General features: G+C 41.1%; 1 protein-coding gene across 4 annotated transcripts; it reads right to left on the bottom strand.

Moving 5' to 3' along the window:
* Positions 1-29,428: 29,428 nt before the first annotated feature.
* Positions 29,429-71,458, bottom strand: LOC126262243 (golgin subfamily A member 6-like protein 2). 4 transcript variants are annotated; one of them, XM_049958720.1, is made up of 8 exons: positions 71,323-71,458; positions 69,320-69,417; positions 49,371-49,534; positions 48,418-48,609; positions 48,156-48,296; positions 36,211-36,351; positions 35,391-35,534; positions 29,429-30,910 (listed from the first exon to the last, which is right to left on the bottom strand). In XM_049958720.1, exons 2-8 carry the CDS (start codon positions 69,339-69,341, stop codon positions 30,827-30,829), a joined length of 888 nt encoding a protein of 295 aa, XP_049814677.1. In that variant the 5' UTR covers positions 69,342-69,417; positions 71,323-71,458; the 3' UTR covers positions 29,429-30,826. The 4 variants fall into 4 exon arrangements, with proteins under 4 accessions (XP_049814677.1, XP_049814676.1, XP_049814679.1 ...); XM_049958719.1 differs by lacking the exons at positions 69,320-69,417; positions 71,323-71,458 and adding exons at positions 57,316-57,393; positions 57,500-57,636; XM_049958722.1 differs by lacking the exons at positions 35,391-35,534; positions 69,320-69,417; positions 71,323-71,458 and adding exons at positions 57,316-57,393; positions 57,500-57,636.
* Between the last annotated feature and the right edge of the window lie 631 nt (positions 71,459-72,089).

Raw genomic sequence — 72,089 nt, 5'->3', positions numbered from 1 at the left:
GGTAGGAGACGAGATACTGGCAGAAGTAAAGCTGTGAGATCGGGCGTGAGTCGTGCTTCGGTAGCTCAGATGGTAGAGCGCTTGCCCGCGAAAGGCAAAGGTCCCGAGTTCGAGTCTCGGTCGGGCACACAGTTTTAATCTGCCAGGAAGTTTCATATCAGTGCACACTCCGCTGCCGAGTGAAAATCTCATTCTGGAAACATCCCCCAGGCTGTGGCTAAGCCATGTCTCCGCAATATCCTTTCTTTCAGGAGTGCTAGTCCTGCAAGGTTTGCAGGAGAGCTTCTGTAAAGTTTGGAAGGTAGGAGACGAGATACTGGCAGAAGTAAAGCTGTGAGACCGGGCGTGAGTCGTGCTTCGGTAGCTCAGAAGGTAGAGCGCTTGCCTGCGAAAGGCAAAGGTCCCGAGTTCGAGTCTCGGTCGGGCACACAGTTTTAATCTGCCAGGAAGTTTCATATCAGCACACACTCCGCTGCAGAGTGAAAATCTCATTCTGGTCACCCACATCTTTTGTAATGAACTGTTGAAGCATGCCAAATGGTATGTGTGTTTCATTAAGATCACTAATCTTATTTTATTTCAATAGAATGAAATACATTTGGTGACAAAATATGCATTTCATTGGAGTTGCAAGACTCATTTCAGAAATAACGTCAGAAAAAAGTACGCCTCTTGAAAGAAGTGTATAAGGCAAGGAAGAGTTGTATATACCAACACTATAGGTGACCGCCAATAAAATGTTGGTTCTACTATGTTCATTATAATCCACTGTGTTATGTCTATTATTTTACAGGTATTGTGTGGTTTTTCTTTCAAAAAATATGAGAGTACATAGCGTACATGCTGCCACAATTTTCTTCTTCTTATCGTCCATACTTTCTAATATATAAACTACTTCTGAACTGCCAAAATGCGCGAGAATAAATAGAATGTCTATAAAATGTCACATTGTACAATGTACATGCGGTGAGACCGTCGCAATTCCTGAAATCCATTGCCTGTGGCCTCTGGCCTGCCAAGGAGCAGCGGAGTCCTGGGTAAACCACAACAAACTGCCGCATTATGCCAAACACAAACAGACCTTGCCTGTGGGCAGATCAGTGAGAGTAGATCCAACGGGCAGGGCCTGTACATTAGTAGGAAATGATGGGCTTCAGATCAGCAGGCCTGATTCGTTAGAGATACCCACAGAAATGGCATGTGGTTTTGGCCTGTCATGGACGTCCACTCCTGTGGTCAGCTATTCACAAGTCACAATCAACAGAAGTTGTCGATACCAGGATTATTTTTCGAATTTTGGACAGGTCAATATTGTCTCAGCAGCTTCTCTGAAAACTTTCATAAAGTTTCATATACAATATGTTATATTTCAAGCTAAAATTTATGAAAAGGAATTACTGATTGTAACATCGAAAATAAAGTAAGTACTAGTTCTCAATATAGAGTTAAAATTATTTTTTAGAAACATTTTAAATTATGAATTATTTGGCACACTTAAAATTTCTGTTATAATTATGCAATCTGGTACTGTTTATTATGTTTATTTACAGATTCATTTATGAAATAATAATCAAAACTAACAGAAATGCATTTGTCAAGAAAAACTGTAAACCCTTTAGAATACTGTTATTACCGCAGAGTGTGGTAGTAGTAAGCATGCATCTGATGTGATGAGATATTTTTGTATTTTGGGTGAATAATGTAATTTTGGCTTTGTTAATGTGAAAATTCAAAAGACGGTATGATATACTAAAGTGTGACAAAATATATTAATGTAACAACAAAAATCCTACTTCAACACTCATCAAATTGATTTAGATCAATTCAACCATAAGGACTTAAAATGAGAGACTTTCAGTTTCAAGAATCAGACCCCTAGCCAGGAAGAACTAGAGCTAACTCTACACGAAAAGCTAAGTAAACTAGAAAGTTTATAGTAATCTTCGCTCCTCTCAAATTTTTCATAAAAGATTTTGCTTATTGTGGACAATAACTGGAATTATGAAGGATGGAGAAGATTACATGATCAATCCATGCATGAGATAACTTGTACAAATACTCTGAGAATCAATGCTAATAAGGATAGGTAGCAATTCACTGTGAAGATGATTGCTGAGCCACAAACAGGCACATAGAAAAGACAATCAATCACATTATCACAACTAAAGTTTTGACCATTGCCTTTGTCAGAAAGTGAGAGCACACACACATTCACTGATACAACTCATGCAAACAAGACCTGTCTCTGAGAATCAGATCCAAAAAACGACTCCTCATGCCTCCCTGCCTCTCGTCAGCAGCTGCTAGGCTACCAGCAAGAAATGGTGGCAGCACTGGCTGCAAGCTGAGGGGAGTGGCAGAAAGGGAAGACACAGTAAGAATGATGAAGTAGGGTCTCAGTAATCAAACAATTTCATCTACTGAGGCAAAAACAAGATTCTTCTAGTATTTCTTTTTCAAATTTCCCTGACATTTCCTTGGCACGCTTGAAATTCCTTGATTTCCAGAACTTGTGGCAGCTCTGTAAACTGTTAATACAATCATTTGCAGACTTGATAGCTGTAGCTTACAATTAGAAGTTCTGCAAGATATGTTCTTCTGCATGGGCTCCAGCAGTTAAATTACATCTCCATTGTGTGCAGTTGCTTTTCATAACAAATCCTTATGCCACGACCATTGAGCTGTCCCTTGCCATACTTTCTACACAGGTATTGACTAAGTTGTTATGTGTGCACTCTGCATTATTACTGCCAGTTAGCCAGAATTTAGCAGTAGCATGTACTTTTTTGTTGGGCTGTATCGAGCCAGGAATATCATCACTAATATTTTTCATTGCTTCCTCAAATAAACATTCTCCTATTGGCACTGCTTAGTGACTTCAAGGCACTTTAAAGAAGTTATCTATCTTTAGATTTGTTCCTTGATTTAGGGCTGCCAACAGTTTTTGTATGTGGAAAAGATGAAGAAATTGACAAAATTTAGCAAAAAAGTGACTAACTTTATTTAAGATGTGACAGTATTTAAAAAATAACATTATTGATTTAAAGAGGAAAACTTTCCCTTCCAAAATGGCCAGTTAACATCATAATTAACTGTTTACAAATAAGAATAAATAATTTTTAAAATGTTTATTCTAATATTTGCCCAAAGCAACATGTTCATACTTATTTTTCTTATGGAAACATCAAATTTTAATGTACTGCATGGATGTTGACAGTAAATGCATACCAGAATGTAGTTAGGTCACTATTTACTTACCATTATGTAAACTGTGTACAGTTTACAAACTTTCTTCCACTATTATTAAACATTTTATATCTTTATGCAAGTCATGTATTGAAACTAAGATAAGATAAAAAATAAGCATGTAACTGCACAGTAAATTACATTGTGTCATAATTTCCACACATTAAATGCGTTTCTAAGCATCTCCATCTTCAGTGGGGTCTCCTCCAGCAGAGGCTACTGCTGCCACTCAAAGTACACATGTTTGACACATGGGTGCACAAACAGCTTTCCAAAATTTCCACCATTCACCTCACCACACTGAGACATCGGGGTTCTTCTGCTAGCCTATGATGACTGTCATTAGCTTCAGAGGCCACTTAATAGCTGACATGAGTTTTTTCTTATTCCTGCTTTCTTTTTTTGTTCAAGTATTCTTCAGATGATGAAGTCTTCTTTTTCTCCATTGCAAGTTTATGTTGCCTTTCTTCTTCCGGAGCTACTCTTCTTTTCCTCTTCATATTTTTGTCTACCTTTTCTTCTTCCTTTCTTGCTCTAGGGGGATCTGGTATTTCTTGTACATACATTGTAACAGTTCTTTTACCAGAGATACTGTTTCTGGTTTGTTGTCATACAATTTCATTGCATCTTTTGTTGTCATTGGCAGTTTTTACTGAGAGTGATGCCCAGTCCTCTGTAATATCTCTTCTCGATGAAAAAAAGCCCCTTTCAACCTCAGCATTCCTATTAAACAGAGCTGCAGCTGCTTTAACCACTCTGCTTTTCTTTGGATATTTTGGTTCCCATTTATGCATTCCATACTGATGAACTGGTTCCAGTAACTGCCAGTTGGAGTTTGTGTTGTACTTGAACTTATTCTGGTTCCCAACCGAAGAAGCTTCCGTTCATCCACTAGCTGAACACAGTCAATATCCAGTGGTAATACTTTTCCATTACAATATTACTGACACTTTCGGTTGATGTTCTATTATGTGGTGCTACAGATTCCCTCGCCCTGCCAGGTTCGCTTTAAGAAGAATGTATTTACATGTGTCTATGAAATACTTATTAATACGGGTGAATAATTGAAGGACTTCTTAATGTGGGTCAAGAATTGAAGGACTTCTTAATGTGGGTCAAGAATTGAAGGCAGCCCTTTTCAGATACCTGATGTAACATCATCACCACAAAACATGTATTCCAGAGGCAATAAACTGGATTTCTGTAAAATATCCTCTGATAGTTCACAAATCTTCCATACAAATGGTTTACAAATTATTTCTAGCAATACCAGAAGTAGTCTCTTTATTTCACTGTGAAGCAAATGTATCAGTGGCTCCTTTTTTTTTTTGGAATGTTCCAGTGAAATGGGTAAAAATGTGTGCAGTGGAACAAACCTATGTCAGTTTTGCTTTCATTGTGGGTTTCTTCAGAAGCTGAACAAGGCGACTGTATCAACTGTTGGAAGTTACAGCAGACTTCTTTGCTGGAATAAATTGTACGAAACATTTTTGACACCATCCCACTGCTGAACCATTCTCTCTGCAGCTGTTTCCACAGTTAACCATCTGGATTGGCTATGCTTTATGAAATGAAACCTAGGATATAGCAATTTCTCCTGTATGTCTGAGAAGTCTTCCTTCTTGATGGCCAACCACTGAAAAACTAAACAATTAGATGAGAAGCATACAGTTCTAGATAATGCAATACCTTTAAGAGAGCATTATGTAGGAGATAAATATTACAGAAGACTATTACAATAAGTTTTTTTCTTACAAGACAAATTTGTTCATTAAACAGTTTCATAACTTCAATATCTCGCATTTTGCTTTACCAATGATGGGTCACAATATTATTCTGAGCCACTGACCAATAATGAATGACCCACAGTTTCTAACTCATTTGTGCCAGCACAGTTTGCTGTTTCATCAAAACAGTCAATAATCCACATTATCCATGTCATTCAGCACCTGCTTTTTAAAATAAGGTTCTAGGGCTTCAGTTAGAAGTTACTGAAATTTAGTTCTACTCACACTGAAACATTAAGGAACAACTCCAGGAAATGTAGCCTCAAAAAGATCACAAATACCTTGATATGAAGCAGCTGATCGACTGGAACAAACACTTTCTAATATCCATGTTGTTTCAGCAATATTGGCACTATCCTTGACATTATATAACTTTACACATGGAAGAGGTGATGACAGACTGCCACTGTGCACATGATGCAGAAGTAAGACGAACTGCTGTGGTGCCATTTTTGTACGAAAAACCTGTTTGTGGCTTGAAGTCACTTGTTCAGAACCTAAAATCTTCTATTCCACATTAATAACAGTACAAGTGACCTGTTGGCAGCACTGTCAGACTGGAAATGAATCATCTGTGCACAGAACAAACACACTTTGGAACTTTTCCCTATTTGGACATCTAATCTATTACTGCATCTTATATTTCCAGGCCATGTCCATGCTAGTGCTGGTCACTGTTGTGAACTGTAGCACTGATTTTTGCAGGATGAGGGCTATTCTCCAGCCTGGAAATAAAAGAGCTAGTTTTCTTTTAATCCAGCAAAATGTTGGTGGTCTAGTTCAACCTGGATGAGTGATTTCTTAAGAATGGCTGGTGTTTCCTAATATCCTTTGGGAACAAACTTGCAGCACCTAACAGCAACACTACATCTATTAACACAAAATGACTGATCGATGTGACTACACTGTCGCCAGATGCTACGGAAGGTCTAAGGATAGGAATGCTTCAACCTCAACCTCAGAAAAGAAAACCTCCCTGTCCCCCTACACACACACACACACACACACACACACACACACTCTCTCTCTCTCTCTCTCTCTCTCTCTCTCTCTCTCTCTCTCTACAAATTAGTGAATCTGCATCCTGTTAAGTAACAGCTCAGATCACTCCTGTCCTGGAAGAATTAAAACTAAGGTTATTTTTACCAAACCTGTCTCAGAATTCAAGCAATATGATTTAGCAGCCTTTCAGCTTTCATATGGGTCACAACTGAAAAATATCTTGAAATTTCTCTGGACATTGTGCTCATATCAAACGTGGTCCGTGTTTTGCACAATACTGTCCTTAAATTGTTCAAATGTGTTACATAATCATGTACTGTGAATAGTATTTGTACTGATAATGTACAACTTATTCACAAAATAATGTTTCCACTCTGCATCGGCTTAAAACTGTGTCACTTGATAACTTAAAAGGTATTTGTACCTCTTGGTCAGAGTGCAGGGTGTTTAATCCGAAGCTGTCTTTACATGCATCCCCTCTATAAATTGTATGTGGGGGTAGAAAGGAGAGTGTTACTGTGAATTTAATTTCACATTGAGCTACAAGTCTGCCAGTAACAGGCACTAAAACAGTGTCTAGAGTGGTGATTGCACTCATCTTTACTTAAAACTTTATGCTAAATAACTTTCATTTCTTCTCAGATCCATTAGTGCATAAGTTACTTCATGCATTAAATGCAATAAAGGGACAATTACACATTTTTTTTTAATATAGTACACTTTCTTCTTTAAATGGTGTACGTGTTGTATTTAGCTCAATTTCTACCAGTTTTAATTTAGTTCCCAAAAATATTTTGACAAGCTTTTTGCAAATTGTTCTTAGAAAAAGAAAGAAAAAAAAACGTATTTTGAACTGGTCTGTAGTTCCACAGATTATATTCCTAGCTGGCTGCTTTGCACAGTGATCTCAGGAACACTATACATCATATTTCTTGTGACAACATGAACAGCTGGAGCTTCACAGCACTCATTTTTATTTTCAATAATTTTAATACTTTTCACATGTTTTACTGTTCAAAGGTAATGAGATATTATTAGGTGATGGTTTTAATATAAATTTTGATAACATGTCATTAACCTTCTAGCAACACGAAATACCTAAAACATAGCAAAGGATTCAACTTGAATAACATCTTATTCAATCAGCTGTATAGATGAAAATATCGTCCTTTTATTAAGATCCTGAATGGGTCAAATGGACAATTTGAACATAAGGATTTCTTGTTATGGCTTAGTTTAGGACAAATAGAAGACAAGCCATCACCTAAGTTCATCTTCAGAACACAGATCAAAAACCTGAGCAATACTGGCATTTTTTAAAATCTACTTCCGTCTCAGTCCTGGGATATTATTTACAAGGAAGATAATGTAGTTAAGATAACTTCAGCATTCCTTGAGATACTGGATCATCGTTTCTATATGGCCTTTCCAGAAAAACAAATCAAGGTCAAAATTCAGCCTCGAAAACTTATATGTGAACCATGAAGAGTATGAGAATGTCATGTAAGGTCAAGAGGTCACTCTATGAGCAAAATATAAAAACAGACAATCTTGACTTCCACAGTTATTTCAAACTGACGGGACCTTTCAAACTGACAAGAAGGTCCTTCATAAAGTAATATCTAAAGAAAAGCAACTAGCAAATAAAGCCTACATAAATTATTCTAATAACAAATGTAAAGCTATGTGGGATATTGTCATAAAAACTTGACAAATTGATGTCAAGCAGAAAACACAATAATATCTTCATATAATGTCCAAAAAATAATGGACACCAAACATAGGGTATTTGTGATACATTCAGATAAACACTTTTCTGCAACTGCTAGAATCCTTTCAGTTGGTTGCTCTCCACCAACAAATTCTTTCCCTCCAAATGGTAAAAGATCTCTCAAATCACTTTTTCTAATACCTGCAACTTTGAAGGACATCCTGCTAATTATTTTGAGTATGAAACATTCCCTCTCATGTAGTCTTGATGGTTACCTAGCTATGTAATAAAACAGGATGCTGAGGCAATGATACTACCACTACACAACACAACCAACTACTCCATGGGTACTGGCACTTTCCCTCAACCATCGAATAGCTCCAAGATAATTCCATTACACAAGAAAGGAGGCAAAGCATCAACTACTTACCTGTATCCCTCTTCCTGACTGTATTCTAAGAATTAGAAAAAACTGTATATAATCGAGTTATGTCCTTTCTCAAAAATAACTTCCTATTAACAGCTCAACAGTTCAGCTATCGTACAAATAAATCCATCAATGGGCCTCTCTTTTCATTTACTGACCAGATAATAGATGCTTTTATTGAATAAACCTGTGCTGGACTTTTCATTGATCCAACAAAGGCATTTGATCTAGACAATCACACACAGCTAATGCATAAAATGGATACTTACTGTACAAGAGAAGCATGTAATGAATTGTTTCAATCATATCTGTCAAACAGAGGCCTCCTGGTGGAAATAACAACACATAATGGAAGAACAAGATGTTCAGATATAATACTAGTCACATAAGGAGTCCCACAGAGCTCAAATTTAGGTCCCCTCATCTTCCTTCTCACCTCTCAGAACACTTACCCCTAGCAATATCTATGTTATTTGCCAATGACACAAACCTCCTCTCTTGTAACCTTTCTCAAGAGCAGATGAAAGCCCACTGGGGGGAAAAAACCAGCTCATATGGTATCCTGTCCATCAAAGATCCATAACAACACATATACAATTGTCAGTCCCAGACAAGAAAGTTATCGAACACACCAATGAGACTAAGTCCCTGGGGCAACACACTACAGTGGAACATCCACAGTTGTAAACTACTGTGTAAAGCAAGTGGCATCTGATTGCCTCTTAAAGTTCTCAATAAAAGGTGTGACTTGACCACCATTAAAAACATGTGCTTTGCAGTAGTTAATTCAGGCACCTCATGTCGCATTCTTTTCTGGGGGTCAGTACATAAGCAAATATTTGTTATTCAAAACTGAATTGGCAAGATCATGATCAAATACCACCATATACACCTACCAAGCCAATCTTTACATAACTAGGGATGTTACCTGTCCCATACATTTACACCTTAGAGAAGGTTTTTCTTACAAATTACAATACCCGTCTACCTAAAACAAATAATAACTGCATGACCATCACACCCGTGGTGATGGTAACATTTATCTGATTGTCATGCAGTCGAACACGGCCATTTCCATTCAATGATTGGTTCAGTCAGACCAAACACAGCCCACACCATTATGGAGTCAATACCAGCTTGCACAGAGCCTTTTTGACAGCTTGAGTCTATGGCTTCATGGAGTCCTTGACACACTCCAACCCTACCATCAGCTCTTACCAACTGATATTGGGATGAATCTGACCAGGCCACAGTTTTCCAGTAGTCTAGGGTCCAACTGATACAGCCACAAACCCAGGATAGGCGCTGCAAGCGGTATCACGCTGTTAGCAAAGGCATTTGCGTTGGTCATCTGCTGCCATAACCCGTTTACACCAAATTTCACTGCACTGTCCTAATGTATATGTTCACATTGATTTCTATGGTTATTTCACATAGTGTTGCTTGTCTATTAGCACTGACAATTCTAAGCAAAGGCCACAGCACTCGGTCATCAGCCGCACAGGGTAGCCGTGCAGTCTGCGGCGCCTTGCCACAGATTGCGGCGTTTAGACTGGGCAACCTACTGCCTATATGGAAAGTAATGGGAAACTACCACATTACATTTCCAAACAGTAAATGGTGTCTCTCCAAGCTAAAGATTCTGGAGTTAAAACTTCCCCACATTTGGTTCTCTGGGAGGGACACACATTGAGAGTAGACATATGTGACAGGAAGAAAGGGACAATAAAGGAAGGAAAGATAAGGATTGGAACATGGAATGTTAGGATACTACTGCAAGCAGGAAAGCTAGAGAATATAAAACAGGGGATGAAAAGGAAAAGATTAGATGCGCTTGGTTTATGTGAAATGAGATGGGCAGATAGAAAGGAAGATTATAAGCTCTTTTACTCGGGGGAAATCTAGAGTGGTGAAAACAGAGTAGGAATATTGATAGGGCAAAAGCTGAAAAATAAGGTAATGAAGGTACAATATATTGATGGGAGACTGATGATGATACAACTGAAGGGTAGTTCAAAAGATTTGGCGTTAATCAGGTATATATGCCAACCAGCCAGCATAGAGATGAGGAAGTGGAAGAATATTATGAGAAAATACAAGAACTCATCAAGAAATAAAATAGAAATGCCTGCATTATCATCATGGGGGACTGCAATGCAATGGTGGGTGAAGGAAGAGATGAAGATACAGTAGGAAAAATTGGATTAGGAATAAGAAATGAGAGAGGTGAAAGACTAATTAGTTTCTGTAAAGAAAATTCATTAGCAGTGGGTAACACATTATTTTAACACCACAAAAGGAGACGTTGCACATGGATATAAAATTTGAATAGGGAAAGATATCAGTTGGACTACATCCTGATACAAAAAAGATTTAGGAACTGTTTGAAGAATGCCGAAGCTTATCTAGGAGCGGATATAAATTCAGACCACAACCTAGTAGTGGGAGAAATACAAGTGAAGTTGAAAAAAGTCTGGAGAGGCAAAGCAAAAGAAAGACTAAACATAGAAAGACTCAAAGAGGTAGGAAAGGCATCAGATTTGGAAAACAGATTTATGGAAAAATGGGAAAGAGGTAGTACTGATGAAAGTGTTAATGACAAATGTATAAAAATGAGGGAAGGACTCATGGACTCTGTATCCCAAAGTACCACGAAAGAATGGATAATAGAAAACATGTTGAAAAAGATGGAAGAGCAGAGAAAGTGGGAAAATGTAGAAACTGAAGAAGGCAAAAAGAGGTACAGGAAACTGAATAATGAATTAAGAAGAGAAACTGAAGCAAGGGAAAAATGGATGAAACAGAAATGCGATGAAATAGAGAAAATGGAGCAAGGGGGAAAGTATGAAATGATGTATACACTGGCTAGTGAGATAGTTCTTGAACATAAAAGAAAGAGGAGTAACATGGAAATCGATAGAGCAGATGGTACTCTAGCAGAAGAACCACAGGAGATTTTGAACAGACGGCAAGAATATATTGAACGTCTGTATAAGGGTGATGAAACACAAAGTGAAATTAAGGTTTAAGAGGAGCAATATGTGCCAGAAGATGGAAGGGGATTCACTATCTTGGAAGTAGAAAAGGTGCTGAAGGAGATGAAGAATAGGAAAGCATGTGGAATTGATGATTTGCCAGCAGAACTGTTGAACAGTCTGGGAAACAAGGCAAGAAAAGAAATAGTATACCTCTGTAATGAGATAATGACAAAGGGGAATGGCCTGAGGACTTCCTTGCAACAGTTATGATACCAATACAGAAAAAGAGAAACACTAAAAAATGTGAAGAACATAGGATCATCAGTCTAATTTCTCATGCAGCTAAAGTCTTGCTGAGAGTGTTGAATAGAAGGCTATATGGCAAGCTGGATAGAGGGATTTCAGAGGAGCAGCTTGGATTTAGAGGAGAAAAAGAAACGAGATGCTATTGGCCTGTTAAGATCTATAGGGGAAAGATATATGGAAAAAGGTAGAGAAATCTTTGCTGCTTTTATAGATTTAGAAAAGGCTTTTGACAGAGTTCAGTGGAACAAGCTGATGCATATTTTGAAGAGCACAGGAGTAGATTGGAAAGAAAGACGACTGATACAGAATCTATATTTGCACCAGAAAGTAAGGACAATGACTGCAAATGAAATGTCAGAAGGAAGCAGCATTGGACGACGTGTTAGACAAGGTTGTTGCCTTTCCCTACTGTTGTTTAACACATACCTTGAAGTGATTATTGCGAAAGACTTAAATGGGAAAAGAGAACTGAATGTATAACATTTGCTGATGTCATGGTACTAGTGGCAGAAAGTGAGTTGACAGTGAATAACATGCTGAAAGATCTGAATGAAGCTTGTGTGGAATATGGGATGCAAATTAACACAATAAAAATAAAGAGTATGGTCATCAGTACAAGACACAGACTGTACAATATTAAAACAGGACAATCTACCATTAGCCCAGTAAGTACATTCACATATCTGGGAAGCACAATAACTGAAGATTTGAGATGTCACCAGGAGGTGAAAACTAGAACTGCCATAGTGAAGGAGGCATTCAACAGAAAGAGGAGACTCTTATGTGGCAAATTATATAAGGGTCTAAGGAAAAGGCTTGGCAAATGTTTTGTCTCGAGTGTGGCACTATATGGGGAAGAAACATGGACGATGAGACGTCAGGATGAAAAAAGGTTAGAAGCATTTGAGATGTGGATGTGGAGGAAAATGGAGAGGATAAGCTGGATGGCAAGAGTGAGTAATGAAAGAGTACTGGAAAGGGTTGGTAAGAGAAGATGTCTGCTGAAGGTTGTAAGAGAAATGAAAAATAACTGGTTGAGACATTCATTGAGAAGGGAGTGCTTGCTAGCAGATGCTTTAGAAGGATTGGTTTGTGGGAGAAGATTGAGAGGAAGGAAATACAAGATGATAAACGACATAAAAGGATGAGGAAATTATGCAGACCTAAAGAGGATGGCAGAAAACCGGACGGCCTGGAGAACTACCACGTGAAAACCTGCCTTTTGGCAGAACACTGATGATGATGAATCTCTTCCCACCCCCTCCACACACCAAAAAGACAAGCTATTAGTTTATGTAAACACAGTCAACAATATAAAACAGGAATCAGCTAGAGGGGGTGGGGAGAGGAGGATAGAGAGAGATGGAGGGAGGGAGGGGGGGGAGAGAGAGGGGGGGAGGGGGAGGGAGAGGGAGAGGGAGAGAGAGAGAGAGAGAGAGAGGGAGAGGGAGGGAGAGGGAGAGAGAGAGAGAGAGAGAGAGAGAGAGAGAGAGAGAGATATGGGGGGGGGGGGCAATGTCAGAATGCCCAGTCTAATAACCACTGGTTGACAAGAGGTTCGCGAACTTACACCACTTACTGCCCAAACTGCAAGTTTGAGCCCAAAATTCCCTTGAGAATGGGGAGAGTTACCCCTAAATATATAATTCACCATAAGTGAATGAAAACAAGTAAAGTAGACTACTTTTCATGTCGAACTACACTTACTTCAGATGCCATTATAATAGTAAAAATGACAGCATTAAGTCTTTGAGCAAGATCCTGAACATGGGCTTCACACAACAGTTACTATCTATCTGGTTAGAAACTATAAAAACTGAGTCTTACTGTGATTTAGCATTAGTTTAATTTCTACAAGCAATGAACTGCACTATTTGAAACAGTACGAACATTGCACACATCGTCGTTTACTACCAAGCTTGTGTCATCAGCAAACAGAAATATTTTAGGATCACCTGTAATACTATAGGGTAAATCATTTATATGAATAAGGAACATGAGAGGCCTCAGCACTGATCTCTGGGGTACCCCCCCCCCCCCATTTAACCTCACCCCAACTGGAGCCCATCATAGCCATTCTCAGTAATAATGGTCCAACTTCTGGAGAAATATTTTGTGATCAACACAATCAAATGCCTGAATTAAATAAAAAAAAGATGCCTAGCATTTGAATCCTTTTGTTTAATCCATCCATTACCTCACAGAGGAAAGACAGTATAGCATTTTCACATGTTAAACCATTTCTGAAACCGAACTGACTGACTGACTGACTCTCTCTCTCTCTCTCTCTCTCTCTCTCTCTCTCACACACACACACACACACACAAAATAGGGCTAAAATTGTCTACATTACCCTTCCACCCTTTTTATAAAGAGGCTTTACTACTGAGTAACTGTTCAGGAAACTGACCATTGCTAAATGACAAATTGTAAATATGGCTAAGTACAAGGCTAACATGTGCAGCGCAATACTTCAATAATCTGCTAGATACTCCATCAGATCCATTAGTCTTTGAAATCATTGTCCTTCACTCTCACATTGAGGACCTTTAGTTTAACTGTTCAATAATTTTAGCAGCCTGAATGAAATGTTGAGGTGGCTGTTTATTATAAGCTTAGTTTCTGTTACTTCTGTTTCCTATTGTAGTGTCTCCCTCTGTTATCAAAATCTCTTGGTGGTCCCTCTTCTGGATTTCTATGATTATCATCATTCATTCTAGATGGCGGCGAGTATAGATGTATATGATGTTACTGCTAAATTAAATTACAGTGACGTAGTTAAAGAGATAGCTTGTGTGAAGTGCAAAGATGAACTTAAAGTGTATAGTGAACATATTTCAAGTTTACAATCAGTAATCACAGGATTAAGAAGAGAAAATGACAGCCTAAAGCATGAAAATATGGAGCTTAGGTCGAAACAAAACATGGGAGTACTGCCGAAAGTTAGCAACTGTAAGTCAATGGAATGGAAGACAGTGAACGGCAAATGTAAAGCACAAGGCGAAAAACTGTCACCTACAGTGAGTTTAGAGTGTGAAAACAATTTTAATATCCTTTAATCCAAAAACTGTAGTCAAGTGACTGGATCGAAATATGAGGTAAATTCGAGTGTGTCTATGGAAAACGTTACAAGACATAATCTTCACAGCAAAAAATGAAAACTCTTGCAAAACAGTTAGATTTGCACTACCTGTGCCTCAGCTCTTACCAGAAACCAACAGTGATAAATATGAAAGTGTGAAATGTGGCGAAAACGAATTTCATAAACTATGCAGTGGAGGGGGGAAAAAAGGTAAAAAATACTCGTTCTCTTATTAACAGACAGCCACGGAAGAAATTTGGCATGTGTTTTACAGAACCATTACAAAGATATCCAAAAAAATGGTTCAAATGGCTCTGAGCACTATGGGACTTAACATCTGTGGTCATCAGTCCCCTAGAACTTAGAACTACATAAACCTAACTAATCTAAGGACATCACACACATCCATGCCCGAGGCAGGATTCGAACCTGCGACCGTAGCGGTCACGTGGTTCCAGACTGAAGCGCCTAGAACCGCACGGCCACACCGGCCGGCAAAGATATCCAAGCAATAGGAATAGAGAAACCAGGTGCAATCTGTTACTGATGTCAACCTGCAGGGAAACAAGAAAGAAGAGAATGAATATGTAGTGTGTATAGCTGGTGCCAATGACATCGCAAGAAATGAAGAACGAAATTGCCTAGCAAGCCTGGAAAACTTCCTAGAAGCAAATAAATCATGAAACACCATTATTACAACCCTGCCTCACAGGTATGATTTCATGTACAATTTGTGTGTAAATAAGTTGATTCGAAAAACAAACATTAAAATGAAACAAATGTGTGCTCGTTTTGGCAAATGTAAAATATTAGATATAGCTAAACTGAACAGAAGCATACATACCAGACATAATATGCACCTAAATTTTGAAGGCAAAAAATTCTTGTGTGACAAAATATGGGAAATTATCAAATAAAAAGACGAATTAAACAGAATTCTCAGTCACAAAGTAAACGATGTTTTTTTAGAGGAAAGCATAATAAATTAACCCTTGCATATCAGAATAAAAATAAACAGCTGAGTGTTTACCTAAATGAAACTAAGCCACACCTCTTCCTAGCGAGGGAATTAGGATGCAAGAAAGAGGAAGCATATGGTTACAGGCTAAAAAATTACAAACTTATAAACTTGTACTGCAGAAAGACACACAAAAGTGGTGGGGTAGGCATTTATAGTAGAAATGATGTAAAATGTGAAATGGATAGATGATCTGAGTACTGAAATGGTATTTGAGGTTGCAGCAGTAAACCTAAAGTATGGAAACAACAGCCTTATTATAGCAGCACTGACAGGTCACCTGGAAGTAACACAGAAGAGTTTCTAAATTGCCTAGAGGACTTGCTGGAGGGGACAGCAGTGTATAGAAAACACTTGTTGCTTGTTGGAGACATCAACATACGACTCATTAAATAATAGTGTTAATTATTTGCACTATATGGATGTATTACAGTGTTATAACTTTAAACAAATGAACTCAGAACCTACAAGAGTCACTGCAAATATGAAAACATGTATTGACCATGTTCTCACAAATGTAGGAAAAGAGAAAGTAAATGTAAACACCATAGAAAACTACACTTGTGATCACAGAGCTCTTACTACGGAAATTGATGTAGGGAACATAGATGTAGCTGAAAGTGATATTGTGGTGTCACCGCCAGACACCACACTTGCTAGGTGGTAGCCTTTAAATCAGCCGCGGTCCGTTAGTATACGTCGGACCCGTGTGTCGCCACTATCAGAGATTGCAGACCAAGCGCCGCAACACGGCAGGTCTAGAGAGACTTCCTAGCACTCGCCCCAGTTGTACAACCGACTTTGCTAGTGATGGTTCACTGACAAAATACACTCTCATTTGCCGAGACGATAGTTTAGCATAGCCTTCAGCTACGTCATTTGCTATGACCTAGCAAGGCGCCATTATCAGTTACTATTGATATTATGAATCATGTACCGTGAAGACCGACGTTCTTCATTAACAGATTAAATTTAAGTATTCCACCAGCTACGTCCGTTTTTCTAAATTCTAATTTCCTTGTCCTGTTCCAGACCTCACGCCAGCCTGCGTGAGCTAAACCACGTGCCTTTCGGCCTCCTTCTAGTAACACGGTGTTGGCTCTCCTGCCAACCAAAACATTGGCAACGAGGATGGGATTCGAACCCACGCGTGCAAAGCACATTTGGAACAGAAAGTAAACGCGCAACCGAAATTTTTCAGAGCGCGCAATGTTCCCCACGCATTGCGTGATGAGGTCGCAAAAACATTACACGATTTGGAATCATAAGGTGTAATTGAATGTGTGCAGGCATCACCCTTAGTCATTTTGCCAAAACCTTCCAGAAAATTTAGACTTTGTGTGGACTTCAAGGCAACATTGAATCCACAACTAGTGATTGCAACTTTTCCTTTACCCCGCCCGGAAGATCTTTTTGACAAACTGTGCCCGGGTAAATATTTTTCGAAGTTGGACCTAGCAGATGCGTACTTGCAAATACCGGTGGACGAAGAATCCCAGCGCGTTTTGGTGGTTAACACGCATCTTGGTTTGTATCGATTCAAACGACTGCCATTCGGCTGTGCATCCGCCCCTGCATTGTTTCAGCAATATCTGCAAACCGTTTGTGCGTCGGTCGCTACTGCAGCAAACTATCTGGACGATATTGTGATCTCCGGAAAGACGGAAGAAGAACATTTAGCCAATCTCAGAACATTATTTCAGGTCTTGCGACAAAATGGCCTTCTCTTGCAGAAGGACAAATGTGTGATTTTTGCTCGTGGCTTTCCCAGCCTGGGACTTACACCGTAAAGGTGTTCCGTTCGTGTGGACGATGGAATGCGAACGTGCCTTTCGCCAGTTGAAATCGGAGTTGCTTTCCAATACTTGCCTTACGCCATTCGATCCCAAGAAGCCCCTTTTGTTGATGGTGGATGCATCGGATTTCGGGATCGGTGCTGTGCTTGCGCACAACGATGGATCGCACGATCGCCCTATTGCCTTTGCGTCCACATTGCTCTCGTCTGCGCAAAGAAATTATTCACAGATCGAGAAAGAAGCATTGGCTCTCGTATTTGGTGTTACAAAGTTTCATGATTTCTTGTATGGTCGTCACTTTACCATCATCACAGACCACAAACCTTTGACATCACTTTTTCATCCGAACAAGCCTGTACCTCCACGTACAGTGCAGAAATTCATTCGCTGGTCTATTTTCCTCTCGCAGTACCGCTACGATATCTTGTATCGGTCCACTGCTAAGCACGGAAACGCCGATGCTTTGTCCCGTTTGCCTGTTGCTGACGATAGAGCATTCGATTTCTCCGAACTTGCTTGCATGTTCATTGATTCGGCAACCGATGACGGCGTTGAATCCTTTCCGATTGATTTTCGTCGTGTTGCTACTGCCACAGCTGCCGACCCTGTCATTGCTACCGTTCTGCGTTCTGTTGCTACGCAATGGCCCTTGTCAAAGTCACGGATCGGGGATTCGTTGGTTCGCAGATTTGTTGCTCACAAGGAGAGACTTTTTGTTCGGCGTGGTGTTTTGCTGTTGCGTTCTGATAATGATCAGTCCAGGGTCGTGGTCCCACGTTCGTTACAGTCCTCTGTCTTACAGCTTCTCCACCAAGGACATTGGGGTATAGTCAGAACGAAATAACTTGCTCGTCAGCACTGTTCTTGGTTCGGAATCGATGCCGCGATTACGAATATGTGCGCTTCTTGCATGGTGTGTGCCGAACAACAATCAGCCCCACCGCGGACATTCTTTGCATGGCCAAAAGCCACTTCCCCTTAGCAACACTTACACATCGATTTTGCTGGTCCATTCTGGAATGCTCGATGGTTGGTTGTGGTAGATTCATTCAGTAATTTTCCTTTTGTTGTCCGGATGTCTTCCACGACGTCATCTGCCACCATCCAAGCATTATCTGCTATCTTTTGCATTGAAGGTCTTCCACAGACTATTGTTTCCGACAATGGCCCACAATTCATGTCCGCAGAATTTCAGTCATTCTGCGAGGCCAATGGTATTCAACATCTGACGTCCGCGCCGTTTTCGCCACAGTCAAACGGTGCCGCTGAACGATTGGTCAGGACTTTCAAGTCACAGATGTTGAAGTTAAAAGAGTCGCATTCTCGGGAGGACACGTTGTTGACCTTTTTGTCCTCGTATCGCTCTCAGCCCCGGGGTGGTCGCTCACCGGCTGAGTTGCTCCACGGTTGTCATCATTGAACCTTGATGTCTTTGCTACATACGCCGCATCAGGTTCCTGTGCAGCGGCAGACACCTACTTTTGCTCCAGGCAATGTTGTCTACTATAGTCACTACTGAGGTTCACGGCGTTGGCTCGAAGGGCGCATTCTTCGCTGCCTCGGACACGCTATGTATCTGGTTTTGGCGGCCTCTGGTGAGGTGCGCCGGCATCTCAACCAGCTGCGCCTCTGTCGTCACATGGGATCTGCCACTCACCGCCTGCTTTCAGCAACGGTGCCGTCCAGTCAGCACCCTGGGGACCCATCTAATGGCTCGCCTCAGCCCCAGGTGTTACCGACGCTGCCTTCCATTTTGCCCCATGGCGACGCGCCGCCCGCAGTGGACGCGTCGCTGCAACCGTCGGGTGCCTCCCTGGGTCACGCGCCGCCGATTGCTTCCCGTGACTGGATGTCCTCCAACGTGGAACTCTTGCCTGCTCCGGACCATATGTCGTCTTCGCCCGTCGGGTGCCCCGACCCGATGGAGGTCGACCCTTCGGCCCCTCCTGTCACTCTGCAGGCGCATACACCGCATGTTGGCGTGCACCCTGGAGCAGGTTTTCAGGTGTTTCCTAGCTCCCCGCGGTGCGAATGGCAGGGTGCGGGTGGCACAGCCTCGCCTGTTGTTAGGCTCCCCACCTCGTTGCATACGTCAACATGGGGTCCTCCCTACGGCGGGCGGAAGCCTTATGCCACAACCGTACGCCGATTTGCGGGGGGGAGGAATATGGTGTCACCGCCAGACACCACACTTGCTAGGTGGTAGCTTTTTTAATCGGCCGCGGTCCATTAGTATACGTCGGACCCGCGTGTCGCCACTATCAGTGATTGCAGACTGAGCGCCGCCACACGGCAGGTCTAGAGAGACTTCCTAGCACTCGCCCCAGTTGTACAACCGACTTTGCTAGCGATGGTTCACTGACAAAATACGCTCTCATACGATAGTTAGCATAGCCTTCAGCTACGTCATTTGCTACGACCTAGCAAGGCACCATTATCAGATACTATTGATATTATGAGTCGTGTACCGTCAAGACCGACGTTCTTCATTAACGGATTGAAGTTAAGTATTCCACCAGCTACGTCCGTTTTTCTAAATTCTAATTTCCTTGTCCTGTTCCAGACCTCACGCCAGCCTGCGCGAGCTCAAACGCTTGCCTTTCGGCCTCCTTCTGGTAACACGGTGTTGGCTCTCCTGCCAACCATAACAGATATAGTTATATATAAAAGAAAATTTAATTATTCTAAACTTAAGATGGCACCAGGGAATGAAAAATGGGAACCAGTGTACAATGCAACTGAAGTGAATGAAAAATGGGAATATTTCTATAAGTTATTCAGTAACACTTTAAATGAAATCTGTCCTTTAGTTAAAAAAAGTAAATAAAGCTCTACACCACAAAGCCGAGAATCTCCCTTCTGAAATTATTGAACTGAGGGAGAAAATGAAAGACTGCTGTATACTTTTTAGAGATACTAAACTACAATATTTCTCAACAAAATATAAACTGCTCAGAAAAACATACAGAGTGTCCCTGAATAACCTAAAAGCACAGAAATATACCTATGAAATAAGGAACTCTAGCTGTATCAGTAAAACTGCCTGGAAAATAATGCATAAAGAAGGTGGGAAAGGGAATTCCTGTGAACACAGTGACATAACATTAAAAGAAAATGGTGAAAAAATAAATGACCCAAAAGAAGTGTGTGAGAAATTTATACAAAAGTTCAGTACAGTTGGTACAAATGAAGTCAATATGAAGCCACAAAATTTTAGTCTTGGAAAATCTAGCCAGTCCTTTTATATCCACAGCATTACTGAGAGGGATGTCTTAGCAATCATATCAGCACTTTGACCAAAGATGTCTTGTGGCTGGGATGACATTTCACCTGAACTGCTAAAGGAATGCAGGGATGAATTAGTGAAACCCCTGACTCAATTGATAAATACCTCCCTCAGAAATGGTATATTCCCTGACCTTTTGAAAATTACTGAAATTATACCAGTGCATAAAAAGGGATTAAAAACTGACACTAAAAACTACAGGCCAATATCATTAACCTCAGAACTAGGCAAATTCTTAGAGAGAGTAATACTAAATCAAGTTAAATCATATTTCACCAAACACAATCTGTTAAACAACCTACAACATGGATTTAGAAAAGGGAGATCTACTACAACAGCAGTAGCATATTTTATACATGAAATATTAAATAAGCTGGACAAAAAGTGACAGGGTAATAGGCACTTTCCTAGATATGAGTAAAGCCTTCGATACTGTGAATCATACCATTCTTCTGTGTAAGCTAGAGGAGTATGGGTTGAGAGGACTGGCCTTGAAACTTCTTACTCCCTATTTGAAAGATAGGAAACAGGGTGTAAAGCTAACTTATAGAAATAATGAGCAGCTCCTAACAACCAAATCAACCTTCAGGACACTTCAATGTGGCGTGCCTCAAAGAAGCATACTAGAGCTTTTTCTGTTCCTTGTATATGTAAATAACTTATTTGAACCCCAAAATTGCATGGTTGTAACTTATGCCGATGACATATCCTTCATCAGCTGTGGCAGTCTGCAGCTAACAGTACCAAGATCCGTTTCGATTCTCTGTCCGCATACCTTACAGCAAACAAGCTTCTTGTAAATAAAGACAAAACAGTAATAAGGAAGTTCATCCTCAGTTACATTGCTGCAATAACTGATACTGTGTTTACATCCCCATTGGGTCTTGCACATGCAAATTCACATAAATTTTTTGGCATCGTTGATGATAAACACTTATCATGGAAAGAACATGTAGATAATATTTGCAAGAAAATCAGTAGAAATGTGTATCTACTGAAACAGGTCTCAGCCTTCTTGGGCCACGATACTTTAAGGCAAATACATGTTGGGTCGATTCATCCGCACCTTCAGTATGGTATTGAGATATGGGGTGGGGCATCAGCAGTTCATATGGATAAGACTTTTTAGATTACAAAAAAAGGCAGTAAGAATGGTAGCCAAGGTAAAAAAGAGAGAGCCTTGTAGAGACATCTTCAGAAAATATAAAATTCTTACGGTGTACTCCATGTACATACTGCAGACAGTCATGTCCTGAATTTAATATGACAAACAGTAATGTACACAACTATGATACAGGGGGAAGCGAACATTTTCATAGAATTGTGACCAATAAAAAGGCAACGGACCACAGCCCACATAGAATGGGAGCAATTTTCTACAATGCACTACCCTGTGAACTCAAGAAAGCAAATCTAAATATGCTAAAGAGTAGACTGAAGCAATTATTAACAGAGAAGCGTTGTTCCTCTATAGAGGACTAAGTTGTAGTGCCATCTTAGAAAACAGTGTATATACACAATGTCTCCGATCTATCAGTGGTATGAAAGAATGTAATTATACACTGTATAATGTGTACTGTACTATTATAAAATAAGCTAAATTGTGTTACACTATAGAGGAATCTACTTGTAGTGCCCTTTTGAAAAATAGTGTGTACAGACGTGTCTGATCCATATGTTGTTATGAAAGAATGTAAATATTTTACTGTATATGTGTAAAGTAAGCTAAATTTACCTGACAATGTTCAAAAACTTTTTGTTATATGGACAGAAAATAAATAAATAGAAAACTTAGTCTTCAGTGATTTAGTTACTATCTCAATCTCCCCCGTCAGCATCACAGAGTCATTGCCTGGGTGTTCATTTTGCAAATTTTCTATTAGAAATGAATACAAAACAATTAACTGCATTTCTAGTGAAGTATCGAAAGAATTGCATTTCCATGTGTGAGAGCACCTTTGAAATTATGAAACTGCCATAAAAAAAAACACAAGTGTATAAGTATAGTATCCAAATTAAGAAACATTATACCAGACAATTTCTGTACGTGGGGGCAGCTACTTCATATGTCTACAACACGATTTTGTAAATGTCCCTATGGCAACATCTTTTCATAGCTCTATAGATGGCTATCGTTTTCATCTTCGAAGGAACGTATCAAAACTTCATGCATAATGCAGCTTTTTTTCCCCACATATCTCATTGTTTATGACTTATCTCTTGAAATGTGTGCTATACAACGATGTACTTGTGTAATGTGTATGTGGATACTGTCTGCAAAATATATTGCAAATAGTAGCAAAGACGTTAAAAATTTTAACATCATGCACAATATGGCAGTTTTTCAACTATCTCATTGTTTATGAAGACATATCTCGTGAGCGTCAAATGTTTCATTCCACAAAACAACATTTTAATCATTCAATAAGCCATCAGTTTGGTTTTTACGGAATCTGGAGGGCAGGGGGCAGTTAAAGAGTAAAAGGAAGCATGTAGAACACACAAGCTACAATTATCAAAGAACTTTCTTTGTCTCAATGTCCTAGCCAGAGTTAAACTTCTGGAAGAGAGAGAGAGAGAGAGAGAGAGAGAGAGAGAGTGTTGTGTGTGTGTGTGTGTGTGTGTGTGTGTGTGTGTGTACACACACGCACACACATTTGCGTTTTGGGGCTTACAGTCGTACAACGTTGAGGTCATCAGCACCCTGACACACATTAAAAGGAACAAATGTGGACAGACTTAGCAAAATCTAAGCATACACACACAGAAAGAAGGAAAATGCGGTAGAAGAAAGTAAAACATAAGGAAAGTGAAAACAGAGCATCAATAATGCCACAGGAAATTGTCATTGCCTGGCCACTTACATAAAATAAGGGTGTGCGTGTCACCCTGAGAACCAATAAACACCAACTCCCTAAAATCTTGGTAAAACATTGGACAAGTCACACAACTTTAAAACTTTAACCACATTCGTGTGAGTATTTCCTAAGAGGGATGGCAGATCAGTCGGCAAGTCAACCGCAGCCCGCTGGTCAGAAAATAAAACGCAATTGAATAAAATGTGGAGCACAGTGATCGGGACGCCACAAGCACCACACATTGGAGTGTCCTCTCGCCGGAGCAGGAAGCCATGTGTCATAGGACTGTGGCCTATCCTAAGCCGAGTGAGGAGAAACTCGTCCCATCTACGGGGTTGGAAGGAAGTACACCACACACACGTTGTGGGCTTGACTAAAAGGAGATTATTGCCAGTCATTTCCAGCCACTCATCTTTCCACCGATGCATGACTCATGAGCTCAACAGCGAGGTGACTGCGTACAGGGGGATGGCACAATGAAATACTTGTGAATCTAAACATGCCGTCTTGGCTGCAAGATCTGCCCTATCGTTCCCAGCAATGCCGACATGCCCTGGAACCCAGCTGAAAGCCACCACCTTCCCCAGTCGTCATAGTAGGAGCAGGGCATTTTGAATGGTCTGGATTATTTGATCTGGTGGATACAAACGTCGCAATGAGTGATGGGCACTTAGGGAGTCAGAACAGACAAGAAATTTAGGATGGGAAGAACATCTCATCTGCTCCTGTGCCTGTAAGATTGCAGACAATTCTGCATCAAAGACAGTAAAACGCCTGAGGCAGTCAGACCTTGAGGACACTATCCGGAAAAACAATAGAGCAACCAACGGAATCTGTAAAACATCTATCTGACGACACAATGAGTAGCAATCTATTTTAAGTCATGTTATTCCACTTCAGACTCTCCATTGTTTGAAAGAGTTAAGATTTTCATTTGAACCTAAAGGGAGAAGCTGTGACAAAACTGAAGCATGACTCCCAACAAAACTATGGTATGCAGAGTAAATAAAATAAATTTCATGATCACCATGGCTCACCTCCGATTCAATCATTGACTTCCTGCTCACAAATGCACCAAGAAACAACATTACTACTATGACTAGTCACAGACCACATAAACTTACCCGTGAACGTGAAAATCTTGCTCACGACTACTGACCTATGAGTATATTTGTATTAGTTTCTAATAGGACATAAGTTCAGATTTGTTAACAAGGGACCAGAAATAATTTTTTACCTAATATTAAGTTAAATGTTAAGCATCATTTATACAGTTTATACCACTGATAAACGTTCATCACTGTTCCCCTCTGTTATGAAATACGTACTTGACTTCAGTAATACCTAAAAGGCAACTTCAATTTAACTACCAATGTCAAAGTAATATCTATGCTCACAGTAGGAATATTAACGAGGTGAGCATTCATGATTTTTATTGCCAACATACAATGCACCCGATTTCACTTGGCTGTGATATTTATGTATGAAAAATAACTATACCCCATTTCACACATTTTGATTTGTATTTGTAGCAGTATCAATTAATCACTATTACAGGAACTAATAAATGTATACAAACAGGACAAATGTGTAATATTAAGTTTCAGTCTCAGTGTGCAATGTAAAGACTCCACATTGTACCAATTCAATGCAGCATCGGGAATCTAAGGACAAATGTTCTCAATTTTCAGGACAGAGTAATGCAAATTCTATGAATTATTCATAAATTGGACATCAGCAGTAATTTTACTGTAGAAGTATGAAGAGAGTGCTAAGATGACTGTTTCCAAGTGTAAAGAGAAACCAGGGACCTTCAACAGAAATGGTCCTTTTTTTGTGTGAACTGGGCTGGAGAGTTCCATTTTGGAGTTCACAACTGCGGAAATATACCCACACAATTCAAATATGTGCAAGGGAAGGGGGGGATATTTACATATGTTAGATGAGCATATGCTCTCTGACCCCTAACTGCCCACCTGCAAGTGAAATGTTATATGGTGAAAGATATCTTCTCCACCAAGAAAGAAACTCCTAAACTGCATCATGTGTTGAACACATTTCTGAGAAAGCAGCAGATGTCATGGAGAAATATCTTCAAGACAATCTCAGTAGACTGCACTTAAAGCAGCAGTGTGATCACACATAATGGAGTTATAACACCAACCAGTGATGACACTATGAAGGTCGTAGCTGCCTCAATAAAGTTTAAGCACTGCAGACCGTGCAGCAAGGGACTCAACGGTAAACACACAGAACTACCAAAAGAATTACAGTGGATCTATTGGGACAATTGAAGTAGCAGGCAGGACAGGTAAGGTACATAATTTACCCTGCTGCCATACATGTACTGAAATCACACTGGAATTACACTGTCTTAAGTAAGCAGTAATACATAGGACTGAAGGGAAGGAGAAAAGGGAAGGATTCAAGACTGCAATGAGTGAAAACCATCATAAAATGACAGACTTACAAATGGAAAAACACGTAAGAACTGCTAAGAGATTTAATAGGCTGCAGAGAGGCAGTTAACAATAAGAAAAAAAGCCAGCAGTGTTGACATGTTTCTTCTTCCACAATATTACAGAATGTTATCTTTTGCCTGGATTATGCCCAGACTGGCACTTTGTGCAAATACAATACAGTGAAACCTCTTTATAAAGTTCCTTCATACAATGTTTTCTTTCATTTTTTGCAGTCCCAAGAACTACCCAGTGGTGCACAAACAACAAACTCAAGGTAACCGAAAACAAAACAACCTACACACCGCTGAAGGGTATCTTGCACAGGAACCAAACAATCAAAATCAGGGACACAAACCAGTACTTACACGCTACCTTGGAGTATACATAGACGAATGATTGAACTTTCATGAACACATACAAATATGCACAGACAAAGCAGAAAAAATACTTCATAAACTGGCAAGGTTAAACTCTGAGCAATTCAGACTACCCCTGTCAGTTACACAGACATACCATTGTGCTCTCTTTGAGTCAGTACTATGCTTTGCTGCACAGCACATGGGCCTACAGACTAAGTCTTTCCACCAACAGAACTGTCGTATGTCATGGGCAAAGAAGCGTCCTGCTTCGATTAACAGGGGGGGGTGTGGGGGGGGGGGCCTTGCAGCACAATGTCAGTCAATGCACTATGCGTTGTGATGGTAATCTTTCCAATACATATAACTATCACATACCGTGCAGCAATGTACTGGCTTAAGATGAGGAGACCAGGTTCAGCAGATCAATGGTGTACCATATGAGACAACATGCCAACTCGGAGCATGGCAAGTGGATACCTGGCAGAGCGAATGGGACAATAGCGATAAGGGCCACCGAGTCTACAACTTCCAGGATATCAGGGAAGACAAACTAAAGGGTATTGATCCCAGCTGTGGTATGATACACTTCCTCACAGGCCATGGCCCTTATCCCACACACCTGAGCCGCGCGAGTCTGCGACAGACTGCTAGATGCACATGCGGGGAAGAAGGTTCCCCGGAACACATTGTCCTCTTCTGCGGGATGCACACTAACATAAGACACACGTCAAACGTCAACCACCTGAACATACGAAATGAACTGTACCACCGTACTACACAACCTGGACCAGTGTACTGAACTAAACACACTGACCAATGAAACTTGCAAGATCCTACATATAGAATACCTAGGTAATAGACCCTACAGAAGATAAGTCTGTTTACTATGTCAGCAGAGTGCCCATGGGATGGATGACAACACTAACACCCTTAGTCAAGAAGATACAGACACTGACTTTGGCAACAACACAGATACTTAGGTGTGTCACACTGATGACCAATAGTGGCAACCTGCGTGACAGTACAAATGGTCCAGAACAGCTGATATGAGGTGCACATGATCAAACACATTTAAACAAAACAAGCAGCACCACAACTGTAAGTATGTAAATATTCAGCAGCATCTCCATGTCCAACGAAAGGTCAGTAGCAATCTAAACGGAGCTTAAAGTTAGGCAACTCTTCCAGGGACCTACACCACCTGGTGAGCGGTGACGCACGGCCTGGACAGAAGGAACTTAATTGTGGTCCCCCTTAGGTGAGCCCAACCCGACGGATACATTAATGTAGATAGGGGAAAACCACTCTCCAGGCTGGGTTGTTTGCATAGCCGGGAGATGCTAACAATCACTGGACTGTTTAACAGAATGAGCTAAGTAGGCTCGACATGGAGTGCTTACCTGTTTTCTTTTTGTTCTCATGTTAGCTTAATGATTTTTTTGTATTTCATCTTCCAACTTCTATTATATTAATTCTAAGGTTTCTTAACAATGCTATGCAAAATAAAAAACAAATAGAGCCTGCCTCCATGTGGCAGGAAATGGTGTGAGTGGGGACAGGAGTCAGGGTGGTATTATCAACCACTCTGTGCCCCGAACCCAGTAACAGCGGCCAAGAGGCATATACAGACCCACTTTAAGAAATAAGAGGGTGGGTCATTAAAAATAGCAGCAAGTGAATAAAAATTCCCAACCAAGAGCACATGTACACAGTGCTAAATTTTCCTCTGAACTACATTCCATCTATGCCAACAGTTCCTAAACTGTATTTTTGAAACCCTACTCAATTATTTCCCTCTTTATAACTGTTAAGCCACTGGATGTAGATGCTTTATTTTCCGTCCTGTTGATTTGCACAGGCTCCGAAAGACCGTGTCCAGGGAGATTAACATTCGTGTCATTCCCTTAGTTTAAGCACATGTGCTTGTCTTGTTGGTACAATTCTATTTTTTTAGGTTGAGCAAATGCCTGTAGTGATAACAGTGTAGTGCAGGAAGTTAGAGGTTGGCAATGTAATGTTTCTGGTAGAGTTTTCATTGAGCAGTGGACATTGCTGAGAAGTGAAGATGATTTCTGTTTATCATGAAACAAGTAGAGGCCAATTCTAGGTATGTACAAGTTTTGTCAGTTCATAGATTTTTTGGGAAAGTTTGACAAAAGTTGTGTTTTACTGTTTAATTATTGAAGTATTTCTTTTGCTACTTTTTTTAATTTGTACCCTTTACTGTGTTTTCTGTAACATATCCTTGGTAAAATTTTGCTAGATCCTAATTATCAACTGGAAGTCTTTCTCTGTATGGTGTCCAGAATTCTTGGCAACTTAAAAACCATTATCTAGAGGTTTCACTGTATACATATACCAATGATCAGAGCCTGTTTATACATACCAGAGTTTACCATGGACAATATAAAGGAAATTTTCAGACATGCGCCTGACACTGAGTACATGGCTCCATGTATCAGGACTGGATGAATAATTTAATTTTGTTCAGAATTATAAATAGTGTCTGTAATATTTAGGTATGTGATGCTATTGCAGATACAAGGAAAATATTGTCACACGATGGAGAAAATAAGACCAACACCAACCAGAAACACACGACTGGTGCAACATGGGCTGCAGATGGAGGAAAAGGAATGTTGAGAAAATACAGCTGCTAAAAAGACAAATAAGACGTTTTCTAGTGGTAAAGGACTTCACTAAACTTACATAAATGTCAAACAATCACCTGCAAATGAGCCTTTGTGCCATGTTAAGTAAAATTTTTAAGTTAACTACTGAAGACCTAAAATTTTCAATGTTTCTACAGTGTATTAATTACACATTTTGTCATTGCCTTTTTATAATACACCAAAAAGATAGGTCAGTACCATCAGAAGTTCATAGAAAGTTACACATTTATTCCAGTTATAAAAACCTAATTAATTACCACTGTATTTAAATCCCTTGATAAAACATGCGAAACATACCTGCTATTCTACACAAAGAATTTTTGTATTCCACATGTGGTACAAGAGAGAGTTCCTTAAACTCAACAAGTATGTTATAGAAAGGTCTAAGCCCCGTTGTGAACAATGGGAATGGGTTAATACAAAATAAGACATTCAAAATAATTTTTTTAACTTTTTATTGAGTTTTACTAACTACAATACCTAATGCTCAGGCTTTTAATAGTTGTTTCTAAGACTAAGCACAAAATGTATCATAATAGAAAAACCAAATATTCAAACTAGGCAAAATTACAAAACAGTATGCAAAAATAGACATTTGAAGAAATCACACAAAAACAGACTCCATGAGAATGACCTCCTCCTCACTCATACAGAAAGGACAAGAACTCTCAAGGCAGCTAGTAATGGCCAATATTAGAAGGTGATAATTTTAGTCAGTAAAGATTAAACTAATGTACAAAGGATGGATTAGTTGACAGGTTTTGAAGATTGAAAAACCATCAGTCTCCTTGAATCTTTACTACAAGGTGTGTTTTCAAAAATTCTAGACACTACATCCAATGGAAAACTTGGAGGCCTTCCCAAGACATTAATGGCACTTAAAAGCAGCAGTGGTCTCTGTGCATTTACTAGTATCAATCTGTAATGGTGTTATTACTACTAACATTCTCTCTTTGGAGTCAGATTTTGAAAAATTTAACATAATACACGCACATTAATTATACTGCTGAATAGTCAAAATAATTACAGAAAAATTATTTTCAATAGGGCTAAGAGAATAAAATCTCCATGATTGTTTAGTTATTTGTCAAATGCTTTTTCTTCAGCATAAAATCATCACAGAAGCTAGCTCGTGCTTTACTTATTTTATTACTCTCTCTCACTCTCATATGTGGCTTTGAATATAAATTTTCGCAGATTTAAGCAATACAACACTTATTTGCAATGATGCTAGGTGAGTAAATATTTATAAACAGAAAAACTGTATGAATTCACAGTTACGCAAATATAGGCCACTCACTGATTATCTTGGGACCTTACAGGTTAACCTCAAAAGCGGGAGTTCAACATTTAATCTCACTAAACTCCAAATATGCTTTATCATCTGCTGCTCTGGAATGGCCCCTTTTCATTATACAAGGAGGTGAAAAAAGGCAGTGAATTTTCAACATTTAATCCGCAGGACCAGCAATTTGATTGCCACCATCTTCTCCCTAGATGAGATCGCTCATGGTGCCGCTTGTTGCCTTTTTCATAAAAACAAGGAAAGCAACAATGTATTTTCATTACCATTACACATGAAGCTAAGTTTAGATTATTACACGACTATTTTGAAATTTTTGAACAATGAACTACACACAAAAGTAGACAAACATTTAGAGGGAAGTTATGGCTGGAAATCGACATTTTTATCACCATTTAACTATATCATTTTAAATGAAGTGTCCACAACGTATTTATTTCTTATATGAAGCGGCTCAATGAACGAGACGAAAGCTTGTCTGTTGCTGATTCGGCGGGGAAGAGGGAGCTGGGCAGGCTGTGTGTGAAGGCCAACTAGCCAGAGGAAGCAGTGTGCTGTTCCTCAGACTGGCTGCTCAGTCGCTCCTTATTCTGCCGAACCATTTCTGCTCTGCGTTCCTGGAAAAGATGACACCATCAACTTAGTGCGAAATGTTTAAGAAGTTAAGATCTGGCAGTCTGTTGACAAAAAAAAGAGTCAAGTGCCCAAGAGCCAAGAGACAGTACAATACAAACAAATTTTGTGCATTTATGAATATTATCAGATGCCTTAAAGTAAAGTCATTTCAGACTGAATTGTCTACTAGGAAGTGGAAAGACCAGGAGGGAAGGAGGGAGGGGGGGGGGGAGAAGAGAGAGAGAGAGAGAGAGAGAGAGAGAGAGAGAGAGAGAGAGAGAGAGAGAGAGAGAGAGAGAGAGAGATCATGCTAGAGTTTTATGGGTGTCTAAATCCAAATTGTGTTAATATACTGCACTGGCCACTAAAGAAATACATTGTATTTGTGATCTCAAATTAACTTTTTTTTAATTCATGTAAATAAGTAGTAATTGTCATTAACTATTAAATGTTAAAGACGAATTTTCCTTATCTTACACCTAAACATTACATGTTTTTGTCAATGACTGCTGATAGATCTACTGGTATGACGTGCAGTGCATGAACTTGTGAAAATACAGTTTATTTGTTCTGACTAATTGTGGAAATAATTTAGTAACATTAAAGAAGCGCAATGTCACTGACAAGAGGTCTGATGGACAGATTTTAAGTATGTCGAAGACTATATTTGTGAAATTATTAACTGACAAAGCCTTCACATTTCAATAAAAAGATTTAATACATGCAAGGACAGTTAGAGAGACATGCAGTATGAATAAGCATAGAAACAATTAGCACTGTTATTGCAGAAGTAATAAATGCGGTCACTTAAGTTTCCTCAGTAATTTGAACTCTGTGATAAATTCTATGCAATCTGACACTTCAGGAATTACCTCCCATTATGCAGTGCAGTTATGGCAACTTCAAATCAGCACATCCTTGTTTAGAGTATATAGCTTTCAGGAATTTTCCCCTTTTACAAAAGTTTTGCAAGGGAGTAGTATACCCTGACAGAAGTGCCCAACAATAGAGAAAATTGAAGAGAAACAGAAATTAAACTGCAGAATTTACATTAAGCTCACAATGTTTGATATTTCATTATAATTGATCTTTCACAATCCCAAAACTAGCACTACTTTAACATTTTGTTCATGTAATAAGCATGTTGTGGAGTTTCAATTTCAGATAAAATTGAAGGCATTTAAAAGAATATTGTGTGTGCCCTACCTTTCAGTTCTTCTGTACAAATAAATGCTTGAAAAATTTAATCTATCTTAAATATTTTCTGTCAGCACTAGTTTAACCCTTTGAATGTCAAGTTAACGATCGATCGTCACCCCCTACTGACACTAATACTGTCAGGGAGTCGATTAGTCTTGTTTGGCCTACAGAATCAGGCACTAGATGGTGTTAGCATGCTGATTACAGATGCTCTTTGCCTCGAGCTACGTGTAAGTCGATAGCTATCAACAACTGAGCATCATTTCGGTGAAGTATTAGCATTCAATTATTCCACTTTTGCATAGTTTGTTTATTGACGCCATGTTTCGCAGTACATGGTTACATTCTGTTATTGCATTCTACGTTCTTGTTTTTGCACAGTACTGTTATTCATCATTGTTTCTGTGTGTTTTTCTTCACGTTACGAGTTTACAGTTTGTTTATTTTCTCCGCTTTTTGTGAAAAATGCGACCGACACCCAGCCACACCAGAGGACTTACTGATGTTGAAATTTGTGAACTTTTAGAATGTAATAGTGATACAGAGTGTTTTAGCGAAAGTAGCAACAGTTCAGAAACTGACAGTGATTTACTTGACGATAATATGAAGGAAAGTGAAGATGAAATGGAAGATGTACAATACACTGAAGTAACTGCACCTGAAACACTACAGCCATTACCACATCCATTTCAAGAGCTGCTAGGACCAAAACATATGCTGCCAGCAGGATCTCCTGTGATTGAATATTTCAATCTATTCTTTACTACAACGTTGCTGCAGCTTATTGTAACTGAAACAAATCACTCAACTAAACAGTTTATAACTCAACATGCTACGTTGTCCAAACCGTATAAGAAATGGAAGAATGTGACAAGCACCGAGATAAGAGGTTTCATCGCTTGCTTACTAAATATGGGAGTCTATAAAAGGCCCACAATGCTCTCATACTGGAGCACAAAACCATCACAGGCATTTCCATGGTTTGGTAAAAGGTTTTCTGCCCACCGATTTAGGCATCTTATGAAATTCTTTCGTCTTGTGGATAGTGAGAAATGTCCAGCACCAGGCCATCCTGATTATGACCCATGTATCAGGTACCACCCCTTGGTAGATCATGCTAATATATTTAGACATCATTACACACCTTATGAACAACTTTGGATTGATGAGAGTCTAGTTGCAACTAAATGTCACTTCCCTATTACAATATTTGCCAAACAAACATCACCGCCGATGGGGAATCAAATTCTAGATGCTGTGCGACTAAAACGGCACTGTTGTTGTGGGTTTTACACTTACAGAGGTGCCAAAAGCCAATAAGATAAGGTTGAGACCGCAAGACATGGCTTAGGTTACTGTGTTGTCCAGAAGTTACTGTGTGCAATTATTTGAACAAGGGATCTATCTTTGTGGACAACTTTTCATGTCAGTACCACTTTTAAAAGTCTTAAAAACTAGGTACATACATTACTGGCACTGTAAGAAAGAAAGAGGAAATATTTGCCAGAGCAATTTAGAAAAAAAAATTTGGAATTGGGGAAAAGATGTAAGTCAGGCCTGGTACTAGCATGTGCATACCAAGAGACAAAATTTCTTGTGTACCTCTTTTCTCTTACTGTCAAGTGAAGTTGGTGCTGGTGACATTTAAGTCCAAAATAAAAATAAAACAGTAAAAAAGCCAGAAATAATACACCAGTAGAACCAGTATATGGGTGGAACAGACACATCCGACACGATGCTGTCTGCGTATTTGGATGAAAGGCGAACTCTCTGTTACTGGAAGAAGGCAGCTCTTAATGTCAAGAATGGTGCTGAGCTCTTACATATTATACAAAGAGCATAATAAAGGAAGGAAAGTTGTTTCCAGATATGTATATACTGTAATGATAATTGAAGCCTTGTCAGATGAATGGCTGCAAGAAAAACATCCAATTCGTGGTTCTCTGGGTTTGATAAAACTTCCAGAGAAGAAAGAGTCAAGATGCAGAGTGTGTACTAGTGAGGGAAGGAAAAGAAGGTCAAGAACTGTTTGTAATAGATGTAATAAGGGGTTGCACGGTGAATGTTTTCCTAATCACAAATGCTAAGTCATACTGTACACATGGAAATTCTGTAATAAATAATTATCTTTCTAAATAATAACACAAATTTCATATGCCTCATGTCATTTTACTCAGAAATGTGTGTAGATCCTATGGACTGCAGTTAGCCTTCTTAAATTGAAGCACGGTGTTGGATATATAGAATCAGTCAAAATTATAATATTAAAAAAAAATATTTTATTTGGACTGTCACAATCAAATTCATTTGAAACATTACCATGATCTGTGTAAGCCATAATATTCTACATACTTTTATGGACAAGTGGTAATTTTTTCATATTTTTAAAGTGAATAGTGTGTGAAATATAGCAATTTAAATGGAATGTAGCATAACGGTATAAATATGCAAGACATTTTTAGCACACACCACTCCAAATCAGCTGACTGCAGAAGGGTTAAACATATGCAAACCTCACCTTTACTGGAAGATTTATTTCCCCACATTCAAATGCAAAGTTTTGCTACCTATTATCAGGACAAACGAGACCTCCACATAAGTTTAAATAAATATTCATTCCATCCCCCTCACCCCAATCCAGCAGCCACACACGTGGATGCCAACAAAGACAGACTGACAGGGTTCAATCTACACACTAACATTCTCATGAATGTTTGACTTTTTTTTTTTTTTTTTTTACACAAAATAATTAGCTGAAGTCCTGTGAAAAGTAACACACACATCTGAACAGCTAGTATTGAAGCAAAGATTTATTTAAACAATATATCAGCATCAATACAATTTCCTACCCTTGTCACCAATAACTTTATTCTATCTTCAATTGCAGTTTCATATGGATTCTGAGCCCTCTTCTAGTCAAATAAGAGTTCACCTCAGAAAATGTTTCCAAATACGAAACCATTCCATTTAAGATTAGGAAATTTGCAAATAGAGGTTTTCTGAAGAAATATGCATAAATTATGGTTTCTGGTATTATAGGAACCTGTGCTATGTCACTGAAGTTGCTAACGGTGTATTTTTCACACCACCACCACCACCACACACACACACACACACACACACACACACACACACACACACACACACACACACACACACACCAGATTTTATCATGCAGACACAGAATAATAAAATTTGTTAAATAACACAGTAAAGCTGAACATTTAAGCATGCAAACTGTACATGCAAGCTAATGAAAATTCAATATACTTCATGACGTACATTTTCTCTGACGATTTCAAGCTTCTTTTGTATCTCCTTTTCACGGTTTAACTCTGCTATTTCTAGACGTTCCTTTAGTCTCTCCTGCACCTTCTTGCCTTGATTCTCGTTTACTTGTTGAACCTCCGCAAGCTTCACAAGATTCTGTTACAGATTTGAGAACATGCAAAGTCCATACATGGTGCAGAGGTGCAAAACACATTACCAAATGAAAGATCACAACTTTCAACTAATTTCAAAACTGGGAATTAGTTAGGAACATGCATAAGAAAATACCTGGTACAAGGTAAAGTTAGTATACATTAAAGTTACAAGGGGGGGCATATACTAGAAGAATAAATAATTCACAAAGATAAAGATCTGTAACAAATCAAATCTCCTACAAAATACTTTTGTAAACATAGTTTGCAAGCTGTTTTCAATGATAGTGCATGCTCTTTCACAGGTTATATTTTTAAGTAGATTTAATTGTCTACATAATAGATTAGTCACCTAAATAACACTGTCTGAACTCTATGCTATCCAAAAACTACACCCAATATTAAGTAGGGGGAGTGATTCAGCCCAAACAAATCTATAACACCTAAGTTAATGGTACAATTATCACACAGGAAGTTTGCCGGAACATTCTAAGTATCACACCACTAGTGTTGCCAAAAACCCTAAAATATATTTAAGTACTGACAATAGGAAGTAAGACATTTTCATTTGCCTCAAACGGAATTTATGTACAGTTCTTTCCACAGAAATGCCACTAACATATATACATCATTAAGAACAAATAATTACTTTTTGATAAATTTACCAATGAATTACTTACGTGATTACGCAGTTTCTCCAGCTGTTCTCTTTCCATTTCCTCACGTCTTTGTTGTGCCAGATCTAACTTTTGCTGGATCTGACTTTCAAGCTGAGTTATTTTCTCCTGCATACCATTGCGCACTCGTTCTACATGGTCCTCCTGGTTACATCAGACTCAATACTAAGTCCACAAATAACATGCAACATTCATTCAGTAATGTTCAAATGTTAAGACAGCTTGCTTCAGCAATAAGGAAACCAAAAAACAATTTTCACCAAACAGGAATACAATTCCATTATCTAGAAACATTTTATCTGTGGGAAAATTTTCTACAACAGAGCCCAGATTTTTTCCATTTAAACATTTCTTATCTCACTGATATTTAAGGAAATAGCGGCAATTCACTAATTACTTTTCACATTCCATTATATTCATAATTTAATATTTTATCATTTATTTACTGCTCTTTTGACAGTAAAATTTTAACGAGTGTTAGAAATACTGTATACTCTGTATTGTACTTCATGGAAACAATATGACACTGAACTGCAGAACAAGAAGCAGCCCTTACCAACTGCTCAGCAGGTACCTTGCGAAAAATACTGCAGTATACTAAAAATGATATAGACTGGATGTAAGGCAAGGCAAGTAACATAACGCTCACTTTCAAAGCAGGGGACAAATCTGACAAGCTTCTATTCATATCGAAATTACTGTATCAGTGTCATTATTTGTGAACAAACTGTAGCATACTGCCCCATATTCACTAACCACTAACTACATTGACCACTATTTAGATTAGTGAACTCAAGACTTAAAAATTTCAGCCTTCCATTACAAGGGGGTATCTAGAAGTTTTAATTATCACTCTGAAATTATTATGTTATAATCATGAAATTGTCAGTTAAATTTCTTTCCTCTTTTCTTCATAGAGTGCCAGAACTACAATCGAGAATGAGATGTCTACTGGTTATGGAAATGACTGCCCATCTTACGACACTACTGCGACGTGGCAAAGTATCTCCAAACTGGAGATATGTCCCTGACAGATGAGCCAAGGGCACAAGTTGGCTGTGAAGATCACACTTTCAGATTTTTATGGCTGCTTTGTAGTCACCCACACACATTACCTTGCTAAGGGTCACACTATCACTGGCATATACTACAACATTCTTCTGGAAAACTACGATTAAGAGATTCTGCAGTATACTCTGGAGAGGTGTTCATCTTGTGGCTTACAATGGACCAGCTGACTCATGTTGCAGATGACAAAATCTTATGTGGCTTCAAGATCCTGCAGCATCCAATTTAGTCTCCCACTCCCACTCTCACATCAAACTACTTTTCTTGTTCCCAGAAATGAATCCGTTGCATAGTCACCAGTTTGAAAACAGAACAGGTCATTAGTGAAGCATAAGGGCACTTAAATGCAAAATCTGCAGACTTCTACAAATATATTTGCAATGTTAAGAAATGCTAGGAAAATGTATTAATCTGGATGGTGACTATGCTGAGAAGGATTAATAATAGTAAATCAACACAAACTATTACATTCTTTGAAGGTTGGTAATCGGAACTTAGCAATAACCCCTTGTACAGCTGTAAGCTTATACAGGGTGTTACAAAAAGGTACGGCCAAACTTTCAGGAAACATTCCTCACACACAAAGAAAGAAAATGTTATGTGGACATGTGTCCTGAAATGCTTACTTTCCACGTTAGAGCTCATTTTATTACTTCTCTTCAAATCACATTAATCATGGAATAGAAACACACAGCAACAGAACATACCAGCGTGATTTCAAACACTTTGTTACAGGAAATGTTCAAAATGTCCTCTGTTAGCGAGGATACATGCATCCACCCTCCGTCGCATGGAATCCCTGATGCGCTGATGCAGCCCTGGAGAATGGCGTATTGTATCACAGCCGTCCACAACACGAGCCCGAAGAGTCGCTACATTTGGTACCGGGGTTCCGTAGACAAGAGCTTTCAAATGCCCGCATAAATGAAAGTCAGGAGGGTTGATGTCAGGAGAGCGTGGAGGCCATGGAATTGGTCCGCCTCTACCAATCCATCGGTCACCGAATCTGTTGTTGAGAACCGTACGAACACTTCGACTGAAATGTGCAGGAGCTCCATCGTGCATGAACCACATGTTGAATATGGAGGTTAATAGGAATATAAAAAAAGGGAGGAAGGTTTATCTGTTTAGCAAGAGTAATACAAGGCAGATTTCAGACCACCTAACAGATCAAAACGAAAATTTCTGTTCAGACACTGACAATGTTGAGTGTTTATGGAAAAAGTTCAAGGCAATCATAAAATGCGTTTTAGACAGGTACGTGCCGAGTAAAACTGTGAGGGACGGGAAAAACCCACCGTGGTACAACAACAAAGTTAGGAAACTACTGCGAAAGCAAAGAGAGCTTCACTCCAAGTTTAAACACAGCCAAAACCTCTCAGACAAACAGAAGCTAAGCGATGTCAAAGTTAGCGTAAGGAGGGCTATGCGAGAAGCGTTCAGTGAATTCGAAAGTAAAATTCTATGTACAGACTTGACAGAAAATCCTAGGAAGTTCTGGTCTTACGTTGAATCAGTAAGTGGCTCGAAACAGCATATCCAGACACTCCGGGATGATGATGGCATTGAAACAGAGGATGACACGCGTAAAGCTGAAATACTAAACACCTTTTTCCAAAGCTGTTTCACAGAGTAAGACCGCACTGCAGTTCCTTCTCTAAATCCTCGCACAAACAAAAAAATGGCTGACATCGAAATAAGTGTCCAAGGAATAGAAAAGCAACTGGAATCACTCAACAGAGGAAAGTCCACTGGACCTGACGGGATACCAGTTCGATTCTACACAGAGTACGCGAAAGAACTTGCCCCCCTTCTAACAGCCCTGTACCGCAAGTCTCTAGAGGAACGGAGGGTTCCAAATGATTGGAAAAGAGCACAGGTAGTCCCAGTCTTCAAGAAGGGTCGTCGAGCAGATGCGCAAAACTATAGACCTATATCTCTGACGTTGATCTGTTGTAGAATTTTAGAACATGTTTTTTGCTCGAGTATCATGTCGTTTTTGGAAACCCAGAATCTACTATGTAGGAATCAACATGGATTCCGGAAACAGCGATCGTGTGAGACCCAACTCGCGTTATTTGTTCATGAGACCCAGAAAATATTAGATACAGGCTCCCAGGTAGATGCTATTTTTCTTGACTTCCGGAAGGCGTTCCACACAGTTCCACACTGTCGCCTGATAAACAAAGTAAGAGCCTACGAAATATCAGACCAGCTGTGTGGCTGGATTGAAGATTTTTTAGCAAACAGAACACAGCATGTTGTTATCAATGGAGAGACGTCTACAGACGTTAAGGTAACCTCTGGCGTGCCACAGGGGAGTGTTATGGGACCATTGCTTTTCACAATATATATAAATGACCTAGTAGATAGTGTCGGAAGTTCCATGCGGCTTTTCGCGGATGATGCTGTAGTATACAGAGAAGTTGCAGCATTCGAAAATTGTAGCAAAATGCAGGAAGATCTGCAGCGGATAGGCACTTGGTGCAGGGAGTGGCAACTGTCCCTTAACATAGACAAATGTAATGTATTGCGAATACATAGAAAGAAGGATCCTTTATTGTATGATTATATGATAGCGGAACAAACACTGGTAGCAGTTACTTCTGTAAAATATCTGGGAGTATGCGTGCGGAACGATTTGAAGTGGAATTATCATATAAAATTAATTGTTGGTAAGGCGGGTGCCAGGTTGAGATTCATTGGGAGAGTGCTTAGAAAATTTAGTCCAGCAACAAAGGAGGTGGCTTACAAAACACTCGTTCGACCTATACTTGAGTATTGCTCATCAGTGTGGGATCCGTACCAGATCGGGTTGACGGAGGAGATAGAGAAGATCCAAACAAGAGCGGCGCGTTTCATCACAGGGTTATTTGGTAACCGTGATAGCGTTACGGAGATGGTTAATAAACTCAAGTGGCAGACTCTGCAAGAGAGGCGCTCTGCATCGCGGTGTAGCTTGCTCGCCAGGTTTCGAGAGGGTGCGTTTCTGGATGAGGTATCGAGTATATTGCTTCCCCCTACTTATACCTCCCGAGGAGATCACGAATGTAAAATTAGAGAGATTCGAGCGCGCACGGAGGCTTTCAGACAGTCGTTCTTCCCACGAACCATACGCGACTGGAACAGGAAAAGGAGGTAATGACAGTGGCACGTAAAGTGCCCTCCGCCACACACCGTTGGGTGGCTTGCGGAGTATGAATGTAGATGTAGATGTAGATGTTGTGTCGTACTAGTAAAGGCAGATGTTCTAGCAGCACAGGTAGAGAATCCCGTATGAAATCATGATAACATGATCCACTGAGTGTAGGTGGAAGAACATGGGGCCCAATCAAGAAACCACCAACAATGCCTGCCCAAACGTTCACAGAAAATCTGTGTTGATGACGTTATTGCACAATTGCGTGCGGATTCTCGTCAGCCCACACATGTTGATTGTGAACATTTACAATTTGATCACGTTGGAATGAAGCCTCATCTGTAAAGAGAACATTTGCACTGAAGTGAGGATTGACACATTGTTGGATGAACCATTCACAGAAGTGTACCCGTGGAGGCCAATCAGCTGCTGATAGTGCCTGCACGCGCAGTACATGGTACGGAAACAACTGGTTCTCCCGTAGCACTCTCCATAGAGTGACGTGGTCAACGTTACCTTGTACAGCAGCAACTTCTCTGACGATGACATTAGTTTTACCGTCAACTGCGCGAAGAATTGCCTCGTCCATTGCAAGTGTCCTAGTCGTTCTATGTCTTCCCAGTCGCGAGTCATAGGCTGGAATGTTCCGTGCAACCTAAGACTCCGATCAATTGCTTCGAACGTCTTCCTGCCTGGACACCTTCGTTCTGGAAATCTGTCTCAATACAAACGTACCGCGCCACAGCTATTGCCCGTGCTTATCCATACATCAAATGGGCATCTGTCAACTCCACATTTGTAAACATTGCACTGACTGCAAAACCATGTTCGTGATGAACACTAACCCGTTGATGCTACGTACTGATGCTAGTACTGTAGAGCAATGAGTCTCATGTCAACACAAGCACCGAAGTCAACATTACCTTCCTTCAATTGGGCCAACTGGCGGTGAATCGACGAAGTACAGTACATACTGACGAAACTAAAATGAGCTCCAACATGGAAATCAAGCGTTTCTGGACACATGTCCGCATAACATCTTTTCTTTATTTGTGTGTGAGGAATGTTTCCCGAAAGTTTGGCCGTACCTTTTTGTAACAGCCTGTATAAACATGCTATCATTGGCATTTGATAATATAAGGGCGAAATTACAATGGTAAATAGAACTATTTTTATGCAGGATTATTTATAACCCCACAAAAAATTTGTCAAATAACTTCACAATTGCAAATAACTATCTTTAAGTTCACAGTTTATATTACATCATCTGGAATTGACCTTACAGTTTATTTTAGTTTTCATTAAAAATGAAAGTTACTCCTTGAAAATGACAAGCACTGACAATCTGTCTTATTTGTTTGTTAACAATACTTTTCCCAAACTATTACTAAGCAGCTGAGCACTGGCGTTTAGAATTCATTTACAAACAATTCCAAATTGCAGGACTGTATCTGAAGTGGAACTGTAACTCGTGTTTTATCCAGTGACTTGGGAAATTATTACCACCAAGAAACTAAACATTTTAACAGATAAACGTTACTTTGCTGAAACAAGATTTTTTTTTTTTTTTTTTTTTTGTGGTTTTCGGGCGCACAACTTCAATGGTCATTAGCGCCCTGACTACTCTAAGAATGCACCGCGAGGCACAAGTTGACAACAACAACTAAAAGGGAAAACACAATAAAAGACAGACTGACAGGCATAGGATTAAAAAACATCATCAAATGTCCTTAGCGAGGTTTGTCAAATTGATAAAACAAAGAACACGAGCAGCTGCTCGTGGGTCATCCGCTAAAATGGCATCTAAAGTAGTAGGCAGGTTAAGATCGAGGCGCAGTGTTTTAAGATCGGGACAGGACATTAAAATGTGACTAACCGTCAGCAAGTGCCCACATGGGCAGAACGGCGCCGGCGCAGCCGTCAGCAGATGGCGATGGCTGAACCGGCAGTGTCCAATTCTTAACCTTGCTAAAAAGACCTCCTCCCGCCGAGAAGGGCGTGAGGAGGACGTCCAAGCCACGGGAAGAGGTTTTAAGGCCCGAAGCTTGTTGTCGGTAAGTGCAGCCCAATCGGCATGCCACAGCGACACAACGCGCCGACAAATGACCCTGCTAAAATCGGACGAAGGGACACAACAAGAAGCTGTCCGAGGCTGGAGGACCGCAGCCTTGGCCGCGGCATCTGCAGCTTCGTTCCCAGGGATACCGACATGGCCAGGAACCCACATAAAGCTAACCGGCGTACCGACGTCCACCAGCTGCTGAAGAGAGCGTTGGATCCGGTGTACGAAAGGGTGAACCGGGTACGGATCACTGAGGCTCTGGATGGCGCTCAGGGAATCTGAGCAGATGACATAAGCAGAATGTCGGTGGCGGCAGATGTACAGAACAGCCTGGTAGAGGGCAAAGAGCTCAGCTGTGAAGACCGAACAATGGCCATGGAGCCGGTATTGGAAACTTTGTGCCCCGACAATAAAGGAACACCCGACCCCGTCATTGGTCTTAGAGCCATCTGTATAAATGAAAGTCATGTTGTTGAACTTCGAGCGAAGTTCCAAAAAACGGGAGTGGTAGACCGAACCGGAGGTGACCTCTTTCGGGAGCGAGCTGAGGTCGAGGTGAACGCGGACCTGAGCCTGGAGCCAAGGTGGCGTGCGGCTCTCGCCCACTCGGAAGGTTGCAGGGAGTGAAAAATCAAGGTGTTGAAGGAGGCGACGAAAGCGAACTCCAGGGGGTAGCAAGGCAGAGACATACAACCCGTATTGAAGGTCAAGAGAGTCGTCAAAAAAGGAACGATAAGAAGGATGGTCGGCCATTGACAGTAGCCGACAGGCATACCGACAAAGCAGTATATCGCGCCGGTAGGTGAGTGGCAATTCGCCAGCGTCAGCATGAAGACTCTCTACGGGACTGGTATAAAATGCTCCGATCGCAAGTCGTAAACCCCGATGTTGTATGGAGTTGAGGCGGCGTAAGATGGATGGCCGTGCAGAGGAGTATACGAAGCTCCCATAATCCAGCTTGGAGCGGACGATCGACCGATATAGGCGAAGGAGGACGGTTCGATCCGCTCCCCACGACATACCACTGAGAACACGGAGGACATTTAAAGAACGGGTACAACGGGCGGCCAAATATGACACATGTGGAGACCAGCTAAGTTTCCTGTCAAGGGTAAGGCCTAAAAATTTGATTGTCTCCACGAGTGGGAGAGCAACGGGACCGAGTCGTAAGGACGGTGGGAGAAACTCTTTGTAGCGCCAGAAGTTAATACAGACCGTCTTCTCGGCAGAAAAACGGAAGCCATTGGCGACACTCCAGGAGTAAAGACGGTCAAGAGAACGCTGAAGACAGCGCTCCAAGACACGTGGACACTGCGCGCTGCAATAGATGGTAAAATCGTCCACGAAAAGGGAGCCTGATACATCAGCTGGGAGGCAATCCATTATTGGATTGATCGCGATGGCGAAGAGAGCGACGCTCAAAACTGAGCCCTGTGGCACCCCATTCTCCTGGCGAAAGGTGTCGGACAGGACAGAACCCACACGTACCCGAAACTGTCGATCCATTAAAAAGGAACGAATAAAAAGAGGGAGGCGACCGCGAAAGCCCCATGTATGCATGGTGCGGAGAATGCCCGCCCTCCAACAGGTGTCGTAAGCCTTCTCCAAATCAAAGAACACAGCCGCGGTCGGGCGCTTCCGCAAGAAGTTATTCATGATGAAGGTCGACAAGGTAACCAGATGGTCGACAGCAGAGCGGCGCCTTCGAAATCCACATTGTACATTGGTAAGTAGGCGTCGAGTCTCGAGCAGCCAAACCAATCGAGAGTTAACCATTCGCTCCATCACTTTACAGACACAGCTGGTAAGCGAGATAGGTCGATAACTGGAAGGCAAGTGCTTGTCCTTCCCCGGCTTAGGAATCGGGACAACAATAGACTCGCGCCAGCATGCGGGAACATGTCCCTCAATCCAGATGCGATTGTAAGTACGAAGAAGAAAACCTTTACCCGCAGGAGAAAGGTTCTTCAGCATCTGGATATGAATAGAATCAGGCCCTGGAGCGGAGGACCGTGATCGGCCAAGTGCGTTTTCCAGTTCCCGCATGGTGAATGGGGCATTATAACCTTCACGATTCGAGGAGCGGAAGTTAGGTGGCCTCGCCTCCTCTGCCTGTTTGCGGGGGAGGAAGGCAGGGTGGTAATGTGCGGAGCTCGAAACCTCGGCGAAAAAGCGGCCGAGGGCATTGGAGACAGCCTCAGGGGCCACAAGGACTTCATTCGCGACCTTCAAGCCAGAAACTGGGGAGTGGACCTTAGTGCCAGATAGCCGGCGCAGGCTACCCCAGACAACAGAAGAAGGAGTAGAACTGTTGAAGGTGCTGGTGAAAGCAGCCCAACTGGCTTTCTTGCTTTCTTTAATAATACGACGACACTGAGCACGTAATCGTTTATAATTAATGCAATTCGCCACTGTAGGGTGGCGTTTAAAGGTGCGTAAAGCACGTCGACGAGCACGTAAAGCGTCCCTACATGCTGCGGTCCACCAGGGGACCGGTACGCGACGTGGAGAAGAAGTAGTGTGAGGGATGGAATATTCAGCAGCAGCGAGAATGACTTCCGTGAGGTGTGCGACCTGACGATCGCAGCTTGTGAAGGTTTGATCCTGAAAGGTCGCCCTGGAAGAGAAGAGCCCCCAGTCTGCCTTGGAGATGGTCCAACGAGAGGAGCACGGAGAGGGAGTATGCTGCAGGAGATGGATAACACACGGGAAGTGGTCGCTCGAATATGCATCAGCAAGTGCATACCACTCAAACCGGCGTGCAAGTTGGGGAGTACATATAGAGAGGTCTAAATGGGAATAGGTATGAGATGTGTCCGAAAGAAAAGTAGGGGCGCCAGTATTGAGGCAGACAAGATTGAGCTGGTTGATAAGGTCTGCTAACAAGGAGCCCCTCGGGCAGGATGCTGGAGAGCCCCAAAGAGGATGGTGGGCATTGAAGTCTCCAGTTAACAAAAATGGTGCAGGTAGCTGAGTAATAAGTTGCGTCATGTCTGCCCTGGTAACGGCAGATGACGATGGAGCGTAAACGGTACAAAAGGAAAACGTGAAAGTGGGGAGAGTAATGCGGATGGCTACTGCCTGCAGGCCGGTGTGCAACGTGATGGGATCGTAGTAAATATCATCCCGGACCAGCAACATAACCCCTCCATGAGCTGGGATACCTACCACAGGGGGTAGGTCAAAACGCACAGAGGTGTAGTGTGCCAAGGCAATTTGATCGCATGGGCGTAGCTTCGTTTCCTGGAGGGCTACGACGAGCGGACGATGCGAGCGGAGCAGCAACTTCAAGTCCTCTCGGTTGGAGCGAATGCTGCGAATATTCCAGTTAATAAGTGCCATCGTAAGAAAAGGAAGATGAGAGAAGGGGTCACCTCGAAGGCCGCTTAGGGCCTGGCTTCGAGCGAGCACTGCCGCCGCTAGCAGGAGGCAGACAGTCATCGTCCATGGGGTCTATAGGGTCATCGGCCATCTCAGGAGGATGGCCGGGAGGGGGAGCTTCCTCCGCCGGTGAACGGCCAGATGTTCGGCTACCAGCGGTGCGGCCAGGCGAAACGGATGACGGCCTGGGGCGGCAACCGCTGGGTGGCGCAGGAGAAGAAAGGCGCCGCGGCGGAGAAGGAGAACTGTGCTTCCTATGCGCCTTTTTAGAAGGACGTTTGGTGGAAGTACCGGTCGAAGGCTGGGAGGTCGAGGAACGGAGGAAGTCTGCACGGGATGGTTCCTTCTTGAAGGCCCGTGCATCTGACTTCGGGGTCTTCGACTGAGCAGAAGCTGAGGAAGTGGCTGGTGTCTGTGGGGTGATGGGAGGAAGAGGAGACGTCGACCGCGCGATCTTAGCACTGGCCGAACGGACGACCGTGGTGCTGAAGGTCAGATCGCATGTCTGGGTTGCTACCTCCCGGGTAGTCCGAGGAGAGGCGAGGACAGTGCTGTATTTCCCCGCTGGGAGCAGCGTGGGCTTCCTACTAGCCAATAGCTTGCGAGCAGCCGAGGTGGACACTTTCTCTTTGACTCGAATTTCCTGGATACAGCGTTCTTCCTTATAGACAGGACAGTCGCGGGAGGATGCGGCATGGTCACCCTGACAGTTCACACAACGAGGAGACGGAGGTGGACAGTCACCCTCATGGGCATCCCTGCCACAAGTGACACATTTAGCCGCATTGGAACAAGACTGTCGAGTGTGATTGAAACGCTGACACTGGTAGCAGCGCGTAGGTGTCGGGACATAGGGGCGAACTGAAATGACCTCGTAGCCCGCCTTGATGCGCGATGGCAGCTTAACACTATCGAAGGTTAAGAAAAGTGTCCGGGTCGGTACAAGGTCATTGTTGACCTTTTTCATGACCCTATGGACAGCCGTCACGCCCTGCTCAGCGAGGAAAGATTGAATCTCCTCGTCAGTCAAGCCGTCGAGGGATCTAGTATAGACCACACCACGAGACGAATTCAAAGTTCGGTGAGCCTCCACCCGGACGGGGAATGTGTAAAGGAGTGTGGCCCGAAGCAGTTTTTGTGCCTGAAAGGCGCTCTCAGTTTCGAGTAATAGGGTACCGTTACGCAATCTGGTACAAGATTTGACAGATCCAGCTATGGCATCGACGCCCTTCTGGATAACGAAAGGGTTGACAGAGGAAAAATCCTTTCCTTCCTCAGATCGAGAAACGACGAGGAACTGTGGGGCAGGCGGTAGTATTTTTGTCACTGTTGGCTGGTCACGTTTCCGTTTGTGGGTCGAAGTCGAAAGCGATGGAGTAGAATCCATTGCGGAGGAATCCCCCATGATTGCCAGCGTCTCCGATGGCGCGCTCCTTCCTTGTGGGGACCCTCTCAGAGGGCACTCCCGCCTTAGGTGAATGTTTACACCTCAGGTCACACCTCCCGAGAAACAGACGGAGGGACCAATCGGCATGGTCAGAAGGTATCAGCTCAGGCAATCACCCCTCCCCGGGCCTGGCCTTTACCAGGGGGTACGCGCGTGCCTTACATGTCTACCCAGGGCGGGGACTTACGCGTTACCCCGTCACCGGCTACGCGTGCGAACGCGTGGGTCGGCCTTCAGACACGCACAGGGAGGAAGGAAGAAGAGGAAAAAGAAGAGAGAGGGAGAAAGAGGACAGACTGTCTCAAACGCCGAGGCGGAGACCAGAGAAGGCAAGGAGAAGAAGGCAATGAGAAAGCAAGGAGAAAAAGGCAATGAGAAGGCAAGGAGAAAAAGGCAATGAGAAGGCGAGGAGAAAAAGGCAATGAGAAGGCAAGGAGAAGTCAAGGGAAAGAGTAAGGAAGACAGTGAAGTGGAGAAGAGCAAAAATAGGAACCAACAAAAGGAATGAAGAAACGAGAAGTGAAAAACCAAAAAGACCACGATTATAGGTCGGGAAACCGTCCGTCTCCGGACGCAGGCGCTAACTACCCCCGTGAGGGGGATGGTCTCCTTTTAGTCGCCTCTTACGACAGGCAGGAATACCTCGGGCCTATTCTAATCCCCGGACCCGCAGGGGGGCTGAAACAAGATGCCTAACATTATTATTTTTAACATAAACATTTAGCAATAATTTTGTTTTTGAAAATTTGTGCACGATATCTAGGCATGCTCCTGAACAAGCATCAACATTGATAACGACACAGCCAGAACACTGAAAAATTTATAGCTGACATTCAGCAATGTTAACTCACATGCTCCCTAAGCCTGTCCAACATTTTCTTGATGTTCTCATCCCTCTGTGCTGCTGCAGTCTTTAGTTTCTCTTCTACAGCTGACTTAACTTCGTTTGTCTGTTGCTCCAGACTCAGTCTTGTTTTCTCCACACTCTCCAACTAGACAGAAAAATAAAAAAATACATGAAAATAACACTCAGAAAAATGCTTTCAAATAAAAAGCTTGTAAGCTGTGAAACATTATGTACAGCTTCTTTGTTATGGCAATCATTGCACTTACATGATCTTTAAGCTTTGCTTTGAGATCGTTTATGTAAGCCTCTCTCTTTTCAACGTGAGTTTCCATTTTCTGCTCCAGTGCTTCCCGTGTCTGTAGAATGAATGTGTTTGCTTGTTCATCTTTCTTCCTTGACGCTTCTTCAATCTTCGACATTTTAGCTGCCAAGGCAGCCATTTTATTTGCTTCTAAAGACTAAAAGAACACAGAAATGGAAATGTTAGAATATATGTCATATATAACTGTAACACATGTGCACCACACATACTCCAGCAACAGGATACTACACCTTATCAGTCCAAAAAGTTTAGAGAAGGGATAAGAAAGAAAAATTAATATTGTGGTTAATGCTTCAGTTTTTGTTCTGTCTCCAGCCACTTGAGTAAAATGCACAGAATGGTCATACAACCATAAGACACAATTAGTAGAGTCTTGAGCTGACATCACATGGTCCAAAAGGCTGTCATCAAATGATAGATCCTTGATGTGAAGTTCTGCACTTTGCCCTTTTGTGGTAGATTCGTAATAATGACACAAAGTCTCATCACCCATAATGATTTTTATCTGTATTTTTTGCTTCCTAGTGCTGCAGGTGTCCTCACAGTCAGTTTTGTACAGGATTCAAGTCAATTAGGACAAACTTCACACACACCTTTCTGTTCTTCAAAAGATTCTGGTTTAATACTTCATTTATTGAAGATTCATTGCACTATGGTCGTACATTGTCTGTTCACAGCTGAATGGTCAACTGCACATTCGTTCAGTAGTTAACGCACTGGCATCACTACTTATACAACAGAGTTAAAAATCAGTCTCTGAACTTTTTGGACACTCACTCACACAGTTACCATCAGAGATTCACAATTATTTTGGCTCTCATGCTAAAGTTTACCTCACAAAAAGTGTTTACTTATATTTTACGGCTTTTACATCAATTTTAGATAAACATAGCTTACCATTCTCCTTTCCTCAGCTGCTTTTAACTTCTCCTCTATGTTTTCAGCAGATGTGCTCTTGGGAGAAGTTGGTCTTTTGGGGGGTGTATCCGTAACAGGGTCAGCTAATATAACTTCATAAGCCAGACCACCCTTCGACCTCTCTTGGCACCTGATTTCTGTAGCTGTGGAATGAAAAAAATTCATGGAGTATTTAAATATATTTTTAGTTGTACAAAAATAACACTTCAGTGTTTTGTACAACTAGTCACAAAGTAAAAATAAAATTTTGTGAGTGTGACTATGGAGTAAATCCTCTCATGCAGACTATCTATGAAGCTATAAAAAAAATGTTAAGCTTTGCTATTCATGTTCCCACATGGGAAACATGTCTAACAATGTCTTACAAGAGAAACTAATGATGTAGTAGTATCAAATATCTAATAATGTGTGAAAAAGGTGGAAGTATAACATCTGTAGAAATTAACTGTGTTGTCCACTTTTCATCCTCACAATAGTGTTACAACAGAACTGTGGTATCTACTCTACACCATTCTTATGCAAAATTCCCCATTTTCCAAGGAATTTTAATAACTGCTGTTAAAATTATTTTAACAGATAAAAGGAAACACAGAAAACAGGCAAACAGTTTTTTTTTCACTTTTAACACACAAGAAATTAATAAAACTATTTTACATAACAAAACACAACCAGAAAAAAAGTGTCTCAGTTCTTCTTGGCATGATTATTAATGGTGTGCTTCCAAGTGTTCCACTGATTTGTTTCAATTTTATGCACAAAAACTATTAAAGACGATGAACAAATTTATCTAATAATATTGTGATAGAGAATAACACAAACAACTTCTTCATCACAATGAACAGCAATTAAATTAAGTTCATTTGTAATCACAAATAATTCAATTTTTGACATTTAGTTTCTTAACACGGTCAGTTCAATTTGGGACTGTTGGTGTTCCAAAATTAAAGAGAGTTTACAAGTTGCTAACTACAAATCCATTGATGCAATGGGGTATTTACTGGGCCTTACATGGAAGTACTTTTATTAAACAGACCATGTCATCATCACAGCATTATCTGACACAACCCCTCCACAACACTATGTTTACTTACTACCTTTAAGCTCACAGGATTCTACTCCTACCCCTCTCCTATACACAGATCGGTAATGACTTAATTTGTAAGTCATTCTAGCTGTAACTTACTGCAGATGGAATTCATATTCCTCTAACTTACTTCATGGCAAACTGTCTGAGCAACTATCGGATATGCATTATGTTCATTAAATTTATACATTAACCCAACTTTCAAACTGTCCAGGAATTTAATAGTAAACAACGTAAAGGAATTTTTGATGAAATAACTTTTTTCTAAAACTGAAAGAATTATCATACCTTTCAACTGATTCTTTCCTAACAAATACAAATGAAGACTATTCACCTACAACTGACACTGAGACCTTGGCTGTGTGCAAATCATAGGTTGATTCCTTGATAGAGAAAGACAGAAAACAGCCACTGTTGAAAATGCTACTCATTCACACAAATTCGCACTATAACCAGTTTCAAACTGAGAGGTTTATTTTCAGATAGCTGTTCACATTTACCCAAATGGCGAAAACTTACATGTGTGCATTGCTTTCCACAATGTGGTTATATACAAAGCAAATAAGCACTGCATACACTGCACATTATTTCATGAATACAAACAAAACGACACAGGATTTTTGGAGGTATCACCATACCAAGAACCTTTCCCAAACAGAGAGAAACAGAATGAGCCAAAAACTTGTGTAAACTTCAACAATTGTGTATCTTGATGTGAACAGCCACCTGGGGATGGACCTGTCTGTTCTAAAATGGTTACAATATTTGTGTAAATAAATAGCATTATCAGTAGTGGTTGATATCTGTGGTCCATTTCAAAAGAATCAATCAATATAACTAATTAAAACTGTGTCACAAAAGATGTAGATTATCCATCATATGGGCAATGTCTTACACATTGGCTGCAAGAGAGCTTTCATATAAGGAAAACCAATATAATACACCATATTCCACAAAACTCCACATTATAAAACTTCAATCAGTACAAGCTACACATGTTCACCATACTTTGAAATATACCCTGATGTCAGAACGTTTAGATTTGCAATTGTTCCAATTTAATTACTTCTCACAAGTAACCAGCATCGAAGCAAGAAACACTAGCAATTTAACAATTAGCAGTACATCCTGGCAACTTCAGTTAACTGAGGGCTTCACTCTCAGCCGGTCAGTACAGCAAAGAAAAAAACTTGACTGATATCTGTATAAATGAAGTAATGTCTGGGAAGAAATTCTGACCGCATGTACAACACAAATAATGACTGAAGTAGGTCTATTTGTGCAGCAGTTCTAGGTAGAAAATGAAAAACTTACTAAAGGCTACAGTTGAAGCTAGGTGCTGTATCACTATATTTTATTATGTCTTTGCAATTAAAAACAGAGCATATATAGGCCTATGCGTATTTTATCTTTAATATTCACTTTGTGGTGAATCTCTGTAACACATCCAAAGCACTAAACTTTGGACTGTGCATTTAATCACAGATGATAGAATGACACCAGGCACAAGTTTTCTGTCAAATCAGTGGAGAATACAATTGGGACAGGGGCCCACAAGTGCTGGCACTGACAGGGCTGCATGCCCCCCCCCCCCCCCAGTTATGTACTTCCCTTAAGTTATTACAGAAATTTCATGCGCCAGCTGAAACAGAGATCAACAATTTTTTTAAGGATTGGTCAGTCATGCATTTCCCTGGAAGTCACCGATGAGAACTGTGCTATTACAAGCCTGTCACCAGTGGGGAGCCACAGTACAAAATCTGGCTATCAGATGAGTTCTGATGATTTATCTGATAGTAGGCTAATTGCATTTACACACCGAGATAAACAGCACTCAAAATTTAGTTTTCTACTGTGCATACATGAAGGTAAGATGGTAGAGAATTATCAAAACTGCCTCATATACTGACTTGACACACAATGAACCTAAAACTAGTAATAAATAGATTCTGCCTACAGTACAGGAGAATTACATGAAGATTAAAGTAATTACTTCGAAAAAAAAAGTGCATAAATAATGAGAAAGATTACTTTAGCGAACCAAGTAGTTCGCTGCACTGATCTGAAGACAGGAAGTCCTCAGGGTGAACAGTAGCAGCCATGTGGCAGTTCAATTCATAAAAATTGAAAATAGAAAAAAGCAACAGCTATTCACAGTGACTTGGGAAAACTAAATAATTTCCCATCATAAGTGCACCAAAAATACTTTCTCAAAGATGAACTAATATGATTTAACTTTAGCAAAATGAAGTCTTGTGTGTAACAGTTATCTAGCCACAGAAAAGTATGCAGGCTTTCGACAAGTGTAAATTAAAATTTAAGGGTGACTAATACTTATGCTTCAATGTATAATACTGCAGGGCTTCAGATATCATCTACCATGTTGTTTTGGCAGTTTGTGATGGGACACTATTACTGTTACACATTCTAAATTTATTATGAAATGTTTGGGAGGAGTGTTCTTTCTGGAGAATTATATTGGTTTTCCTTCTACGAAAGCTCTTGCAGCCATTGTGTAAGACATTGCCCATATGATGCATAATCTACATCTTCTGTGGCACAATTTTAATTAGTTATATTGATTGATTCTTTCGAAATGGACCACATATCAACCACTACTGATAATGCTATTTATTTACACAAATATTATTGTAGCACATTAAAGCACTGCTTCTGGGATACTGGGTGGCGAGCCTGCCCCAGACCGAAATCACTTCTGATTAATGACATGGGCCAGTGAACCAGCCTGCCTAGAAGTGGTTATTAGTTGGTTTCCCACATCCAACTAGGCAAATACTGGACTATCCCACCTCATACACATGCTCCACAAACAATTCAAATACCTTCTCACCCTTTTCCATCAATCTACTCCAGATACACACATCAAGTATACAGTTTCCATTCCAGGGAGAATGGTCATTCCTGGAAGGGCCTACAACCACAAAATGCTGCTGACTGTCTCAAGCCATATAATGACGCTTACTACTTCAAAGAAATTAGATGAAAACAAAAAACTGGAGATGATGATTTGGGGGAAGATCCCCTAGTCCGTCAAGATTTTAGGATTCCTGTTTCTCTAAACCACCTATGGCCAGTGCCAGACATATCTAAATGACATCTTATCGCATTATTTCAATCCCCCAACAATCGTTAATTCTTTTATCCAAAGGTGCTTATTGGCTGAAAGGTATTTGTAAGTCTCAGAAGTTTCATGTAATGGAAGCTATACAAACATCGTAAGTACTTCGTTCTATGAGCATTAAAACAGAGAAATCTGTTTCTGCACAAGGCTCACGCCTTTAAATCAATTTGGAGCCACGGAAATTGTATGGAAATATCTGTTTATAGTGGGCGTCTACGAGCCGCAGTAGTATGTCCCCACACTTCGCCACTGTCGAGCACTGCGCCCTTGCCATGGCGTGAGATGCGCCCCACTATCGATTGGGAGCCAGCGCAGGTGGTGCCGCTTCGTCTGTGGTGCGGCCATGACGTCACCGTGCGACGGCGACGGCGCGACGTTGCGTCGCCACCGGACACTTGTTTGGGAGGAGCAAGACGGCATGTCTGACTAAGCTTGTCTTCCTGACATGACGCATGCGTACGTATTTAGCTATACGAGGCGAAAACTAGAAACAAAAAAGTCTACTGAGACGTGCTTAACAAAATGTAAGCGTATTTGTACTATCTAGTGCAGGTTGCAAGCGGCCTGGATAGCCAAAGTATATCTATGGATTTAACCGACAGGTGGGATCAATACATGTGGCGATGAAATCGCTCATAGGCCATCGACTTTTCTCCTACGTAACGCTAGAATCTGGCGTGGCTTCAAAAGGTCCTGTGTATTTCCATTACACCACAGATTTTATGTTTCTTCTTGTGTAAGTTTGTGTTCGAGTTAAAACTCAGTTATACCTCCAAACTGGTTATGGTGGAATATCACGGAGGACGGCAAGGCAAATTGCGCAGTGTTCGCAGAAAAGCAGGATTTTGACGCTTGAAATACAAAGTGTGGGCCGGCAGCGAAGTCATTCCTCCATCGTTCCACAGATACAAGGCAAGGCAGTCATTGCACAGTAGGACCAAGAGTATACATGGACGTAAAATTCTTGAGAAGCCCATTCCGGGCAGTGAACATTAAGAAATCTGTCGGCACTAAGTGTTGGTAATTACATCACAACTGCAACTTGAAACCGTGATTGGTGAAACACAGCACTAGCTGCCTCCTTCACGGCAAAGACGGTTATAAATGAGTGCTATTAAACGCATTCTGAGACTTAACATCAAAGACTTCAGCGGTCAAGAAATGCTCAAGAAAAAGGCGACGAATGTTGGCGGCAACACAACCGGCAATTCGAATATCAACACGTTTAATTTCTTCATAGGGACTAGTAAACAGGTATTTACCCGTTTTCCCCTGCAATGGCGAACAAGGAATGGTGCAGTGCCCAAATCAGAACTCCATTTTTACAAGAATTGTGCTTGCGCAACAATCAAAGATCTGGCGATATAGACAACGAACGGACAAGTGCCCTCATAGGATACATTTTAGATGCTAACAATACTAGACTTAATGACACCTAAAACTTGGCTTCCCGTGGGAAGAGCTTAATAGAGATGCTGTCACTGAAAACGATACCAGAAACTAGTCTTATCTGAACAACAGTTTCTAGCATCGCTGTTTAAGTTCATGCATGTAATCCACTTATTCTAAAGTGCTACTATTAACGCAAAGTATTCTTACTACTCGAGGATCTTCAGATTATCTTGGTCGTACGCCATTCGATGACATAAGGAATAAAGTTTATTGTCCCATCAAAACTGACATGTCAATGTCACACTTTCTAGCTAAGCATTCCTTGCAATGATGCTGTGCGGATCAACTTCTTAAAGGTCCCTGTATCAAGAAACCACCCTCTCCCCTTCCAGGAACAGATTTTCTTCCTCACATGCAATCATCTTAAATTTCATCGCATAGCCTTCTGAAAAGTTTAGAACATCTTGGGGCGATGCATCCGTCGGATACTGTGGCGGTACACTTCACGAGTAACAGTTGAGTTATGTGGACAAGGATGGACCGTGGCCAAATCTTAAGAGCGTTTCAAGATGTCAAATGCGGCACGTAAATCCTTAAAAGCTACACACCCAATTTTCGTAGTGCAATGTTTTATCTACAAGGGATTTGGAGGAGGAGGAGGGGGAGGGGGAGGAGAGAGAGAGAGAGAGAGAGAGAGAGAGAGAGAGAGAGAGAGAGAGAGAGACGTGCAACCACTGGAAGCAATGTGGTGCCGACCCATATGAAATTATCCCTCTCGAGCTGAGTGATTGCGATAAAGTCTCCCTGTTGTCAGAAATTCACACTGCATGTAATCATCTCACAACACGTTTAATGAGGTCTTCAGCGGCAGAACAGTATTTTTATTAGCCTTGGGAAAAAGTAATTTCCCTTGTACCTGCCTCCGTGGTTAGCATCAATGGCTACTAACGCCTTAGTCCTGGGTTAGATTCCCATGATAATCAGAGTTTTGTGCGTTAGATGGGTCTAAAATGGGGGCCATTCTACCAATTGAAGGCAAATTAACCGCCGTATGATCAAAGTATGCAGCGAAATTAACACGCAAGCTACCGAAGTTAAAAAGTAAGGCCTGCACAAAGTTGGATATTTACTTATTTCGCTGATACTATCACATGTGCCCTTCACATTTTTAAAGATCCATACTAAAAAGAGCACCCTATGATCTCAAAGATATGCGAACATGAGACTGCACAGATCCTGACCACTTCAGTTCGAACTGTACCCGGTGGATTTTTTAGGCCTTCTTCAGGCTCTTAGTATTGTTACAAGACCTGTCACTGCTGCCATGACAAGACATTCGGGCCAAAAGTGGGCGTCTACGTGGTGTTTTGTTGAAGCTCAGCCAAGCAAGTATGCTACCACATCGTTGGGAAGCTTTACCTTCTTGGGTATGTTTTCCTCGATCGACAACTACGTCCTTTGCCAAATACAATCTTCTTCGGCGGCACTCTACTTTCCTATAAGAGCCTAATTCTAATGCCCAATGTGACATGAGTTATCGGATTTTGTGAACTGTGGTTTCAGTAAAGTCATTTCTACAGCCTTAGGTGTTATTTTACTGTAGGTTAAGACAAAAATGTAAGGATTACAGATTGAAGAAACGGAAACAGACAAAGCTTGGCTACATTTTTCTTTACATCACATTTATCTATACAAAGTTGAATTTCAACACGCGCATCGGCATTATGTTCATTCTTTCAAATGAAGGCATCGCTCAATGCCCGAAAATTGAGGAACGGTTAACACAATCTGATGGCAATTTAAAAAGCTCGAATGAGTGCCATTTATGCTTTTCGCATACGCCAGTAGTCCAGCGGGGGTCATTAGCTCGATACTGCAGTAATGCTGTTTGGCTCATGAATTTCACATTACCTTCACCTGAATCGATAACGGGGGAAGGAAAGATACACGACGTTGCTGGAGATTTTTTCTTTCCAAGATCGTTCTACGACATAAATGTTATGTTTCTTACACGATTCCGGACGCTAACGAGCATGCTTAATCACGAACAAGCAATAGCAAAACTCCTGTTCACGTAAAAACCTAGCTCTTATTTGGTCGAACAATATACGAATGTATGCTCGCGACAGGTCTGATAACAATAGGCAGAAAAAAAAGCTACGAGCGCCTACATATCTAGACATGGACTAAATCCATGACCAACTCCCCACCCACTCTTTCAGAACAACCAATAGCCTACGAAGCAAAGCGTAAACGGGGTAAGGAAGGTGAGGCAGTGAGACAGGCAAGTAGTAGCCAATACTTACTGATAAATTTCACTTTCTTGGGTTGCTTGGAACGAGGTTTGTTCTTCGCTTTCTTGATAGGCGCTGACCGACGATGGGCTAGAACAACCATCGAGCAAGTTAGACGTCGCCCCGGAGGATATTAGCAAAATTCCAGTAAATGCGAAATGGAGCACCAAAGACGAGAATTAGAGGCGACTGATACCTGCTGCTGGAAGCGGAGCCCGACAAGTGTGGCAGAAACACTGGAGCACAGAATCCTTGACTAAGTTTATCAGCATGGTTGTGGCTGCTGCTGTTGTCGATGTGCACTGCCCGGTCTCCAGTCACACTATGACGCTGCGCCTCTGCCGAAACTGGCTAAGGGCGTTAGGCCAACCCTCCCCCTCCACACCCCCACCCCGTCGTCAACCCCTACGCGCTGCTAATCGATAAGCTCAATACGGGGAGCAGCCCGCCGCCATCTTTGCTCTGTCTGAAGCAAAAGCGACACGCCTCCCCTCTACAACAGCACCCCCTACCCTCTTGGGTAATTACATCCGACACTCGCTAAACAAACCAAACTATTAGGGATTGATCCCGCTGCTGATTCATGGAAGTGGAACTCCTCCCTCAAGTGACAATTTGCATAAAGCGTCGGCCAAAACGTCTGCCATTCTGCCACTGCTACTTAAAAAAAAAAAAAAAAACAGAAAACGCTGTTTCGTTTAGGAGTGTGTGTGGCTTTCCATTCATCACTGTTCGTCGCTAGTTATGCTAGAAGATACTGTATGCGAGATTCTTTACTGCCGGGAAGAAAACGCCGCGAAGAAAACGTCACCGCGAACGCCATTTCTTGTTGCAATGTTCAATCAGTGGCTACGAGACTTTGCACATGAATATTCAACACATAAATAGCATCTAAATTCAAAGCAAACCATCACTTTCAAGCACATCCAGAAGCATTTTCAGAAACTCTAGTAGATTGTTTTAGAAATAGTGTATTCAAAAAAATTACAGGATATTATTGATACAATTGTTGACTATTTTTCCACTCTGCATCTCGTTCAATGCATGTGGTGAGCCGTCGCACAAGCTTTCTTGTACCAATCTCCCCCCCCCCCCCCCCAGTTCCTTCCGCACTAACCTCTTTCTGCACCTGCTCGTCGGGTGAACATTTAATACCACTCAGGGAGGTGAAAGGATGACAATATGAAGACGCCAAATCTTGGGAATAAATGGAGAGGGTGGGTTGCCGAAACATGCTAACAGACTCCAAGAGCTAAGGCTATGGGAGTGCGGGCGCTGTAGTGTGACAAGCACACTTCTCTCGTCAGTATTTCTCTCCTTTCTTTCTGAATTGTGCTTTTGAGTTTTTAGAAACTCTCAGTATCGGTGCGAATTTATGCCTCACCCTGAGGCATAAATTCGACCAAAATGATGCCTTTACGGTCCCAAAACACAGAGGCTATGATTTTTACTAGAAATTGTATTTTTGAATTTTTTGGACGATGGAAATTCGTGTGGTGCCACCGTGACGACTATATAATGAGCCATCCACGTTTCATCTCTAGTCACAACAACGCTCAGAAAACCCTCACCTTCTCACTCAATTAGCCCAAGAAACTTGTGGGCGCTGATGACATTTCTTGTGCTGCTCTATCGGCGGTTTTGCGATTCATCTTGCGCGCCGTTTCCGGTATAACTGCGTTTCCGGAAGAGTGTCATCAGAAAGTTCAGGAGAGTTGTGCAAGTATTGCAGAAATTTCTTCCAATGTCAATCGGTGGTCTTCATGAAGTTTCCTCGATTTTTGTACCAGTTAGAATGGAAGAGCCACTCCTCAGTCCGTCATGAACATTTGTTCTTTCTTGACAGAACTCCGTACACCACTTAAGAACACACATTCTGTTCGCAACACCTTCGCCGTAAACCGTTTCGATCCGCGAAAAAGTTTCGGTGTTATTCCTACCGCGAGTAGACAGTGTATCACAGCGCGTGACTCGCACTAGGCGGGATTTCTTACCCGTCTTTCACGCAACTGGGCACTACAACTTCTGCTGCTTGCTTACTAGCGTATTGCTGCTATGCTCGCTCTGGTCAGGGGATCCCATCCACCACCGTGTAGGAAATTCTCAAAACAAAACCACAATCCGTTATGGTCACAACACATTTACTTTTCGATATGCCTTTTATAAGACCCCCCCCCCCTTACAAAGCAGACATCACGCTAACATATATTGTATCCTTGACAATGGTCTCAATACGGAAGATAATTCGTAAATTTATTTAGGTGCATCTTACCCAGACGAAGCCATCCACTGATAATTAGTTCCCGTAGGGCTACCAAACTACGGGTGATATTTACTACCACGTTCCATCCGCTCTTTCAAATAGTTCTAGGCATTTTCTCCTGGATAAAATCGGGTGATTTAGCGGGCTTGTCGATGAGCGATACGGTGTCCGAGTGTTGGTACAATGAATGTGTACGTTTTGTCCAATGAACATTGCTGTTATCTTTGAAGACAAGAGCGTTCACAGCAAACTACTCAAGACGTGAAAGAACGGGCGACATATTCTCACCGACGATTTGTAAATAAATCGTCGGTTTATCTTCACATTATCCTCTATAAGTGGGTCACGTAATAAGAAAAAAGCTAAGACATCAAGAGCCATCTCCAATCTGAACTAAATCCTCCACACACTGCGGATTAGTCGTGTTATTTGGCAGTCTGGGCACTGCGGCTTGCATCATTCGCAGAGGCAAAATTGCGACTAGTCAGATCATACTTCACGCCTCCAGGCAGCTACTCTACTGTCATGTTTCTGTGTTGATTGGTCCATCAAAGACATGCAGCTTTGTGGTGGAGTAAGCCATGCAGCTTTGGGGTGGCGTAAGCCAAAGGCTTTCTGCGAGATACCCAACTGCGGATATCTGTGTGGTGTTTCCTAGGCAATGAAACAGTTGGGTCTGCATTCACAGAGCAGCAATTCCTGTAACCTGTGAAACCTATGTCACTGACGAGGTGTGGCTGTCCTGTTGGTTACCTTTTTGCAGCCACTGTTCTTACGCCATTCCTCTTAGACACACTGGATAGTCCGCATTGACTCAGCAACAAATCTGGCATATTCATCCGCGGTTTGGTCATGGACACATCGGAACATAATTGTTACTTTCTGCCATTCATCAAGTAGAATTTTTTATTTTGCTGTTTCTATACAAGCAACTGGCACATACCATTTCACTGCCATGAATTTGTGTCTACGGAGTAGGGTCACACGACCGTGTGGTGCTGGATATATGTTTACTGCGCTCGAAAGCTGGAAGCTACCTATGCGTTCCTCTAAAAAGGCGACTAATATTTTGTCAGATGACCTTTATTAAAAGTAACTGCTCTAAGCTGAGCACTTTACGTGGTATTGAGGGCACATTAACAAAACTGGTGATCAACAGTTTAAGTACGAAGTATCATTTGGAGGAGACGGCCGCTGTGGCCGAGCGGTTCTAGGCGCTTCAGTCCTGGACCGCGCTGCTGTTAAAGTTGCAGGTTAGAATCCTGCCTTGGGCATGGATGTGTGTGATGTCCTTAGGTTAGTTATGTTTAAGTAGTTCTAAGTCTAGGGGACTGATGACCTCAGATGTTAAGTGCCATAGTGTTTAGAGCCATTTGAACCATCATCTGAAGGTGAAAATAAATATGGTACTTAAATATGATTTAAGACTGATTCGGAACACTTGCATCCAAAACCTGACAACGAAAAGGGAAGGAGAAATTAACTGCAAATTTCCACTCACATTAAGGAGTATTCGGTAATTACACAACGATACGGAATAAACATTACATAAAACGTTTCGCATTAGTGGAAGGTTACCAGCAACAGTATGCACATACAGTGTGATTCATCTTTTTCTTTTGAAAAAATCTTTCTGAACATTTTCAGCTTTTGAAAATTCACACGTCGCGTAAGTAGGAACTACTGATGAGCAATGCATCCTGGTGAACTTGTGCAAGGAAGAACGTTAGAAGGATAAGGATTTAACGTCCAACGGAGAGCAGGTTTATTTCAACTGGAGCACAAGCTTCACTGGGTACTAATACGGCCTTTGAGAGTGTTGAACCCATCGTAATAACAGCGTATGTATGGATATGTTTGGTTCTCTTTGAAAATTGCAGCAGTATCAACAGTCCCAACACTACAATGGTTGGAACAAGCCACTGTAAAGGAGGATTCATTTAGTCACGGGATAGGTCCACCCAGCCGACTGTATTTATTTTGTAAGTGCCACAGGCTTGATTTGTTGCCTGTTTTTTTAAGCACGGGGGCACAAAACAAGCCATGATGTTTTCGATGAAACCATGTCCGATTGGCCTCACGTGATCTGCAGATATCTAAATTCTCATCGTCGATCCACTTTTTAGAAGTTAAAGAACTCTAAACAGGACCCATCTGCACTCATGGCACTGTTGGGTGGGATATCCAGACATAGGTTCACGTGTTTAACCAGAAACATCTCTCAGTACACAGGCAACTTCCCAACACAAGAGTTGGCCTCTAGTGGAACGTCTGTTGAGTTCACGTGATGGTGAGTGAAATGGCGCAATTTTTCGCGACCCGTCCGCTGCTTGCGTCCAATATGTCGTCATTAAGAAACTTACACGAATTTGTTACGGAAAGCGGGCATGGCTGGAGATTCTGCAGTAATACATAGTCTCTTTATGGCTACTGAGAGAAATGAAAAACCTTAATTGGTAAGAACAAATTGAGATATGTACTCATGACCGTAAACATAAATTGTGTTTAAGTGCGGGTGAAACGTACTCATCGACCAAAGAGCTACTCTGAACACAACACTGACGAAGTGCAGATCCATTGGCGGATGACTTGTGGTCAGTTATTTAGTTTTTTGGTAAAATGGGATTTCTACCGAAAATTCTCTATGGTACCTACAAAGTAAGATCTTTAATAAACATCTGAAAACACTATCATATTTTATTTCCACGGGTAGATCGTAGTTGTTTTATAGCTGTATATTTAATACCTTTTCATGCCCAAGTTAGATTCATTAACTAGTTCACGTCACAATCACAGTGGGCAAGGGAACTGTCTTCCGTATTCGAAGTCTTGTCCTCCTCCATACAGCTTTCTTGAAGCCAAGTTACTTGAAACTACTAGAATTGGCTGTGAGGGCAACTTTAGCACCAAGATGTATAATCTTATGACCCAACTGGTACTAGACCAATTGCAGCTATCTTTCTTTCGCAGCTATGACAGGAGGTAGGCATTATGCATTCAGAACAACAGGTCAAGTACTGAAATGGATGATTGCAATGGTTGTAGATAGCAGTTACTAAGATGGTGGTTATGTAACGTTAACAAAGAATTATTCATTACCTACAGCTTATAGTTTAACGACACAGAAAATCAAAAACGTGCAGTGAAGTATAGGTCTTTGTGTAAAAACTGTTGTCTTTTAGTCTTTGCTCTGAGAGCATGAATTTTGATTAGAACCACAATTAAAAAAAGAACCCAGTGAACTTTGCTTTGTTACTATAGCAAACATATAAATTTGTATGTGTCAGTGGCTAATGATTACGTTTTCTGATGGACTCACAGTAGGCAATTTGATTGCTTTCTTTCGAAACTGGATCTTGTTTTCGACGAAACGCTACAGGACTTCGGTGCAACAATATAGTTAGCGTTCCAGTTGCTTTGTAGCTTCACCCAAGGCCTAGTAATACATAAACTTCTCGGGTTGGATCGCAGGTTGGTAGCAAAATTCGTCTGTTCTCATGGCGAGTTCAACTTCCACCAACGACGAGGATTTCGTAACAAATGGAGCACAAGTTCCGAATGGGGAAAGATAGGAACTGAACTGGGCTGTGCCCTTTCGTACGAGCGATCCTGGTATATGCATATGCGATTTAGGGGAAAAAATCCTGAATTTGGACGGTCGAACGCAGATTTGAACCACCGTCCTCCCGAATACGATACCAGCGTGTTAACTACTGCGTTATCTTGCTGGTGTGATTTTCAGATTTGTGCGGAAACGCCGGGATGACCATCACTCTTGCACGCTCAGACCTCGTTTAAGAATGCAAGAATGGAAACGTTTACCATGATACTTTCAGCAGGGCAGTACAGGTTATTGTGCTGTCGCGGTTCAGTCAACAATTGCTGTAGTGGTAGCTGCAACGGAAGACCTGCAGAGCCACTCACGATTCAACGTGCAAGGGCGTCTCGTGTTGCTAAAAGAGTCATTGCATTTCCTCTCTACAATCCCATATGCATAATCGCCGCTTCCCTATAGTGATGACCAACGGCATTCGCTACTACTTCATTTGGCTTGGAACATAACACAATAGCTTGTATATACCTTCATTCGTGAAATTTGTTGATAAATATCTCCGTATGCGCAATCCGAAATGTGAGCGCTTCACCGGTGGGTAATTTCAAGCTTGAAAAATATCTGTTGTTGCTCGAAACGTACGCGGGTAGGTACTTCAGCTACTTCGAGTTTATGTGGTTGGGCGGAAAAAAATTGGCCGCAGATTCGCTCAGGGAATCATTGAAGCATTCTCCCAGAGATTTCAAACCATATCCTGCCAATCACTCAGAAGAAACTTCATGGACGGCAACTTCTAAGCAATTCCAACAGAAACCTCCTGAGGACCTTAACTTCCCATCTTTTTACGTTATACACAAATTAACAAACAGCATGTAGCTCTAGGTCCACTCCGTAACCAGAACGAAATTATATGAAAGGCAAACGTCACGAGTTAAAGTTGAAGGCGACATACTCGCAATCACGCGAAGGTACTAAGTACACTACACAGCGGACGTTTGTCTTGCTCAAGTTTGGAGGTTAACAGCTGTGCTCTAATAATCTTCGTGAAATTTTGTTTTGAAGTCTCCTGTAATTGTTCCGCGTTTCCAAGTCAACAGGAGTGGCTGCACTACTAACAACTAATTCTACTTTCCGCTCTAAGGTTTCGTTTCGTAACCTCTAAATGGCGTACCTACTGATCACATCCGTCTGATTCTCACTTATTGAAATATGGAAACAACCGTTATTACCCCATACCTGAAAATTTTAGCGCTGCTGATATAACTTGTGCAACAATGCAGAAACAAATTGCAATTTTTGTGGGGGCCTGATGTTGCTTTGCAACCGTTTCTTGGTTACCTTGTAGCGGCTTTAGTTCACAGTACGAATTTTCCCCTAAAAAAAAATCATGATTTATCATTCACACAGCTGTAAGTCAGTATTTTTTTATTATAACACTGGGACCGTCTTCCAATATCTGCATACAAACGAGTACGACTAATTAAGAAAGCCCAAAACCACAGATTCAGTTTTCTATCCAGTACGGTAGTCAGCTTTTTTACGTAACGGGCATGTTAGGAGGCATTGACCCCCTTTAGCAGTTACCCTTGTGTTTAGTTCATAGGAGGCCTGATAGTCTTATGCCATTATAGTAATTTTTCCATTAATTACTGCTTTAATTGTACAATGCAAGATAAAAAATGCCTTCTATTTAAAAAATTTAATAAGGGTCACAACAGCAGAATCAGTGCAGTTCACAACTTTTACGCTCCTCTAAACAACATTAACGTTCAACAGTCACCATGCATTTGTGCACACTTGTGCCGCGGTTGAACCCAGGCATGAAAACCATCGCTGTAGAATCTGGGTTTTGTTTCTGGACCCTCCATTTTAAACCAGTTTTAACCTCGTCCATAAAGATGTATGGGAGCATCGCAGGCAGACTACGCAGCGGCTGGCAGGCACATGTCGCAGATGCCAATCGAGGACGTGCCATGACAACGCGTTCTAGTTCACAATCAAAGGCGAAAGTTGTGTTTTTGAAATCTTGGGTCAAGAACCGGAACCCTGCATTTTTTCCAAACTGGTTCAGATTCTTGGATTCGACGATGGCGCAAATGTGTACAAAAGCAGGGCGACTTTGTTGAGCAATGGTGGTGTGTGTATAGCACAGTTCACATTATTACAGGTACTAATTCCGCTGTTATACGTATCATATATTTCCCTATGACCCACGACCCCTTGAGCCACCCTTGTATATGCAGATATCAAGAGGTCAGTCCGGTATATGACAAATCTATAGTTCCTGTGGTAATGGAATTAGATAATTAAACTCACATGTTCGTGTCTAATCTTGAACATCAGTAACTATATTAGGTTTCCATGGAAAGGAATATTAGGTTGCCACGGAAAGGACCATCAGATAAATTGGCGCAGTCAGCACTACTTCATTTACAAAAAAATTGAATCCCATTTTTCACACAACTTAACACTTGTTGATTATTCGTATTTTAAGCCGACGTGTATGATAGAATCTTAGCCCTGTTTGATACGGTCTTTAGCCGAAAGACCAGTTTGATTCAGTTCTTTATGCTAGTTTACAAAGAAATAATAACTTTATCTTCACTGACATTTCTGATTGGCGAATGCATGTACTCCCACATATCTTATTGGTCACAAGACTGTCAATTTTTTCAAACACTCTACAAACGTCTGCGCTACTTCAGTCGAGTACTTTGCTAATTAAATTCAGCACCACCAAAGACTTTTTTTTTAGTAAAACTTGTTCAGCAATATTTCTAGTCAGTACAGAAAATTCCATAGCAAACGAAACCACTGGGCTCACAGGCAAAAGCTGGAAAATAAATCAATAGCCACGATGCTGATTATCGAATGTCCAGCACACACTTCGATTCATTGGCCGACCGACAAATTTGTACTTGTGAAGGATTGTTCTTAAAGCCGACAGCCCCCCCCCCCCACACACACAAATGTGTAACTTCGCAAATTGTTGAGTGTTTCGCATTCTCGCACCAACCGCCGGCGGAATTCGTTGCTGCCTGTGCGCGAGAAAAAAAACCTTTCAGTGCTAGGCCGGACAAGCTTACATTTTTCTGGAAAATGTTTGAAACCACAGCTGTTTTGAGAGGCACGCCGTACGAGGAACGTAGCAGTAGCAATGACGTTGCCTATTTCAGTTTTATCACTTCGCATGGCAACTAACAGATATCGCCACGTTATTAGATGTGTAAGGCCTCCGAATAGCATTTATAGTACATGTCTACTTTTAGAAATCTTAGTTATCCCACTTCTTTCAATAATAAACTAGATTAATTTCTTCCCCTGAAGAAGTCATTTCTCTGTCCGTAGTTCTCTCTCACATTTCGCTGGTTTTGCCAATTCTGAAACAGCCAAGAAGACTAATTCTGCGTCTCTGTAATTAAAAGTGACAACTCGAGAAACGACCTCAGCTACTGTAAAATGACGAACAATCGCGAAGCTCTATGGGGCAAAAGGGACTGAACTTCTTGACAACTACAGCGATGCTGCACTCCAAGTGGCTGAAGAATCAACTGCGAAATCACTAATTTTTAATGCTGTTACTTCCGTATTCCCCATTTACTAAACTGGTGGTCAAACGTAACCGAAGTATTACCTCTTAGCTAATGTTCACATATAATAACATGAGTGCAATGTTATATTGTTCACAGTAGCCGAGTCGAATGATTAGAAATGAACAGTGGAACCAAGCATGCTACATACTTTCTGATGTGTTCAGATTGTAGTTCGCTTCGCGAGTTTCTTTAGGCATTTCAGATTCATTTTTAAGAGATTCAAAAACAGCCAAGATTTTTACATTCTTGCGCATTAATCGCTATTTAGTCGAAACAAGGGCATTCTGAACTTCTTGTTGCTTCGTCTTGCGCGTAACTTTTTCTTTTTATACCGCGTTCGTCTATTCTGTTCCCCAGACACCAAAAAGGACATATCCCCTTTTCGATTCTTTACCGGCTGTACATTTAGTCCTTCAGCATACCCACATGTGTACAATTTATCTTAGCCTACAGCTAGCACAGGCTCCGTTGCATTTAGCACAAAACTAATTCCTCTCCACTTTCGGCTACCATTGCTGCATTATAAATGAATTCTGCCCTTCACTAACAATAAGTCCTTTCCTCATTCCCTTTTCAATGAACAAATAATCAGTTTTGTCATCGAATTTGCCTAGCAACTTCGCTGGTTTCGACTTCTTATACAAATGTGTCTACATACCGGTTACATTAATTTGTATATTTTCTTCGAAGAAAATATACAAATTAATGTAACCGGTATGTACTGACACATTTGTATAAGAAGTCGGAACCAGGGAAGGTACATTTCGATTAACTGGGTTAATGGTTTTAAAATTTTTATTGTAACAAGGCAAACCCTTCTGAGAGTTTGCGACCAAAACTAATACTCTACGAATACTTTGAGAATGCATACATGGAGACTTAAGTGATCATGAACACGTAGTTCAATAGATTCCACACAGTTATGGAAGCGCAGAAATTATCAAGTGAAGGCTTCAGAAACCAATGTTGTCTCTTCTTGTTTCGGATGACAAGGTTGATGTGCTGCGGCATAAAACTTTGCGGTTGACCAGTTATGCTCAGTAACTTTCAAAGAACATACTATAAGGTGCGTCATAGTTTTACACTACGCGCGCCTACAGCAGTTAGTTCGAAACCGATGGTCTTTATACAGGAAGCGCATCAACTGCCTGCGCTGCGCTTTTTGTGAACATTAGGGGGGGACCGAGCCGATGCCTCGGCTCCACACACAAAGGGGTCTGCGGCGTTGCCATGTGACGCCAGGGAGAGACTTACCAGCGCGGTAGTCCAGATGCCAATGCAAGTTTCCTCTGTCTTTCGTGCCAGAATCGTCGAAATGTTTCCACGTATCACGAAATTAATCGTATCTGAAGGCAAAGGTTAAACAGCCAACCACCTATGTCTTACAACAGAAATTAAGGGATTCCTCCGTTGTCTTGTTAGCACGTTAGTAACTTAGCGAAGGGGTTTGCCTTCTAGTTTATTTATAGATAGTGGAAGTTATGGAGAAAGCAAACGAGGGACGAATCCTAAAAAGTGCTGTTCTATAATATTTGGAGGCCAGTGTTATCCGTGTTAATATTACTAGACAAACACTCGTTAAGTTTTGTGAATATCGGCATTAGGGTACCAAATGTTACTACAGTCTGTTACAAAGCAGAAAACTGACAAAGTTTAAAAACGAGAACGGCAAATCAAGGTCTGAAGTTCCGTTAACAACGCAACAGACTAAAAACACGACTCTCTGGGCAAGGAGGGTGCGCCCCGCGATTTTGGAACCATCTTTCCATTCTCCTCTAGCGATTTGCAAAAACTGTATAAAAACATCTGATTACAAAAATTCAAGTTGACAGCGAACTGTTAGTGCGGCGACGGTGACTTAGCTCCGAAAGATTTACGAAATTTAAGATTGCCTAAGCACTTAACATCTATTACGCCAAAGAACTAACATCTATCTACCAACACTCGCTCTGCTACATGAAGCGCAGACCTCAATTTCATTTTCATTAGCCATAATTTTGATTTACACTCAAGTCTCTTCCCTGATATTCGGTATGTATTTTCGCGTTTAGCTACATAACATGTGCAATACTGTACGAAATAATTAGAGAAAATAGACTGCTGTCATGCACGACTGGTGCTAGCCCTATCTTTTTAAGGGCAATGATGATGCCGCAAGTTGTAAAATGGATGCAAGTTTGCTTGATTGGTGTCAGTTGCTTTGGCACTACTGCGACAACATACAGTCTGTTTACAAACGCACTTCCAGACAGTACTTCACAGCACAAGTCATTGACCTCACAGCAACAGAACAAGTGAAAACGCAGTACGCTCTACCTAGATAATCGATTCATCGAAGGTCACGAGGTACACTCCCTTTTGTTTCTGCTACACAAGGCGCCAATCTCAAACGCGTTTTGTTTCAAACTGCGATATATACTGACGTCACGACACTTCAATTACTTCAGCCAAGCTGGCACAGCAATGCAGCAAGCGTTTAATACTTACGACACATGCATCTCGCTTTCAGAATGTCCAACAAAGCATACTCGGAAAAAAAAATAAGCAGTAAGTGTCTAATTATAGAGATGATATGCTAAATGAGTACTTAAATATTGCTGTACTTACATTCGTTGTCTGCTGATGCCATTTTGTCCGACGGTGGTGATTTGGTGCTGGAATCTGCTCCGGTCGGTAGCGGCTGCTCTGCGTCTGCGAGAGGAATGCTGCCGGCAGAAAGGATCGATTCATCGCTAGACCAGGCCAGCCGGCAGCCGTCGAGGGGGGGAGGTGCCCGCACTATACCTGCAATACGTCTAGCCTCTGCCTCCCTACAGTCCGCCCCCCCCCCTCCTACTTTCCGGCCCCTTCTCCAATTTACAGACCTGCAATGCTGCGTTAACACTTCACAATTTTGCAGGCAACAGCATGTGCAGTATTGCACAGTCATTGAATTTTTTTAAAAAAAATATCTGGGTGCAGTTTAATAAGCTACTGATAATGACGTGTAGCTTTTACAGCTCACACATTTCGTGGTTGTACAGAAAACTTTCACAGCCACCTACACAATAATCTACCACAGCTTCAATGCAAACAGTTGTGCTGTTACTTCCTACAGGTACATACCAACATAAACAAACTTAGTTTCTTTATACAGAAACAAAGTTTTTTTAACTAAAGAAATACAAAATTGCTGCAATTTCTAGCAACATCTATGAGAACATTCAAAAATTCTGACTTCTTAACATAGCATTTGAGAAGTTTCCCTGCTTAAACACTTTGAATCTATTCTCTTGCATTATTTTTGGACCTGCATCAACTAACCTGTATCATCGCAAAAAAGATGCTATGATGCTCCCTACATACTTCTGTTTCTTATTACCAAAAAAGACCATAATGTTAATCATATTACAGTATGATAACTGCCGAGGAATCACTGAAAATTTTGCATATGAAATTAAACACTAGTTCTGTAGCAATAATTATCCCCTGGGAATTAGCACATATTTCAACAATATCTCGAGTGTTCTATCAACATCAATACTGTACACTGGCAGTCCACAACATTTAACACAAACACAGTTTACCTGTTAGATTTATATACTGTAGGTAATGTATGGGAGGGTTTATCATGTACTGAAATTCGTTCAATGAACATACTTTAATTCATCACAGATGCCTAATGTTGCAGCACAGTTATTAAAATATCCACAAACTACTTCTTGCATGTTACTTTGCAATATGAAGTGACATAATGTATTATGTATGGAAATAATAAACAAAATAACTAATAACCAGCCGTACTGGGCATCTCGCAGAATATCTGGACAGTAAACTCTGAACAAAAACCCAAGCACAGGTAGACATAATAATGCTCGTTATCTTAATACGTACTGTAAGTCACATGCTAATTTTCCGCAAGGAAAGAAAACAGACTTGTCTGTAAACATTTTACTGTAAGGAAACATTTTTGGCTCTTCCATCCAATGGAAACGAACTGAAAGTCATAAATACAAACATTGCTACACGACTAGAAGGTACAGTACATATGCAATGACATTCGTTTTGTTTTTCACGCGTTAAGATATGAAAACAAAGACATACACCGCACATGTAATGTTTTAGTAATTAGCTCTATGAATGATTGCAACCAGTAATCATGCGTTCTGTTCCAAGTTACGGATTTTAACGAACGGCACCAAAACACACAAAAAATCCTCGTGTAACAAGTAACGTGGTTCTTCAAAGCAAGGAGAGTAGCACTGTCAACCAGAAAAGCTTTACAAGATTTACTACCATAAATTCAAGTCGATTAGTGTTACTTCAAATCGCGTAGCATAGTGAGTAAATGAATGTGAACATGTTACGATTATAAGAAATCATGAATGCGAAAGTTCAATGAGTTTTTACCCTCACGACTCTAAAGAAATTACGGAATCCAAGTAAATACCTAACACGATAAGCCATCTGTACTTGTAAGTCCCTTACGTTCATTAATTTATAAATGTTTCTTCGCATAAAAACTACGATGTAAACAAACTATGCTTAGCCAGGAGAAGACAAAAAGCAAGCACAGCGACAGATACAACACGTTACGGAAAGGCCTTGGTAATAACATTAAACTACTATACCTGACAGAACCCAAACAAAGTGCGAACGCCACAACAGCTTCTCACACAGTACTCGCCGCCACACTTCACACTCAGACCACTATCCTTCGCTTATATTGTCCACCATAGCTGCTCACCTACACTGAAGCCAAGGCACATCTCCATTGGCTAGTTCAAAACTCAAACCGCGCTCTCAGCTGTGATTGGCTGCAGCCCGCGTGGCAGCTTAACTGTCAAACCAGTTGCGTGTGCATTCCCACAGCTGGCCTAAGCAGGCTTAAACGCGTTTGAAAGAAAGGAATTCTATATATAATAAATGAATTGTATGATAAACCGTATCAACAACAAACATAACTCACTCTATGTAACCACACAGTGCGTATTTTATGCTTATTTCTCAGGGGCAGGGAGCAGAAATCTTCTCGTGTGAGACAGACATCGTTGATTTGTTCCATGCGCAATATTTAAACTGTCGGACAAATTAAAAATGACAGAATTCAAGTCAAATCTATTTTCAGCTCTTTCGTACTCACCAGTTGCGAGGCAATCACGAATGCAGCGAGCAACGTCCTGAATATCGTGTCTTCGCAACTGTACTCACTCGGAGCAGCAGCTGTTTATTTGTACATGCTGTTGCTAGGGCAATAAACAAAACAAGTTTGAAGTTAGGTGAATTACCTACTGCTTGAATATAATCGGCAGTTTCACGTTTTCTGGAATTTTGTTTATACGGCGAAATTACTTGACCACCTGTTTCCTTTCAGTTGTCACGAATAATCTCAGGCTGT

The sequence above is a fragment of the Schistocerca nitens genome, chromosome 6 (genome assembly GCF_023898315.1).
Source record: "Schistocerca nitens isolate TAMUIC-IGC-003100 chromosome 6, iqSchNite1.1, whole genome shotgun sequence".
In the NCBI taxonomy this organism is placed as follows: Eukaryota; Metazoa; Arthropoda; class Insecta; order Orthoptera; family Acrididae; genus Schistocerca; species Schistocerca nitens.
This window is presented reverse-complemented; position numbering and strand designations above follow the sequence as displayed.

Bases quoted from the DNA above. Each gene is read 5' to 3' on its own strand.
- LOC126262243 (XM_049958719.1), bottom strand. From the start codon at position 57,575: ATGCTGATAAACTTAGTCAAGGATTCTGTGCTCCAGTGTTTCTGCCAC. The intron at 49,535-57,315 runs GTAAGTATTGGC...TTCATTCCACAG, and splicing joins CAAGAAAGTGAAATTTATCA to CTACAGAAATCAGGTGCCAA. The intron at 36,352-48,155 runs GTGAGTTAACAT...TGATGTAACCAG, and splicing joins TGGACAGGCTTAGGGAGCAT to GAGGACCATGTAGAACGAGT.